Source organism: Furipterus horrens, unplaced genomic scaffold, assembly GCF_987537825.1.
Source record: "Furipterus horrens unplaced genomic scaffold, mFurHor1.1.pri manual_scaffold_33, whole genome shotgun sequence".
Lineage (NCBI taxonomy): Eukaryota > Metazoa > Chordata > Mammalia > Chiroptera > Furipteridae > Furipterus > Furipterus horrens.
The window spans coordinates 470,805-541,272 of record NW_028327203.1 but is presented as its reverse complement, the minus strand read 5'-3'; the positions used below and the strand labels follow the sequence as shown (position 1 = coordinate 541,272).

The 70,468-nt window shown below is 54.9% G+C and overlaps 1 protein-coding gene and 1 pseudogene across 2 annotated transcripts; both read right to left on the bottom strand.

Annotated features, from left to right (window-relative positions):
- Positions 1-35,499: 35,499 nt before the first annotated feature.
- On the bottom strand, positions 35,500-41,038 carry LOC149990052 (nidogen-like). The gene is made up of 5 exons (XM_090265694.1): positions 40,951-41,038; positions 39,708-39,879; positions 38,697-38,854; positions 36,618-36,730; positions 35,500-35,694 (listed from the first exon to the last, which is right to left on the bottom strand). Exons 1-4 carry the CDS (start codon positions 41,036-41,038, stop codon positions 36,720-36,722), a joined length of 429 nt encoding a protein of 142 aa, XP_090121820.1. The 3' UTR covers positions 35,500-35,694; positions 36,618-36,719.
- A 5,157-nt stretch (positions 41,039-46,195) lies between these two features.
- On the bottom strand, positions 46,196-66,855 carry LOC149990051 (EARP and GARP complex-interacting protein 1-like; annotated as a pseudogene). Its single transcript, XR_016508963.1, has 6 exons — positions 66,730-66,855; positions 55,275-55,374; positions 51,974-52,110; positions 49,611-49,778; positions 48,333-48,500; positions 46,196-46,390 (listed from the first exon to the last, which is right to left on the bottom strand). The product of XR_016508963.1 is annotated as an EARP and GARP complex-interacting protein 1-like (transcript).
- Positions 66,856-70,468: the final 3,613 nt, after the last annotated feature.

Sequence of the window (70,468 nt, the reverse complement as noted above, 5' to 3'; positions counted from 1 at the left end):
AATAAATAAAAATACTTACCTTAAGAGATTTGTCATGAGGATTACAAGAGATAATTCACGTAAATCTCTTAGCACAGAAATGTTTCAGAAAGTAGCTGCTTTTTCATTTACGGATTTTTGTTGTTTTATTGGGATAAAGTCACACGGGGTGGGGGCAGAAGTCAAGGGACAATGATCACTGTGTGAGCTGTGACTGTTACCCTGCTTCCACCCACCACTTCAGACCATCCTGCTCCCTTGTCACCCCACTGATGGCACCGTCTGGGTGAGTGACACCAACCTGCTATTTTACTTCTTCTGGGGGATTTGTGTTTTTTTCTAGGACTTACCTGCTCCTGTCATTTCTCTACTTTACAGTTGGGGGAGCAAGTCACATGTTTGTTATGAATCTCAAGGGAAATCAGCCTGCGCACACTCACAGGACAGCCACACCGAGGCTCTGAGACCTTGAGCAGGAGGAGGTGGCCTTGGCCCTGGCAGATTTTCTGGCCTTCACAGTTCGCTCACGTTTGCCCCAGACTCCCCCCCACAGGCTCCGTTCTTTCACAGGAACACCCATGTCTTTTCCTCCTCTTAATCCGCTCTCCCCTTCCTATTTTCCCTAAATACTTACGCTCTGCTCCTCCACCAAGGAGCTGCTGTTAGATTTTGTACACAAACCACCATGGATCCCAGAGGGAAAATTGAAGTCAAAGGAAAACAACACTCCAGTTACTCCAGCACCTTCTGTAAGTAGTTGCGAACGACATTTATTTATCAATCAACCATCTACTACTCAGTGCTCCCGGGGGGTCAGGCAAGATGCCGGCACCTGTACATAGTAGGAAGACGCTGACTGAGGCTAGAGCAGCTCAGATCAAATAAAGGGCCCTGAAGGAGAGGGACGGGGTGAAGTGGCTGCCAGGACCCTATGGGCAAGCAGACTGCAAGGAGGTGTGGGGGCTCTCCTGAAACACCCTGTGCTGAGGGCCTTGAGGTTACTGTTTGTTTACCTTTTCCTTATGAGGCCCCTGGAAGGCAGAGTCCTTGTCACCTTCCTTTCTGGCCTCACTGGGCCCCAGGTCTCTGTCCACACTGCCCTCCAGCAGACTTCCCCTGAGCTCTCCACGTCCCACGAGCTGGGTGGCATCTGGAAGCCCAGGACACAGTTGTACCGGCAGATCGCAAGTGTGTGTTAACGCAGGTGTGGCAAATTCAAGCCCAGATTTCATCCCAGTAGAGCAACAGAAACCTGCAAGTGGAAAAGCAACTGCTTTCTGAAATGCACTTACTGTGCTAAGCACTTTATATTGAATACAAATTATCTTATAATCCTCGGAACAAATCTCTGAGGTAGACATTATTATCTGCATTTTAGAGATGAGGAACCAGAGTCACAGAGATGTTAAATAACTTTCTCAAAGTCACACAGCTGCTCAGTGGTGGTTCCACACTATGAGCCCAGGCAGATCTCCCACTGAATAGATTGGCAAAGACTAGGAAGTGAGGATGAGGAGGGCTTGGGGACAGGTGTGCTCTGCTACCCCATGCAGACAAGGTGCTAATAGACATCTGAATTTGTCCAAGTAGCCCCCTCTCTCCAGCTTTAGAATGGACTCCAAGCATTTGAAACCACCGTTTTTCATGCTGTAAACATGAGATATGCTTGGTGGGTCACAACCAGCGTCTTTCTAAAAAATGAAATTAGTAAACACAGAGGCCATCGTACCTGTCATCTGGAGTTCTGATAAATGTCTATTACTTCAGCCACTCTGTGCTGTTATTGTTCTCTTGCAGAAAGCATCCTAGGTGATATTTCTGGAAGGCCATTGGCCTACATGTGTCACAAATTTAAGCAATGTCACTCTAGGAATATAAGTCAAGGAAGGAAATGATCAAGACTGTCAGTGGAATCAATGTTTTTAATAGAAAAAAATGAAATGACCTAAATGATCTTCCATAAAGATGCTGTATTTCAGATTTATGGAATGGAATGCTATACAACAAGTAATAGGATGAGCTTTAGAGAGTAGTGAATTGTTCATTCTGTCTTAGCATAAAAGATATAGACAGAAAATTAGTCAAACCACTGAGTTAAAATGAAAAGGTAACACGCCTGTGAATTTTACAACCTCGATGTATGATTGATAAAGGCAAAGAGCATGGCTGGATGCTAAAACCACTGGGTCAAAGATGGTTGGAGCAGGATGTTACTCTTGGGCTTTTGGTTACAAGGGGGAAAGGAACTCTTATATTGGAGGGATGTGGCAGGGGCTGCTTTAACCAACTGATCAGACTCCATGACCACATTAATGAGACACTCTGATGTCGATGATGGGATGCCTATGAAACACTGGCCCCACATGGGCTGTGTTCTTGTCAGGAAGATTTAACCAGAATCTAGTCACAGGAAAGAGACAGATTCCGATTGTAGGGCATTCTACAGAAATTTAGCTTGGATTCTTCAAAAATGTCCACATCACAAAAGAGAAAAAAAAAAAGAGAATATTCTAGAATAGGGCTGTCCAATAGAAATATAATGCAAGCCACATATGCAATTTAGAATTTTTAAATAGATGCATTAAAAAGTAGTGAGGCAGGTGAAATTCACTTTAATAACGCATTTTTAGCTCAATATATTCCATGTATTATTATTTCAATATGCAATCAGTGTAAGAATTACAAATGAGATAATGACATTTTGTGTGTGTGTGTGTGTGTCTGAGTCTTTGCTGCAGTCAGTTTGCAGTGAGCACAGTTCACGGGCGCAACAGCTGCCTGTGGCGCCATCATACCAGACATCAGTTCCAGCTTAAAGAGGACCGAAGAGGTATGAAAACCAAGCGAAGTGTGTGACCTTGTATGGGAACAAAAAATAGCTATAAGCAAGAAAGTCGGGATAACTGAGGAATTTAAGTATAGATTGTATACAAGATAGTATTATTGTACATATGTTAAAGTCCTTGGTAATAATAGTTCTTAGTGATGTAGAAGAATACAGTAACCTCATTCCTAGGCATACGCTATGGTACTTAGGTATAGAATATGATATCTGCAACTTTCAAATGGTTCAAGAAATCATAGATAGATGATAAGTAAGCAGAGATTGAGATACATATAGATATAGAGAGTGAGCAAATGTTAATAGCTGGAGAATCGAGAAAAAGGAAGTCACAGTTATTTATTGTACTGTTTTTTCCAACTTTTTTGAGGTTGGGAAGGTCAGAGAGAAAAACTGGATTCCAATAATGGTAATGACAGTCTATATTACGTTACAGTTTCCAGTGTAATCTGATCCTTTCAAAGGTCCACAGAGGAAATACATGGTGTGTCTCATCTTTATCTTATAGTTAACAAAGACATGTCTTCCTTGCCTAGCCACGTGCACGGCATCATGCATCCCTTCTCCCTTTAATTCCCACAGGCTCTCACAGAGACAGATAGGACCTCTCCCCTCCCAGAGGCTGAGAGCTGAGGTCCTGGATGGGGGAGGTTCAGGGCACTGCCGTAGTCCCCAGTGAGCAAGCCCCAGGGCTGGGGTTTGAATGCACTGCTGTCCCACTCTGGGGCCTCAGCTTGTTTGTCCCTTTGCATCCTGTTTGTGAGTCCTGCCTTACAGATGTAGAACTGGGAGCCCAGAGAGGTGAACTAACTTTTCCCAAGTGACGCAGCTGCTGAGGGGCAATGCTGGAATTCAGCCCCGACTTCGGTCTCCTACACCAGGGCGCTTTGTCCCAGCACGCAGGCCACCTGTGGAGCGGCCCTCCCTGCAGTGAACGCTCTGAGCAGGTACAGGCTCTCATGTGGCAGCTCAGATGAGGAGTCTGGCCCAAGCGCCCTCAGCGCAGGAAATTAGGTTGCTGGAGTGGAGCCAAGGAAAGGCCCAGAAGCTCAGAGCAGGCCTTGCTGGAAGATGCTTTGTAAAAATAAACGCAGGATCACATCAACTTAAGTCACCTGATGCTCTGATTAAGAAGCACGAGTGGCCACACCACGTGGCAGGAGGCGCTGTGCCCAGCCCTGGAGACATGTTTTGCTGGCAGAACGGGCATGGTATTCAGGGGGGGGTTCCCATCTGCGGGGGGGAAGCAGGTCAGGAGTCCAGTCTCACAGCTATGCTGAATTTTTAAAAGTAAATACTATTCGGTTTTCATTTAATTTTAAATAAAATTGAGATGTTTAAATAGGAATGAAAATTTTTTGTTTAATTTTAAATATTTGAGTAAAAGACTGCTTTATTGAAAGTCTTAGGCTGAAGAACAATGAAGTCATTGATGAAAATACTCAAATAAGAAGAAAATAATAACAGTAATAAAGGAATGTAAGGGAGCTGTGAGTTTTGCATGTGAACAGGCTCCGTACAGGGGGGACCCCACACATAGCGGCCCTTCAAGGAGCACCCCTTTTCTGCCATTGAGGAGGAGCCTCCAGCAGGATGCACAGGTGGCGGTGAAGCTAAGGTCATCTACTGAGTGTTCGTGCTTGAACTTGGAGGGAGCTGCCTGACTGTCATGGCCATAGCAGAGTCCCAGGTCTGCCTGGGTGCAGCGGGCTGCTCAGCCCATGGGAAGCTCCTGTCCCCTGGTTCCTAAGCGACACCTGCACTCTGGGCAGCCAGGCAGGCCCCTCATTCTGACTGTGGGAAGGCCGGTGCGCAGAGTCACAGTGATCTCTTTTCCAGTAACTTCCAGTTGAGATGCTGCAGCAAACATGGGTCTGTACCCTGAATCCAGGAACGATCACAGCTAGTGCTGGGTGCCTGAGATCTGAGCAGCAGCCAGCTGGAGGGTGATGTGAGTGGTGGTGGTGGTCGCCAAAGCCCAGCAGCTGAGACCAAGCCCCAGCAGGCCGGTCCTGGGGCGGAGTGCAGGCAAGCAGCCACGTGGGTCTGGTTGGTGCGTTAATGAGTTCTGCTGAACACCATTCTCATCCTGAGCTGTTTTTGTGACCCTGCCTGAGACCTTCATCCAGATCTGGGTGAAAGGGACCCAACATGAGGGCTACAAAGCCAGCAGAAAAAGACTTGTGCTGGAACCTTCCAGATGCTTCTCTAGACTGACAGCCAGCTTGTCTTCTCTGGTGTCCAGCCTGAGCCCAAGCCTTTACCATGCCAACACTCCAAAAAACATGATTCACACAGTTAGGAGCTAACAAGAAGGGGCCTCAGAAGGGCGCTCCCTCCCCTGTGTGCCCCACCTGCCCTCTGAGCCCCAAGGTGGTTGACCCACCGCAGGGCTGGAGGAACCTGAGTCCCCCAGGCTCAGAGCAGAGTACTCCTGATTGAGGGAACACTGGAGGGGCCGCGGCCAGTCCCCCGAGACTTAGTGCTGGCTACCACTTCCTAGGCCTTGTGGCATCAAAGGCTGCTGCTGCTGGAAGGAGGTGATGGGGCTTCAACCCCTGGGAGGAGATCTGTGGCCACTGGAATCCCAGTAATGTTCGGTTCTATTTCAGAGACTCAATGACCACATTGTCTTCACACTGAGAACATTCACATCATGATATCACCTCCCTCTCTTCCCGTTCTTCCTCCCTCCCCCATCACACTGCTTCTGTGGCTGAGCCCCCCAGCCTGTGGGGCTTTGTATGGCAGCCAGGCAAACTAACACACTGGCCACTTGACAGTCAAACATGGGTCTGTCCATGTCTAATTAAAGCGCACGTCCCACAGCCCGTGACATTTTAAGGAGCCCAGAGTGTAGTGGGGGGGGTGACATGGGACCAGGTGACTACCTGGCAGTTCCATGACAGCTCTGTGCGAAGTCCATGACAGCACATGGGGGGCAAGAGGGTTTTAGGTGGCTTCAGGCAGACGGTGCCTGGATGTGGCATGAGCGCTCCACCTGGTTCAACAGGTACAGTCTAGAACGTAGTGCAGTGAGCACGAGTCGGGAGCTCCTAGATCTCACCACACGTGTGTGCACATGTACACACACATGCATGCACAAGCAAGCAGTGCCATGGGCATGAGGGATCAGAGCCAGGCTGGGCAGTGAATTTACCCTAAGTTGTTGGTCACACCTGGGAAAAACCAGGGGTTGGGGCACTTACCTTTGAAGTGTCAGCCTGGGGAAGCCAGGTTCAGAAGTCAGGCCTGAGGGAGGGCCCAAGGAGGGTCAAGTCAGAGCTGCAGGGAGCCAGGTGGGAAAGCCCAGGGCTGGAAGACGATCAGAGTCCTGAGCGGAGCGGGAGGCAAGAACCGGGGCAGGATCCAAGGGAGGGGTCCTGGATAATGGCTGAACATTCGCACAAGCAGCCTGCGTGTGGTCGTGGGTAAGGAGTAGCTTCAGCTTGCTGGTGGACTGGCTACGTAACTTGTGAGACCTGGTGCAAAGTGAAGGTGCGGGTCTCCTTGCTCAAAGACAGAATTTCAGGGTGGCAACAGCAGAGCATTGACCCGAGAGCCGGGCCCTTCTGAGCGCAGGTCCTGTGCAGGTTGCAGGCCTGAGGCCGGCCCTACGGGCAGCTGGTCTGGAGGGAAGGCAGTGCCACCTGTGTTAGAGCAGAATCTGCTGAGCGCCGTGGAGGCAGAGCAGCCCAGAGGATGCCCAGGAAGCCACGCTAGTGCTCAGAGCCTTCCGTTTTATCAGCCAAAAACACCCTGGGATTTTGTAGCTGGTGTAACACTCCTGTGATACAGTCCAGGCAACTCAGTCAAAAAGACAAAGCAAAGGTCCCTCGGGCCCATGTCTAACAACCCAATTACAGGCACTTGCAGTATCAAATTCTGCAGCCCGCCCCATGAAAGGCCCCAGTGCTGCTGTCATCTCCGCAGGCCAGCAAGCACAGCCGAAACCGCGTTCATTACTTTTCTAAGGATTCCAGGACATTCTCAGGGCCAGAGATCGCAGCCCTCTCACCTATATTAAGGGTCTGTTTTCTTTCTGGCACGTGCAGCAGCACTCACAGGTGAGCAGAGAGACGCCTGGTAACTGGATTCATTCACCCTCTGATGCCGTAACACTCCTGCTGAGAACAGATCCCGGGGAAATGCCTTCTTCAGTTAAACTCAAGAAACTAAGCAGGCAATTTATCCCTTCTCCTTCTGGAGGGGGAAATAAAAAAAGATCTGACGTGTTAAAGTAAGTAGGTATAGTTCAGGGTTCACACTTAGGTCTTTTAGCTCTTCATCTACACTCACCACTACTTGCCAGCTTCTAGTTTCAGCACATCTTCAACACTTGTGTCATTAATGTATTTTCTGTCCCTTCAGAGGTTATCTCTGTGACAATGCAAGCTCTTAAAGCAGCGGTCCCCAACCTTTTTGGCACTAAGGACCAGTTTTGTGGAAGACATTTTTTTCCATGAACCGGGTGGAGGGGGATAGTTTCTGGATGGTTCAAGCATTACATTCAAACTCACCTCCTGCTGTGCAGTCCGGTTCCTAACAGGCACAGATGAGTACCGGTCCATGGCCCAAGGGTTGGGGACCCCAATCGTAAAGGACAGTTTCCTCTCTCCCCCGCAAGCAGCAGTCAACACTTGACAAACATGTAAACAACCCTGCATTTATTGAGTTCAGAGTCAAAGAGAGAAATTAAAACAGCTAGACTGATTTTCAGGAGGAAAAAACAGCAGTTACATTTAATCCATCTTAGTCTTTTTTTCTTTCTTGATTTTTCTTGTATTCTCTTGTCATTTCGAACATGCAATTATACACACCATCACGTTGTGGGTTTTGTTATTTCAGGCTGATCCAAAAGACTAATTATTGTCCCTTCAGATAGCTCTAACTTCAGTCCCTGTTTCCTGATGAAGAGCAGCACTGTGGCAGACAGACTGTGGCTGCGAGAACCAGACCGAAGGACGCTCAGCTGCTACGAAGAAGGAAAATCAATGCATGGGTGGTTCCCCGTCCTTATTCTGCACATACAGACATCTCTGACATAGCATTGAAGCACGTAATAAAGGGCCCACCCAGACGCCAAATCTGTTACACATGGGTTGTTACTGTTGCATGTAAGGAACGCTCCATTCAACACAAGCAGAGGCCTAGCAGGCTGCTTTCTTACTGTTCGAAAGTGTCATTTGGTTTCAGCTGTCTGTCTCCATGTCTGATTTCTGCAAACCACGGAGCAGACCCCGGGTCCTCACTTGAAGTCTAGACCTCGTGGGAGCAAATATAAAACGGAGTCAGAGCTGGCAGCGCAGGGCTTCAGGAGAGCTTGGCACTGAAATCTTGCGTAGGCGGCTTCTCACCCATCAAGGCTTTAATTTAAACTTGTCAGTCATGCTCCTGGCACACCCGGCTGGCATCCCCCACCTCACCTCAAAGTTCCTGTTTCTTTCCATGAGAAGAGACGTATTTACCATCCACAGTATCCGGCACGTGGGGTATTTAAACCCCCGGTCACAGGCAGGGTGGGGGAGAATTAGTTTTCCCCAGAACTCTTGTCCATGTTTTATGTTTACAAGATGTATATGTGTATATACAATATATGTGTATATTTGTATATACATTATACACATGATTGCATATACACATACACAAATACATGTACAGACACATACCTACATTTACATACATGCCCTTAATGCCACTAAATTGTACACCTTAAAATACAATAGTAATGTTTATCATATATATATATATCATTATAATAAAAATAAATGCCCATTAGACACTGATTCAGAAATGGAAGTGGGAAGAATAAAAATCTCAAAGTTGCCCAAGTCCATTATCACATATGAGTCCACCACACCATAGTTTACAGACACGCTAATGCAATGATCAAACTCATGTCTACAGCCCTAGCTGTCTGGCTCAATTGTTTGTAGCGTTGTCCCGGTACACCAAAGGTTACAGGTTCAGATCCCAGTCAGGACACATATCTAGGTTGCAGGTTTGACCCCTGGTCAGAGCATGTCTGGGAGGCAATCAATTGATATTTCTCCGCCCCCGCCCCCCGCACTCCTTTCTCTCTGAAATCAGTACACATATCTTTGGGCAAGTATTAAAATAAATAAATAAAAGTTGCACATGGTTATAAAAAAATCACATCTATGAAAAGAGAGGAAGTTACGGGAAAACCCCATATGTGTTGTGTTGAGCCTGTAAGGCTGGCTTTAAGTCCAACGTCTAATTAGAATAAAAATAACAATGAAATATTTTCAGAAGGAAATCCTCTAGACCAAAGGCATCTACAGAGGTTGGCCCACCGTGGCCCCCATGCCGCATCCAGCCCACATCTGGTTTTCTGTGGCCTGAGAGCTGAGAACGGTTTACATATTCTTGAATGGTTGAGACAAAAATCAAGAGAACAATACTAGTCTGTCAGGCATTGCCTCTGGCACTTTAAAGCTATACCCATGGAGTTTAGTAATAGGGACAGAAACCCCATGGCCTACGAAGCCAAAAATATTTTCCTTGTGGCCCTTTAAGAAGAAGTTTGCTCTGGAGAATGGATGGTACTTCCAAATGTAGGTGGTCTCCTAGAGCCTCCATCCAGGCTGGGGACCACCTTCCTGACACACCCTCCCTACTGACAGGGCTCATTAAGGACAAGGCGAGAGAGACCTCCTGAGTCTAAGGCTGCGGTGGGTAAGGACCTCCCCATCCCTGTGTGCTCACATACCCTCACCCACTTTATCTGTGTCCTGCTTTTCCCCCTCTCAAAGGTCCTGTATTTCTTGATGGTACGTCATGCTGCAGGTACAGCGGCGTTGGTTGGGGAGGAGTGAAAGACTGCTGAGGACCTGGTGGGTACCGGATGTTTAAATGTCAGCTGTTCCAGTCTTTCCCCCAGCTATCCTGTAAGGTAGGCATCACTAGCTCCATTTTGTAAATAATATTAGCTCCTTTTTTTTATTTTTCTGAGTGATTGCCATGGTCCCTGGCATTAATCTACAACCTTTACATAAATTAAGTCATTTAATCCTGAGAACTCTGTAAATTGGAAGAGTTACCATGCTTATTTTACAAAAGAGATAATTGAGGCCAAGGTGTATTAGATAATTTGCCCAGAGTGGCTCTAATGGAAAACACCGAGTCGGGACTTGAGCCCAGGGCCTTGGCATGGAGCCAGGGCCTTAACTGTGCAGCTAAATGGGCTCCAGGGCCGACAATGCAGAGAGGTTCTGGGTTTTGCTGAGGAGACACAGACAGTAGCAGAGTCTCAGAGGGACCCCTCCCCACTTCAAATCCATGTTCTCTCCATGGCTCCTTCGCTGATCTTCCTTCAAGGCTCTGGGGCCTGGACATGAAGCCAGAAAATGGTCCACACTGGTCAAGAAACCACGACACCTGTCAATTCTGAATTTCCCCTCTGATGCCGAGACGTGGGGACGGCTGCCGTTGTCCCCTTCTCTGCAAAGAATTATACTGGAAATAGAGTGAAACCCTGTCCTCTTTGTGCGCGGCTGACCCTCTGGATCTGACTTGGAATATTGGCTTTTTCAGCCACTTCTTTTCAGAACCGAGACCAAAGGAGAGACATACTACCAAGTCAGTTGCCAGCGCACAGACGATGACAGAGGACAAACCTCCTTTGATGGATTGAGTTTATCCAGGGAGACCCTCTTTGGCTCTAAACTGGCTAAGAGGGGATCTTCGGGGGAAACTGTGCACATGTACAAATACCTATGCAGTGATGTGAGATCCCAGTAGCAAAGACAAGGGCTCTTTCTAGTCAGAGTGTTCACAGAGAACAGCACGAGGACGACAGCACGAAACTCAGTTTGAGAAGTCTGCCAGGAAGACCAGTCCAGCATGCTGGGTCCGTGCGCCTTGTCTTATGTCTGCTTAAAGCGGACGCAGCTGGTCAGCTACTTGGAAGACCAGATGCAGAACACCAGAGCGCAGAAGGAACCTCCGTTTCTTGTCTCTTTAAGCCTCAGGGGGTCTGACTCAGCAGGTTAAGGAAAGACTAGAATCCCTGGCAGCTGGAGGGAGATTGACCCCTCTGTCCTCCCTGGTCAATTGCCTGACTCCTGGGCCTCCCCACCTGGAACCTGCAGGGACACTGGAGTGCCCCAGTGGCTTTGTCTTGGAGAATGAGGCAAAGAAAGAATCACCAGAGCATTTTGCAGGTGCACAGACGCTACACAGATGCAAACAGGAACCTAGTACTAGGCTGGCAAGAATGTCCCCCTGAATGACATACAGGGGACCCTGCAGCTTGCAGTTCTAAAGGGAAAAAAGATACCAGAAGCCACCAAGGTCACAGCAAGATGGTCTGATGTGCAGCAGATCTGGTACTCGTCCCAGACGGCTGTATCACAGAGATGTGAGAGCTACTTTGTGTTTTAAGCTTTAATCAGACTCCCTCAGTCTTTGATTCTATTTTGCAAACACTTGCTGAACATCTACCTTGGGCCAGGCCTGTGCCATCTTCTGGGAGATGAATTAGGCACCACCGTCCCTGACCACAGAGTTCACATTCTGTCATTTTTTGTCCTCTGAGGGGTCAATCCCGAGTGTTACACTTGTTTACTTGTGCCTTTGAGGGTGGAAATTCAGCAGCCTGGGTTTCACAGCTGTGTGCCCCTCCTCCTGGGGGACCCTCATCTCCTTTGGCCTCAACCACAAAAGGGGGGAGCGGCTTTGCCCTTTAATCTCAGCCAAGAAGAGCAGCTCCATCCTCTGTGCCAGGGGGACTCTGATTGTCCTGTAATTATTGCCTCACTGCCACCTGGGGCCAGCCAATTTGCACAGATTTCAAAATGGTACTCATAATTCCTGCCAACATCAAGCACAGACCCGGGCCTACTACTTATCCCTCCTGGGCTGAGAGTTGAGTGCAGGCACCACAAAATGAAAACCAGAGATGGGAGCTCAGCCACCACTGGAAAAAGATAACACACGTGCATGTGCAAACACAGCCTGTACACACGCACACACCTGTGCGCACACACAACCCTCTTCCTGGTGCTCTGACCCAATCGCTTATGTGATTCCAATCCAAAGTTCTAGAAAAAGGAAGCTGTCCTGAGCACAGTGAGTTGAAAATTAAACACAAACAACTAGAGAGCTTCCCAGAGAGGGGACTCAGTAGGGCAGCACTGGGTTTCCTCCAGTTCTGACACGGGAACACGCCCAGGCCAGGTTTGTGCTAGAGTGATCTCCAGCCCCCGACCTGGGAGCCGACACCAAGGCTTAGGTTTGCTGTGTTTAAAAGGTGGTCCCCTGCCCATGGCATGTCAGCCATGTTCCAAACACAAAGAGAGATGTCTAGGACTAAGCCAGCTTCGCGGTTTTTAGGGTAGCAAAAGAGAAGAATGCCGGTAACTAAGAATTTCCCAGACTGCACTGCAGCGCAGGCCCGTGATGAGGGCTTTACATGCATTGGCTTGTGGACTCCTCTGAAGGAATGACTGTTCCCATCCCCATTTCACAGATGAGGAAACTGAACTTTACAGGATTAAGTAGTTGGCCCAAAGGTCACAAATCTAGTAGGTGATGGAGCTGGCATGGGATGGGAACAGAGTTGAGTGCCAAGGCTGGGAAGGGCTCTCTGGCTCAGGCTCACCCACCTCCTCCTGCTCCGGAGCAAGGGCAGCCTGCGCGATGCGCTGCCCTGAGACAGTCTCACCCCCGGGGCAGAGGGAGGAGCACAGAGACCCTCAACAGCCCAGTCCAAGAAAGCACAGAGGAGGGAAAGTGTGTGCATTTTTTTGAAGTTAGCAACAAAAATCTCCCTTGTCCATTCTTTTTGGATCCCAGTTCCAAGAAGCTGGGACACCTCAGCTCCTGGTCTATCATCCATCCAGACAAAGCTCATCTCTTGTTTTATTTTGTATTTTTCCCTTTATCTCCCTTCCAGAATTCCACTCTCACCCCCATTATGTTTGGACACTAACACATTTACATGCACATTCATAGATACATGTGTATCTGAATATATACACATATATACTCATATAGCATCATTCTGTGTTTTAGGCACGGTGCTACCAGTTTTATTGCCTTCTTTCAGCTGACCTTGTTTTTAAATTCTATTAGCATTACTTCTTAAACTCTAGTTTATTACTTCTGATGGTGGAACATATTCCGTCCCTGGCCTCTCCTGCACCCCAGTGTGTGTGTGTGTGTGTGTGTGTGTGTGTGTGTGCGCGCGCGCGCGCGCACGTGCACATGAGCATGTGGGTCACATTTGTTTCCTGACTGTGAGCACTCACTAGATGTATGTCTCATGAGAGCAGGCACTTTGTCTTAATCACAGCTGTATCCCCACCAATTAATAGTGCCAGGCCTCGATAGGTTATTAATAAATATTTGTTGAATAAATGAGAATGTGTCCACCACATTTCACTTCTCTCTCCTCTAGTTAGGGGTTGCTACTCCCTGCTACCAGGAACACAACCAGCAGAGTTGCTGGGTTGGGAGGTAAAGTCATATTTATAATATTAATCCTCATATTACTATATGATTAGTTATATTTCCCTCCCTCTTCTCTTTCCTTCCCTCTCTCCTTTCTCCCTTCTCTCTCTCTCCCTTCCTTCTTCTTCTTCTTCTTCTTTTTTTTTTTAAATATATTCCATTAAAAGTCTTCTCAGTCTGAACGCTGTACAGGCTGATGAACAAGAAGCGTATTTGTGCTCCCTGAGCCCCGCCCCACTACTAGCTATAGGTGAAATCTTTCTGAAAGGTACTACTGTTGAAGTGCTTATTCCTGAGAGATATCCAGGACATCAGATCATATATTTCTTATTTACTTCGACTCGACAGGCGCTCAGTGCAAACCTCTGGGACAGGCAGGGCCGGGGGCAGGGGCATGAGGAACAGACTCTGCCCTCAAAGCAGGGGAAGGGCACACAGGAGGAATGTGCCACATGAGGGAGGGTGTGGCAGCCTCAATGTTCGGCCTTCTGGTCTGTTTAGAAACCATGGGGGGCAAGTTCGAGAGGAACTGGATATTTATAGGCCCATAGTATCTCCTCACAGATTAACATGAACATCATGTGCCTCCTGCGTGACTCACTAAGAAGATGTCACTTATGTAACATTTCTGCCCCCAATGCTAATCTGAACTGATCACGAGGAACAAATCAGACAGGCCCAAATGAGGGCCGTTCTACAAACTGCATGATCCAGCACGAAAGCCAAGGCTGAGGACTATCCCAGATGAAAGGAGAGAACGTGACAAGGCATCTGAAGGAACATATGATCCTGGGTGGGGTCCCAGAGCAGGGAGAAGCAACTTCTCTAAAGGATGTTTATTGGGCCAGTTGGTGAACCTGAACAAGGACTGGGTATTAGGTCATGTATTGTATTAATGTTAAGTTTCCTGAATGTGACAACTGTGTTGTGGTTATGGAAGCGAATGTTATTAGAGGTGAGGGGCAAAATACTGTGACTTAATTCCCAAATGTTCTAGCAAAGTAACGATAATGACAGCATCTATAGAGAAAGAAAAAAAGGCAGCACCTGTGGCAAAATATTAACAATCAGTGGACCTGAAGGATGTATTGAATTCATTGTACTCTTCTTGGAACTTCTCTGTAGGGTTGAAGTTTTTCAAAATAAAAAGTTTAAAAATGTGTTCTTGTGTTAAGCCAGGGGTTTAAGCACAGAGGAAGGAGCAGCATGAGGACAACTGTCAGCACACGTGGTGCTTATGATGGGACCGGCCCTTTGTACCTATTAAGTTATTTGATGATCTCAGTCTCTGTATCAGGTTTATGTTACTAGTACCATCCCCGCAGTACGGGTGAAGGAACTAGCGCCCAGGCAGGCGCTACTCACCCACGGTCTCAGAGCTGACCTGTCAAGGGGCTGGGACTGAAGCCTGGGAGGCGGGCCCCAGAACCACATTCCCCTTGTTACTGTCTGGGTGACCGTGGACAAGCTACTAACCTCAGTGACCTAGAGTGCTTTTCACAAATGAGGGTCATAACAGCACCTACTCTATAGGGTTGTTCTGGGGTTAAATGAGGAAGATCATGTTAAGGGCTCCAAATAGTGCTTGGTGCATAATAAACATATTCTCATGCAGAGCCTTCTGGAACCTGGGGCCCAGAAGGTGGTGGCTTTTCAACTGCACTATCTGCGTGGGTGGCTGAGAGCAATAAACCAGAAATTAATGACTGCAGCAGTGAAGGCGGGTTTGAGACAAGAGGTCGTCACAGGCAAAGCCTGCCTGGAGCAGGAAGGGCAGTCCTTCTGGGAAGACTGGAACCCACATCAGAGCATGCGCTGTTCTTCTGAGTGTCTGCTCCCAGGGCCCTCCTGGGCTGAGGAGTAACATTCGTCACCAGAGCCACTACCTCCACAGAACCTTGAAGGGAGGCGAATATCCAATGAGTGAAACGGACATTGCGCTCCCTCGAGTACTGTGTGCGCTGACTCCGCCCCTCGGTGAGAGTGCTGGGCTGCGCCTCTCTCTGTGCCCACATTCCCATCATCATCATCACCGCCCCCCACCAGGGGCTTCCATCTGAGACGCCACAGGCGTATACGCAGCAGCGCAGCACCCTGCCGGCCACATTGACCTGCCGCCACTCTGAGAAGCTCTTCTGCTGGGAACAGCAGTCCCCACCGTCCCTGTGACAACGGCCCAGAGAACAGGAACTCTGCTGTCTAAAGGCAGCCAGGGTCAGCGGGCTATCTGGGGCCACAGCTGTTCCTGGAGGGAGAGACAAAGCTGAAGTGGGACGTTGCTCGGGGATGGATGGATGTGAAATGTGTGTGAGGGAGAGCGATGGGGACAGAGAATAAGCAACCAGAAAGGAAAGGTCCAAGTTTGGTCAAAGGGATGGCCGGCAAGAGTGGCTGGACGCTTCCCTCGAGGTGTCCGCAGGAAGGGAAAGAGCTGGAAACGCCGAGGCAGCGCTTACAGCCCACTGACAGCAGTCGTCCGAGCGTGGCTGTCTGTGGTCGGGTCAGAGGGAAGCGAGCCCAGGGATCTGGGCCTTTTTGAGGCAACCGACTTCATTCACCTGAACGGTTTTGTGCTTCTTTCTCCTCAGAGCCAGGGAGGCTGCGGACGGGAGCTTCTTGCTAGTGAGTGTGGGGTAGCTGGGTGGGCAGGGCAGGGCAGGGCGCAGGTACCTTGCAGAGGAGCCCAGACTCCAGGTACTGGAAACCTAGGGTCCCTTTTGTGGGGGTTTCAATGATCTCTAGGTGGCTGTCAGTGAGATGGGGACTGTCCTCTGGGACCAGATGTGACACTCTTTTGTTTAAATATAACATTATGGCCTTAGCTGTCCTTTGACCATGAACTGGGACCTCAACTGAGTCCAGATCCTTCAGATTATCAAGGTCATGCGAACACCCACGGAGGGAGCAAGCAGGGCTGCTTCCTCCTGAAGGAGCGTTTACATGTTTATGTCAAATGCACCACCCCAGCCCCGGAGTGTTGTCAGCCTGCTTGCATTCAAAGATGCCGTTTTGTTGAGGAGGATGGGGGCCCTAGAAGGAAGTTGCTCCATCCAAGTGGAAACCAAACTCTAGCTTTGGTTTCCTCGGGAAATTTTGCAGTAACTGCTTTGCTCTAATTAGTGAGCAAGGGCCCGATGCAGGCCTCAGCCCGAACCCACTGAAGCTGTGCAGACATCAAACCGCCATCTCTGCCGTCCTGGAGACTCGGAGGGGTTTGCCTTACAAGGACCTTCCAGTCCTTCCTGAGGCTACTGCGGATGGAAGGGGAGAAGGAGGAGGGAAGGGGTAGGAGGACTTGGCTCCCACCTGCTTCACTTTCATCTCTTGTATAAACAGGCCACCTGTGAAAGGGGCCCAAGGGTAACAGCCAAGGGTTAGTCTCTGCCATTTCACTGAGGACAACTGAAAACCCAGAGATCTTAAGTGACTGGCCCCAGGCTGGGAGTTTGCGGCCAGGGCTCGCACCCCACACGCAGCAACATGGAAGAGCGCAAAGCGGCAGGTGCTGCCGACAAGCCTCCAGACCGCGGGGCAGGTTGACAACAGATCAGTCACTCCATCATCTACTGACTCTGGATTCTATGAGGCAGAAAGGCCTTACTTCATGTCAGCTCTCCCATCAAGAGCTCTCCCATCAAGAGCTTACACTGTCCTTTAAGAGACATGACACATGTTCAAAACATGTCAATAACAGAGCAAAACCAGGATGGTGGAGGGCAGAGTCAGTGCTAGGGACTCAGAGGAAGGAGAGAGCTCTGCAAGGAACCCAGGTGGGAGGGCTTCCCGGAGGAGGTGAGCCTGACACTGAGCTTTGGAAGATACATTCCAGCCACACAGGCAGAAGGGTGGCCTGGGGACTCCACAAGGACAGTGTCAGCAGCAGAAATGGAGAGGTGGAGAGGACATAAGGGGGATCCTGGTGTCGAGGGTGTGTTCACGTTAGGGGAGGCTCTGGGTCCCACCGGCTTCCCCTCCTTCACCCTGTCACCTGCAGATCTGCAAGTCGTCGTAAGGCAGGGTCCCGTTGACACCCAGAGCTGCATCCTGGGATCAGACAGTCCTCACCCTGCCCGCTCATCCCACCCCCAGTCTTTTCCCAGCTCTTCTGGTCCTGAATCCAGAGCCCCAGCCTTCTGACAGCCACCAGAATTCTCTCGCTAAAAAGTCAGCATGACCACAGCCTCACTCTGCTCTGAGACGCGGCCACCACACTGTCTGCAGAATAAGTTCCCAGTCCTTTTCGGGGCAGAGCAGAGCCTTCAAAGTCTGACCACACCTACTTTACACCATCGCTTCCCTCCTGCACCCTGGGCTCCTGGGAATGTCATGGGAGCCCCTTCCTTTGAACAAGGTGTCCTCCACGACACTCGAAATCCTCCATGGCTTCCTGGCTTCGCTCCTCTGTGGAAAGTCTCTGTTTCTCTCGTAACTTTTCTTTGAGATGTACCTCAAATGCCTCCCCTCCTCCAGGAAACCTCTCTTTCTTGATGCTCAGGTTCCTGGGCCTGAGCTCCGCTTGCATGTCCCTGTTGTTCCCGTTCCACCCCCTTTTGTCTAAACAGCTCCCTTCTTTGTGAGCCAGAACTGGACACCCAGGGCCCGGTGCTCCTTCTGTGATGCCCACGGCCCGAGCGCTTAATAAATATCCGATGAATGGATGATTAAGTGGAAAAATACGGTAGAGAAGGGTAAAAATGAAGCCAAATTTTCCGGTCATTGGGGCAACTCTTCCCCAAGAATGGCCCGAGGTTGATGTTGCTGGGCTCATCCTCCCACCACTGTCCCCACCCCTGAGGCTGAGATGAGGGCTCCAGGAAGGGCGCCCCTGGCCTGAGCTGACTGCAGTGATCACAACAGCAGACATGTAACGTACTTTACAAACTTAATATGATATTTAAAACCGAAAAATAACAAAGAAAGTCACGAAGGAAAAAAATAAATTGAGCCATAACCCCACAATGTCAATACAATCAATTACAGTTATTTTCAATTTCCCTTCCAGTCTTTTCCCTTTGTCTTGTGAAGGCCAATTTTATGTGTCAACCTGACCAGCTAAGAGAGGAAGAGATCGCTGATGAAGCATTCTTCGGGGTGTGTCTCTGAGGGTGTTCCCGAAAGAGTTTAGCATGTAAATCAGCAAATTGAGTAAAGAGGGCCCGTCCACTAAGGGCCTGGAGAGAACAAGAGGCCGAGGAAGGGTGAATGCTCTCTCTGTCCTTGAGCTAGGACGTCCACCTTCTCCCGCGGCCATCAGCCCCCGCACCTGCCCCACGCCGGGCTCTCAGGCCCCGGGGCTGGATGCCGATGTACGGCTCTCCTGTGCAGCTTCTCCATCGTCCCACGAGCCAGTTCCTTGTAGCAAATCTCTTTCTCCAGCCACCTTAAACGTGCTGTACACTGTCAACGGACACAGTGTTATTTATAAATAATCTCTCTTTCTATGCATCTGTATATTTCCTACTGGTCCCGTTTCTCTGGAGAACCTGAATAAATGTCTGGAGGTGCAAACATGGTTTTTTAAATATAGCACATGAGTGGAAAATAGAAATTCTTGAGGTGTCGTCTTTTATTTGCTTCCTAGCATTCTGCATACAATGGGCGCTTAGTAAGTAAGTTTAGGCAGACTGACAGGTCACCCCAGCATTGACCCCTCAAGAAGGAAGCTGGTAACAATGTCTCTCCATCACTTTTCCCACCTCGACCGCATCTCCCTTTCTTTAAATCGCATCTTTCATCCCTTCAATCAGTTCTTCAGTCAATGAGCATTCGGCGAGTGCTGTCATGGTGCCCACTGGCCTGTAGCCTGTGTGTCCCGCCCCCACCGGGACCCCCCAGAGGCGAACACTGTCCGGCTGTCCCCAGAACAGCATCAGTTGTGATTGTGTCAGCCAGCCTGTGCTCAGTTCCTGTGAAGAACGGCCAGTTGGGTAACAATCCATCCCAAGTGGAAAACAGGCCTTTCGCAAGGCCCAAAGCAAACTATTACCACACCCCCCGTGAAGCCCACAAACAGTTCTTAACTGCGAAAGAACCAGCTTAACTCACTAAAATGAGTCTACAAATGTCTTTTGTAGTTTAAAAAAAATGGGGGCCACGGCCTCCAGGACGCCCAAAAGAGAACCGGGTGTGTGCAGAGCCTGAGAGCGGAGTCAGGCGGTGGGAGAAGGACCGGCGCTGTCCTCAGAGCGGAGCCAGCTGCCCAAATGGCCTGTCTCCCGCCGCCGCGAGGGTGGGCTTGGGAAGGCGATGCCGTCCCAGGCCGGTGCTCCGAGGAGGGCCCGCTGGGACGGAGGTTCGGCCATATGGAGGCAGGAGCTTCACCTCCAGCCCGGAGCCCTGAAGGACCGAGGGAGCCTGTGGCAGGCTGGGCCTCCTCAGAGACTCACAGGCCCAGGGTGGGGCAAGAAAGAAAGGCCTCCTGCGCACCACACTGCGACAGGGCTCAGACGCGCCCCTCACCCTCCTGTGTTGAAGCCCTAACCCCCAACACCGCAGAACGTGACTCTGTTTGGAGAAAAAGCCTTTAAAGGGTTGATTGAGGTGACATGAAGGCCATATGGGTGGGGTCCTCATGAGAAAAGGAGCTGGGACACAGACACGCACAGCGGGGGCACCGTGTGAGGACACAGGGAGAGACACGCCAAGGAGACAGGCTCAGAAGGAGCCAAGACACTATGGGCGCCTTGGTCCTGGACTCTTGGCCTCTGAAATGGGAGAAACTTATTTTCTGTGGTCTGAGCCGCCCCGTCTGGGCGCTTTGTTCTGGCAGCCGAGCTGGCTGACATGCACACTCACACACACACACTCCCACACTGTCACACTCGCACCCACAAATGCTCGCACTCACTCGCTCTGATGCCCACACACTGCTCCCCTCGCACGCCTGCATAAACTTCATGAGCCCAGAGGCTTGGGCTGCAGGGGCTCGGGCCCACAGAGGTCTGTCCCTTCCTTGAACTGGGGGGCCTTTGCTCTCTGTCAAGCTGCGTCCCCTCGCCAGATCCTTGGGTCCCCCTGGCCTTTGCTTGGAGTCTGGCTTCTTGCCTGGGCACCCGGCACTTTGTTCTCCCGCCTCCCGGCCTTGGTCTGGCTGTGGGCAAGGACCAAGCCCTCCGGCCTCAGGACGCTGCTCTCTGAAATCCAGTTTAGGTCAGCACAGCAGTTCTGAGGCAGGTGCCCAGCCCAAGGCCTCAGGCTCCCCTGGAACTTGTTAGAAACACGCTCTCAGGCCCCACCCAGACCCATTAAACCAGAGCTTCTGGCGGGTGGAGCCCAGAAACCTGCGTCTGAATGTGACCTCTGGATAGTTCGGATGCAGACTCAAGCTGGAGAACCACTGAACTGGACGGTGACGACAATTCCTCCCCGACTTGCTGGAGACACTCAGTGTGATAATTATGACGGGTATTATTTATAAAATGCCTCCAATGTGCCCAGCCCTTTCCAAACATTATCTCTACGACAACCATCTAGAGCAGCTGTAATTAAAAGTGTGTTCCAGGTGAGGAAACTGAGGCCCAGTGAGATTCTGTAACTCAGTGGGGAACAAATGGCTGGAGGTAAGTGGCAGAGGATTTGAACCAGGTGCCTCACTGTGCTGTCTCTGCTGCCCCACCTGGGCTACCACAGTGACAGGCATGTGGCCCGCTGCCAGCCCTCAGTCAACGTTCCTTTCTGGTGGTCCCTCAGTTTTCCCCACACCCACCCCAGCCCTGCCTTCCTTTGATTCCAACGTTGTGAACAGGGAGGCATCACAACCATCCCACAGATGGACACAAATATCTGAGTCAGCTGAGCTACTGAAGGACAGGCCAGCCTCATGCTGAAGAGCTGTGGCAGCCTGGACAATGTCCCCTCTCCCCTCAGACTTCCCCTGAAGGAGAAACCTGCAGGCGGTGAGACTTGGAGGCACTGACGCTCACAGACGCAGATGGAAACTCCCCTAGAGTTTCCACAGGTGAAGCCTCGGGAACGTGTCCCGGGAAGCAGAGCCCTCCACAGGCTGTGCGAGGTGGGGAGCCAGACCACCCGGGGTGCGCCCTGCCTCTGTGCAGTTTGGGAGGGCTGGCCTGCCTGGCCCCTGACCCCTCACCCCATGCCCCACCAGGAGGACAGAGGTTTGTCTGTCTGTCTTTTCACTGCTATGTCCCTGGTCCACACGCGAGGAAGTGCCTCATCAGTATTTGCTGATTGAATGGGTGAATTCTGATCCCATTTACCAGCTTCTGTCCTGGGGCAGCTTTGCATACACACTTGCACAGGCACACGTGTGCTCCTGCTCTGGGTCTACAGAGATTGGGGGGGGGGGTGTGCAGCTGGGCAGAGAGGGTGCAGCGGCAATCATGGGTGAGAGCGATGCCCAGAGGGGCAGAGGTTAAGAGTGATCCTCTCACTGCTGGGGCCCATCAGAAAGAAACAAAGCGAAGGCTAAATGAAAAGCAACATAAATTGGAAATTGGGCCTGAGACCTGATAATGGATGCTTTTCAAATCCCGAATGAGGCCTGTCTACAAAAGCTACCATATTATTGGTGTTGAGTGCAGAAAGGGCACTGATGTGGCCAGAGATGGTCCCCAGCCCTGACTGTTCCTGTGAGTCTGGACGTGACCCAGCTGTGGGGCTGCCTTGCAGACAGAGCCACCCAGGCAGTCCCCACAGGCACACCACAGGGGCTTGGGGGGCTGGACTTGCACTGACATGATGCCGGGTTTGGTTCCATTTCTGTTGTTAGGGAAGTCCTTCAAGCTCTCGGGGAACACCTTCTGCACAATGTCACACACAGTGTGCCTCGCACAAGATTTCACTGCAACACGAGCAGGCTGGGGACTCCATGCCTTCTATGCCCAGGTGTAGGTGGAGTCCTCCTACCCCCACCTCCGCCTCTCCGCCTGGGCTTGGCCCTCGTTTGCTTCAATGGGTCGCCTGGTCACTCCTGGGAATTCCCTGGCCTGGCCCAGCCCAGCAGTCTGTGGACTGGGCCTGGTTCTCGATGGCTGTGCCGCTGTCACTGTGCTCTGACTGCCTGCAGTTCTGGGCCATGGCCACAACTGCCCTCGAGGCCACTACTGCCCACTTCGACCAGGTGCCCCCAGACAGGAGCACGGCTAACAAACCTCTCAGGCAAGCACAGAAACAGCCTGTCAGTTCCTGTGTGGGTGAGGATGATGACCGACGTCCGTCGAGGCTGGGCTACAGGCCCTGCGCCCGCCAGAGGCCTGCCCGCTTTCGGGGAGGTCCAACAGCGCAGCTCCGGTTCACAGCGGAGGAGGAGGCTGGAGTGACAGCGGGGAAGCTGCTGGAACCTGTCCCTGACTCCTCTTCCCTTCCTGAAAACCCAGTTACAGAGACAGCCCTGGGTCCTGGACAGACTGCCCCAGGGGAACTCAGTCCCGCAATGGGTCTTCTGGGCGCTGGCAAAAGCCACGTGGCCAGTTCGACTCAGCTTCCTGAGCTGCGTCCCCTGCTGAGGGGCACACGTGGTACAGCTGGGGCTCTCGGCTGAGCAGTGTGTCCCCCCACGGGGAGTACAACACGGGAGTTCGGTGCTCCCTGCTCTGCAGCCGGGCACGGGGGTGCCGCCTCCTCTTCTTGTAAAGCCAACAAGACATTTCACTGGGAAAATTTTAAAAGATGTTATTTATTTATTTATTTATTTAGAGAGAGGGGAAGGGGGGAAGAAAGAGAGGGAGAGAAACAGCAATGTGTGGTTGCCTCTCGCACGCCCCCAACTGGGGGCCTGGCCTACAACGCAGGCATGTGTTCCAACTAGGAATCAGACCTGCGACTTGTTGGTTCACAGGCCGGCACTCAATCTGCTGAGTCCCACCAGCCAGGGCTACTGGGAATTTAATAGCTGTGAAGGGATGAGGGGGTCAAAAGGTACAAACTTCAGCGGTGAAATAAATCAGTTCTAGTGAGGTATCATATAGCAAGGTGACTATAGTTAGTAATACTGTATTGTGTGTTGGAAAGTTGCGAAGAGAGCTTGAAAGTTCTTATCACAAGAGAAACATATTTGTAACTATGTGGTGACGGGTGTTAACTAGACAACTAGACTCATTGCGGCGATCGTTTCACAAGATATAAAAAGATCAGATCATTATGGTATATAGCTGAAACTGATATAATGTTATATGTCAGTCATATCTCAATGAAGAAAAAAGTTTTAAATAGCTGTGAAGTGTTGACAGTAATATATAAGCACTGAGTGAGTATTTGTGTAGTAAACGAGTAAAATACTGTGGCAAAGTGAGTCTAATCACTGTAATCACTAAACCCACGTTATCATTCCTAATTCCCTGAGATGGTTTCTTTTACACTTTTCAAAGGAATTGTTAATAAAGCTGATGCTAAACTGCCCTGAAGGAGGGGGAGGTCAGTTTCATCTTTGCTTAAACTCTAGATGTGAAAGTCAGTTTTATAAAAATTAAATCTGTGATCAATAACTTCTAGCTTTGAAAAACAGAGGAAGTATTCCTCCACCGTGGCAGGAAATCAAATATTGAAGGACTGAGCTCATAGCTGGGATGATCATAAAATCCAGCTGAAAACTTGACTAAAATATAGACTCTAACCACAGGGACCTGCTTCTGCCCGTTGAAGGGGGAGTCAATGATCTGAACTCCCCCTCCCAGGTCAGGCCCTGGGCAGAGATAACCCAGGTAGCCCCCTATCCCAGCCCTGCAGGCACCCACCTTGTCTCTGAGACCGTCTGCTCTGCATACGGCTGTTCTGTTTCATTTTCCACTGCCCCTTTCAGCCAGGGTCAAGGGCGCTGAATACGATCTCTACTAAGCCTTTTCAACAAAGCCTTCCAGAACACCGCTCTCCTTACCATACAGAACATCGATTTCCCTTAGGGTATGGGCAACTGTCCCCATTTCTTTTTGGAAAGAGATGAAATATAAAATATGTACATTCATTAAATACAATTACTTGTCCAAGAAACGCATAAGTCAGCTCCCCTCTGGGCAGATGGTCTCATTTGCAGGTGGTGACCAGTCTGTGTGTACTTAGAGCCCTGACGTCTGCCAAGCAAGATGCGCCCTTGGTGAGCACACCAGTCTCTCAGCCCCTGCCAGCTTTCTTCTAGGCCCTCTGCTGCATTTAGTCTATTGAGCGCAGTCAGGTGGGATTCGGCAGCCCGACAGCCTTGGCGGCCTCCGCGGAGCCGGGTGGGCAGGGGAGCCAGACCTGTGGCCGGTCTGTTTTCCATTTAGTGATGCCTTGTACGTAGTGGCCGATGGCTCTCCGGACCCTGGATCCCCATCAGCTGGTCAGCAGTTGCAGGACTGGGAGGCTGTTCCCTCTGGGTCTGGGAAGGTCTGGAGCAGCCAGCACCCCCGCACAACCTCGAGAGATGGGGTTTCCCTGGAGACCTGCACCCAGCCCTAAAAGAGCAAAGTGGCCTCTTCTACGATGGCTTTTCGGTGGCAGGTGTTCTCGCCACCCACTGGGGTCCTGCTGCCCAGCACAGTCATGCTTTGTCACACCCGACCTTCCTCCTGCTGCATTCCCCTGCCCCAGCCAGGCTGCTCAAAGCAGGGGTGAGCCGCAGCTGCCCTGCCCGAGGAGTGAGGTGAGGCCCGGGACAGGGAGCAGGTGGGAGCCACAGCAAGGCTGGGAGGGAGGAGGGCTGAGCGGCCGAGACAGAGAGCTGCTGACTGAAGGAGCTTCTTCCAGAGCCTGCCCTGGCAGCCTTCCCTGGGGCCACGGAAGAGTCTCTGCACTTCGCATTTTCTTCACCGTAAAGACACAAGTCAGACCCTAGTGGTTTTTCCCCTAGTTTTCAGTGCCTTTTAGGAGATAACAGCAGGCCTCCTTCGCAGTGCCCCAGAGACCAACAGACCAGGCTGGATCAGATGTTCCCAGGGGCTCACTCAGGCCCAGACAGCCAACAAATGAATCCAGCTGACCCCATGGGTGGCCAGAACCCAGATTCATCTCTGGCAGGACCTTTGTGCAGGCCCAGTCCTCACGTTCAGTATTCAGAAGCAAGGATGCCGGGCACCTAGATCTCAGCTAACCGAGCCGGCCGACCTGGAATTCCTTTCTGCTTTCTCTCGCCTTCCCCATTCCTACCTTAGATGGCTTGGTTCCAGGACTATCCACTCACGACTCCCAAGTCAGAATACATAAATACGTAGTTTCTCTTTCCCCATACCTTGAAATTCACTCCAAGTCTTTATTCAGGGAGACTGATCTGAGCCTTGTCTCCAGTCGTGTGTGGCTGCCTGATGGATAAACCTTATTCTCTGTGGAAGACCTGTTGCCTCAGACATTGCTGCTCCGTTCCTGACCCACTGATTTGTTCGGTAACAAACCTCTGCTAGTGGCTGTTGGTGTTCTGCTATTACGAGTTGAATTGTGAAGTCCTAGCCCTAGTACTTAGAAAGGAAACTTATTTGGAGACAGGGTCTTTACAAAAGAGAACACATAAAAATGAGGTCATTAGGGCCAAAACCTGGACACAGACGTGCACACGCGTGCCAGAGAATGCCCCGTGAAACTAAAGGTCCGTTAGCCCAGGAGGGAGGCCTGGAGCAGATTCTCTCTGGCCACCGCAGAAGGAACCAGCCCTGCCCACGCCTTGGTCTTGGACTTCTAGGCTCCAGAGCCGGAAGGAAACCCATTTCTGATTCAACCCCTCATGTTGTGGTGGCTTGTTCTGGCCGCCCCAGGACTCACACGCACCCCTTGTGGGCCTCTGCCTGGCCTGGGGCTCTCTTGACAGGACAGCACAGTCCTGTGTCTTCAGTGACAATTCCAGCACTTTAAGCTCCAGTCCTGCAATGAAACCTTGAACTTTGTGTTTTATTTTATTTCCTTTCTGACATTTCAGGACAGGCATACGTGCACAACTGTGTAAGTCGGTTCCCCTGTTATCATTGAGTTAGTGTGGGACATTAATGACAATGGATTAGGTGGTACTGTACATTGTTCCTAAGTCCACAGTCCGCATTAGGGTCCACTCTTGGTGCTAAATATTCGATGGGTTCTGTCCAGTGTTTAAAAACACCATTACAGTATCATACACAATAGCTCCACTGCTCCAAAAACCCTCTGTGCTCCACTTATTCGTTCCTCTTTTCCCCCAAACGGCTTTTGTTTATTTGTTTGTTTTGTTTACTGTCTTCATGGCTTTTCCTTCCCAGAATGTCAGGGAGTTGGAATCATACAGTATGCAACCTTTCCAGGATGGCTTCTTTCACTTGGTAATACGCGTTTTTTTTTCCCTCCATGTCTCTTCATGGCTTGATAGCTCATTTCTTGTTAGTGCTGAATAATATTCCTTTGCCTAGATGTACCATCATTTACCAGTCACCTACTGAAGGACATCTTGGTGGCTTCCAATTCTTGGCAACTATGAATAAATCTGCTATAACACCTGTGTGCGGGTTTTGTGTGAACTTCTTTTCAACTCCTATGGGTAAATACCAAGGAGTGTGATTGCTGGACTGTATGGTAAGGTATTTTGTAAGAAACTGGCAAATCTTCTTCCAAAGTAACTGCACTGTTTTGCATCTACACCAGCAATGAATGGGAGTTCTTGTTGCTCCATGTCCTTGTCAGCATTTGATGTTGTCAGGGTTCTGGCTTTTGGCCATTTTCATGTGTGTATAGTGGTATCTCAAACCCTGGCTGGTTTGGCTCAGTGGATTGAGCGTCGGCCTGCGAGCTAAGTGTCGCTGGTTCGATCTTCCAGTCAGGGCACATCAGAGAAGGAAAACTCTGACTCCAAAAAACCTCCGCTGCCTTGCGGCATACCTCTTCAGGGGAAAGGCTAAGGGAGTAAACCCCGACAGAAAATCCGGAGCCGTAGTCCCTAAGGCGGTTTGATGTTGTAGTCAACACTGGCAACTCCTGCGGCGCACCTGAAGCCAAGCTGTATTGACTCCGTCTTTCCCTTGGACCCTTCAGCTGCGAAGAGAGGGGGGGTCTGCTGCATGGGCAACAGCAGACCCTCCATATCACCCTGCCCAGGCTCTGTAGTTTCAGCTTCACTGGAGAGGACACTCCAGCGTCATCGCAAGATGTCGATTCAACACGGGAGGAGACAGATACCATGTCACTCCCGAGTCGGACTGCACAGCCATTCTCGGCGGTGCAGATGGACTCTTAAGAAGCTACACCATCGTCTCTCGAGACGGACGGCTGCCGATCGAGTGGTATCTCACCATTGCTTTAATTTAAAATTCTCTAATTATATATGATGTTGACCATTTTTTCATATGTTATCTTCCATCTGTGTATCTTCTTTGGTGAGGTGTCTGTTTAGATTTTTGTCCCACATTTAAAGTTGGGTTATTTGTTTTCTTACTGTTGAGTTTTAAGAGTTCTTTGTGTATTTTGGATACCAGTGCTTTATCAGATGTGTGTTTTGCAAACATTTTCTGCCCACCTGTGGCACGTTTCTCATTTTTGTAAGCCTGCTCTGTTTTTACACACTCAGGAGGGCCAATGGGGGCAGACACCAGTGTCTTCAGGATGTGCTGTGTGTGCGCGGTGAGACATGTCACTGGGCAGCAGGCTGATTGTGGGGCCACTCCCAGGCAGTGGGAGAGATTCAGCTAGAGGAACGTTTCTGTTGGGTGGGAATATGTTATCTTCTGTTATATTTGCACCATCTGTCCATCCATCAACATTTAAGTGGACTCGGTATACGCTGTATGATTCTAGGCATTAGGAAAGCAAAGATGAGTGGAACAGAATTCTTGACTTCAAAAAACTCGCAGCCCAGTCTGGGAAGCGCACAAAGAAACAGGTCATTTCAGTGCAGTGTGAGAAGTGCCCAGTGGAGGGAAGGGTGGGTGAGTGGGGACAGGGGTGGCTGGTTGTTGGGTGGGCAGTGATGACAGAAGGAAGGAGACTCAGAGTGAAGGCCTCTCTTATTCCGTGGTCTCCAGGGGCCCCCGAGGCAGCACCAGGGAGCAGCCCGTGGCCTGCTGAGCTGTTGCAGGGAGCCCAGGAGCCTCCCATCCCCAAAGGGCAAAGGGAAAACGGCCCTCCCGCTTCCCCACTCTTACTGTGACAGCCACAGCTTCCTCTTTGTCACTTTCATTGGGTGCCTTGGTCCCCAAACAGGGACTGCTGCGGGGCCCAGGGATGAAGCCACTCTGGGGATGTGGTGAGTGGCCTACATGGGCAGAGGGACAGCCTATAGTGTGATCTTGAGGGCGGCAGCTCCATGCCACTACTGTCAGCCTAGCAGAGTGCTGGGGAGTGGCAGGTGCACACCTGCTCCTTTAGCTGCGCATCTTCCTCCCCTGCCCCCACCCGGCAAGGTGCAGCATGTTTGGTGACCGCTGAAGGGCGGAATGACTCCACAGTCACCACAGTTGTGAAGGGGAACCAAGGAACCTCCCATCTGCAAGGTTGTGTAATCAGCAGTATGGGGACAATCTTTCCCCACTCTCTCTCTCAGCCTGAAACTCTTTTAATGGGAAAGGGGCTGAGTCCTAATGACAGAGAGGGGAGTCCTCGACGAAAGGTTATAGCCCTTCTTACTAACCCCCTCCACATCACCATCCGCAGAGAGAGCCACGCTGAAGAAACAGTGCCTCCTTCCAGGGCTCCCCTAGGTGCAGACACATCTGTCTCAGTTGGTTCAAGAATAGGCTGCAGGGCAGTTCCTGTGGCGTCCTCATCCCCTTGTCTCTGCATTTTGGACAAACTTCCAAGTTACTATAGATAACCTGGTCACCCTTTGGTCTTTATCACCCGTCTCTTTTTGAAGGCAACGGATTTGGTGAAGGACCTGCCTGAAGCTTAGAAAAGGCTGGGGCTGCCAGCGCCTTCCTAGTGAGATGGGGAAACAGAGGGGAAGGAAGCCGCAGGAGACAGACAGGCCAAAGTCCAGCGTGCTCCCGCCAGCTGTCCGCTTCCCCGGTTTCCTTACCTGTCTTGACTCAGATACCACGTCAGTAAAGTGCAGATCATACATGATTTAGGCTGTGAGCCAGATCATAACAGTTGCTCAAGAAATGTATCTATCTCTCTCTTTTTTGGTACTTCTATACTTTTATTAGTTTCTTTTAATTATTATTTTTTCAATTACAGTTTACATTCAATACTACTTTGTATTCATTTCAGGTGTACAGCACAGTGGTTAGACAATCATATACTTTATACAGTGACCCCCCTGATATCTCCAGTACCCACCTGGCAAAAAGCTGTGGCACATATATACAATGGAATATGACTCAGCCCTACAAAAGAATGAAATCTTACTATTTGTCACAACATGGATGGACCTAGAGGGTATTGTGCTATGTGAAATAAGTCAGCCAGAGAAAGACAAGTATCATATCATGTCACTTATAAGTGGAATCTAAACCACAAAATAAAGGGAAAAACAGAACAGAAACAGACTCATAGATACAGAGAACAGACGGTTGCCAGAGGGGAGGGGTTTGGGGAGGCTGGGTCATAAAGGTGAAGGGATTAAAAGTACAGATTGGTAGTTACAAAACAGTTACAGGGATATAAAGTACAGCACAGGGAATGTCGTCAAGAATACTGTAACGTAGCTCTTAAATAAATGGGGAGAGTGTCTGTGTTGGTGACGGGAAGCCTCAATGTTACTAAGAGGGCAATTCTACAGATGCAACCCAGTCCCTATCAAAACCCCATCATGAATTTTTATTTTTCCGGATTTTCCCTGATGGTTCTCACTTTGCTGCACACTGGAGTCATGTGTGGGGAAAACTACGCCCAGCCTCAGAGGCTCTGGTTGAATATAGGGCTGACACTGCCTAACTCAACTGGAGGGGGAGAGGGCGGTTCTGAGTTCTGACAAAGCGGGGGTGGGGTGGGGGCTCCGAGTAGGCAGCTAACACTTACAGCTAACGTAGGTTTCCTTCTGAAACCCATGTGCTCTTTGATCCCAGGAATTCAGACTGCTAAGAACTGGGGTGGAACGTGTCAGGTGTGTATTAGTAAACATGTCACAGGTGGATCGGTTTCCTGAGGCTGTTGTAACCAAGTACCACAAGTTTAAACAGAAATGTGCAGTCTGCCAGCTCTGGAGGCCAGGAGTCCAAGATCAAGGTGTCCTCAGGGGCGGTTCCTCCTGAGGCTGTGAGGACGACTCTGCTCCTGGCTTCTGGTCCCTGAAGAAAGGAACACACGCCGAGGACTGCTGTGGGCTGAGTGCCACCCGATGTCCTAAATGTTTGCTGAGTAAAGAGATGACATTGGAAGGCAAAGTGCTGGGCCCTTTGGGAGAGAATCTGCGTTGAAATGGAGACGCTTGAAGACATTTGGGAAGCTGGCGTCTGGACTTCCTTCGGTAACAGGTTAGGCAACTGACCAATATTAAGAAAGTCCTTGAGCAGGATGATAAGAAAGAGCATTGCTGCTTTGGGGGAAGTTATTGTACCTGTGCCTGCTGAAGCCTCGCCCCTCAACCCTCCCCCCGCGGCGGCCCCCTCCATCGCTCTTCCACCTCCACCCCCATCCCCACCCAACAGGCATTGAGAGGCGTCTCCTGCCCTCTAGTGGTCGCTTCTGGAACTGCATCAGAGAAGAGCCTCCGCGAGTAAAACCTGCATCACATCCGCTGGAGAGGCCAGGCTGTCCTGTCACCTGGGCTCATCTCTTGCCACCTGTGCTTCAAGCAAGCAGGAAGCCTGTCTTTCAAGCCTTTTTGGACTTTCTATCTCTTAAGTGCGTGTGTGTGTGTATCCTCACTGAGGACATGTTTTTATGGATCTTAGGAGAGAGATCAATCTGTTTGTGGCCTCCCATACGTGCCCGGACCAGGGATCAAAACCGCAACCTTTTGCTGCACAGGACGATGCTCCGACCAACTGATCCACCCAGGTAGGGCTTAATTGTGTGTTGTTTTAACAAAGGCCCCTCGCAGGGGTTGTCTCCAGGTAAGGGACGCTGATACTTGGGACTGGACGGCAGCTTTAGGCAGCATCCCACACTCTGACTCACACAGAAAGGGGGCAGCAGGGTGACTTCAGAGCCACAGTCGGCAGTAATGGCCCCGCCAGGAAGGACTCCGGGCCCTGTCTCCCCTCTTTTCACATCTCCAAATGTGCTGTTTGAGTATCTACTAACAGAAGTTTGCACCCATGTTGCCCCTTACATTTTCATTGTCTTGGGCTTTGCCTAGTTACGGAGGGATGGAACTGCAAGCATTCCATGTGGGCATTTAAAAACTAAGACACACAAATGTGTCCAGCAGCACAGATGCAGCAGTGATTCACGCCTACCATCAGCATTTGAAGAGGCTGGAGTCAGCCCCTTCTCTCCCTGTCTTTGTATTCCCATTCAACCACAAAACCTTACTGTGAGGTGATGTGTCTTTGTCCTTGAAAGTCTTTGACTGCCCACCCTAGACTGCATGACCCAGACCAGAAGCAAAAGAAAATATCCAGGAGCCTGTCAAGTGGGGTAGATCGCAGGGCTGGGTGTAGACGGGGCAAGGATGGGGGTGGGTAGGGCTGCTTGGCAGGGGGGTGGGTCTGTCACCCTCATGCAGTACCTGGGTGGTGCCATGAAAGAAGGGAGAGGATCCGGGAGTGACTTCTGCTCTGTGGTCTGCCCTGTCTCAGAAGCCCTTGAGGAGGAAGAGGGCAGCTGTGGGCCCGAGGGGCCAAGGACGCTGGAGGCCCCGGGGCGTGGAAAGGATCCCAGGCCAGCAGGACCAGCAGCCGCAGAACAGCTTGGCACACATGTGAGACCCCCTCCCTCCTGCGGGCTGGACATCCCAGGGGCAGCTCCTCCCCAGCACCGCGCCTGGCACCAGAAGAGCCAGTCCCTGAGTGGACATGAGTGGACATCCCTTACCTGCTCTCTCCCAGCTGATGAAGATCGGCTGCACAACCTCTAACGTCGCTTCCTGCTCCCCGTTCTTCAGGGCAGCTCCAGCCTCCTGCTACACACTCGCCTCAGGTACAGCACTGGGCCCACCCAGGCTGCACACGGAGCCTCTGCTCCCCGGATTGGACACCGTGAGACTGCTCATTTCATGTCAGGGTTACAAGTGCTAACATTTACGTTTTGGGTGTCAAGAGACTCAATACATCTAGGTAGTTTTTTATTTTATTTTATTTTATTTTTAATTTATTGGTTTTAGAGAGAAAGAGACAGGAACATCTATTTGTTGTGCCACTTGTTTGTGCATTCACTGGTTGATTCTTATATGTGCCCTGACTGGGGATCAAACCCACAACTGTGGTGCATCAGGAATGATGCTCTAATCAACTGAGATTCCTGGCCAGGGCTTTGGACGTGGTTTTTTAATGCAAGTCTGTGAGTGGAAACAGTGGAGGCCTCCTGGGGTGAGCAATCAGAACTGAAAACCTGTGCCCCTTGGGGGAGAAAAGATAGTGGCTATATATTAAAGTGGCTTAAGTGCCAGAGAAGGAGTTCTCTAGCTCTAGGACCACTGACTGAGCAAATGTATTTTCACAGCATGTGTCTTTTAAGATCCTACATCTCCCTCTGAGAAGTGTTTTGGGATAGTTATGTCCATATTACTTCTTTACTGGACTGTGTGTGTCTGTGTGTGTTAAACTGATAATTTGAGGCATTACCTATGGGGTGTCCTTTCTCTTAACCTGTCACCTGTGGCCTCTGTCTTTAGGACCACAGCACAGGGACTCCATTTTCTCCCAGCAGGGCTGTGGTTAGAATGACCTTGAACAAGGGTGTGAGACAGCATAGCCTTGCCAGGCCACGAGCACACAGAGGAGGCCTCTCCGTCCCCCATGGCCCTCAGAAAAGCCCAGAGCAGAGGGGGAGCTCGAAGGGGGAGGGGAAGGCAGAACCACGCTGGATTAGCGAGAGCTCTTGCAGGTGGAGTGGAGCCTGCCAGTCGGTGGGGACCCCTCACATGTCCCCATGGACCTCTGCAGGGCAGCCTCCCCGAGAAAGGGCAACAAAGGAGGAGGCAGCCCACCTACTACCCATGTAGGGAAAGACATTGCCCCTTCCTTGTACATCTGTGTCTGCAGGGGGTAAAAAGGGACTGAAGAAGCTGCTGCGGGTCCTCCCACATCCAGGCGGCCAGGAGACCCCAGTGGGGCAGCTGCGAGCAGGCCCACCCTTGGAGGACCACCTGCAGTGGACGGCCAGCCTGATCCCATGCAGTGGGGCTGCACTGGGGGCGTCTTAAGTAGCAGGGCTGCAGCCCCAGGGGGTCAGATCTGGGACTGGAGAACTCTGAGCTGGGACGGAGCGCCGACACTCCCGAATACAGCCGAGTCTGAGCCCAGAATGACATAGAGTCCCCTATGAAACCAGAATTCCCCAGGTGAGCAGGTTAAGCTGTCTGCCATCAAAGGCTCCCCGGCTGAAAATCACAGCGAGCGAAACAAATAGGGCTTTGTTGTACCTTTGTGTGTGTGTGTGATTCATACCTGCCAGTTATCTGTAACTAACATGCTTCCTAAGTGGACATGAATATATGTGATGTGTGATTATAAAATAGGTTTTTAATGGTTTTTTAAAAAACTAAACTGCAGACATCTTCAAACATATTCAAAAGTGGAGGTCACAGAGTTATGGCCTCATGTATCAGCTAGGGTTTCAGTAAACAACGGTGTATTCACATTGGGAGAGTTTGAGGCTTAAAGTTATGGTTGGGGAGTGGGGAATCCCCTAGGAACAGAGCAGCCCAAGGGGATAGTGCCAGGGACTGTGACCTCCCCGAGGCCCAGAGACCAGGGGACGCAGTGGCTCCTGGGACCCTGAGATCGTGGGGAGGGGACACATCCAGGGAACATTCCTTTGGGTCTGCCTGGGAGCAGAAATGCTGGGTCATGTGGTCACTTTATATTCAACTTCTTGAGGAACCGTGAGGCTATCTCCCCTGAGGGCCACGTGATTTTATTCTGACAATGTGGTTCCAACTGTACCCGCGGGTCTCGATTCTCCCCATCCTCCTCAACAAGGTTTGTTTGTTTTTTATATCTAATTGTGGTTTTGATTTGCATTTTCCTGAAGATAAATGATGTTATTAGCATGTCTTCATGTGCTTATTGGCCATTTGTGTATCTTCTCTGAAAAAAAATGTTTATTCAGACCCTTTGTCCATTTTTAAATTGGGTTTTTAACCTTGAGTTGTAGTTCTTCACATAGTCAGGCTATTGACCCTCTGTCTGAGTCCAAGACGTGGTCACTGCACCCAGCAGGCAGGGCACAGCACGGGTGCCGGCTCCGAGCTGAGCAGCGGCCTCGCTCCATGCCCAGCGCCGGGCAAGTGCGTGTTCCTTCTGGAGATGAGGAGGCAGGGAAGCAGCTCATCTTCGGAACTGAATCACGAGACTGAAATTTTTCTAAAAAAGGAAAACAATGTCCCAACGGGTGGTTAGGGGTCTATGACCGAGTTAATGTTTAAGTGAATTACAAGCCCCTAGGTTTTTTGTTGCCTCCCTTGGGAAACCAGCCAGTCCCGCAACACTGGGGTTCCATGGGCTTGCGGATCATCAAACAGCTCTTTTCACTGTGAATCAACCTCCTGACATTAAATTTCTTCATTCGAATAGGATAGAGGAAGATTTATTAACAAAATTTTTTATTTTTATTTTCTGCACTAGTATTTATACAGCTGTAAACTCAAAAGGGATTATCCAACACTGGTATAAACTGGGGGAACAGTTAGTAAACACCTTCAATGGTTTCCACAGTTTTAGAATTTATCATTTAAAAAAAGAATAGTTATAAAAATTATACAAACTCATGACAAACATTTGATATAGAGGGCTTGATACAGAATGATAAATATAAAAAGAAAATGAAACTAATGTATGGGTTGGGCTATATAAACAACACATGTGTTTCCCAAACCTTGTGATTCTTGGGAATATATTCGCCTCTGAAAACAAACTCGAATTATTCACATAAGGCTCTCTCCCAATTCAGGTCCAACGGGTTACGGCCCTGGCTGGTGTGTCAAGGAGCTGACAAAACGATGGGCGCGTCACAGTGACGCTGAGCTCGTAAGGCCACAGGAAAGGAGGCAGCTCAGGCCTGGGAGGTTCTGCACGCCACTGGGGTGGGGCATATAACCCTCGTTTGGGGCTTTACATGCTTGTCTAAGGGTTTGGGTGAGGGGCGGGGGTGTTCTGTCTTTGTGTAGGGATAGAGACTTCCCCATTCCAGAAGCTCAGGGCTTATGTTTTGGGGAACAGTGAGGGGCACAATGTTGAGGCTCAGGCTGGTGTCCACTTAGCCACCAGGTCAGATAGTTTTGTCTGGACCCTTTGAAGTAGGGTGTTGCTGTGAAATGCTCGGTGAGGGACTAAGGCACTCGGGTCTTCACTTGCGCTCAATACGGTCAACTCCCAGGGTGTTGTCAGGGCAACGGCAGGTCCTGCCTCCGGGGGTGGCCAAGCAGAGGTGGGTACAGCCGCCATTGTTCACCGAGCAGTAGTTGTGGCCTGGAAAAGGCAGCAATCAGCTCAACAGCCCTCTAAGAGCAAGGGTTCCATATTAAACCCCTTTTTCGTTTTCAGGAGGCCAACCTTGGGGGGCTCCAGGGGACCAGGGAAGGCTGTACCAGGCACTCAGCTAAGCTCATCTGCTGGCTGTTTCCTCATCATTCAGGATTTGCCAGATAGGCAAGAACCCTGATTCCTGATTTGGGGGCTACATGGATCTCAGCGAGAGCGATCTTCCTCTGACGATAACATGGAGTTGGGATTTCAAAGCACAAAGGACCCTCCCTCTAGCTTGCCCGGCTGGCTTTGCCCTCGACGGGGTGTGGGGGGCAGGGTGTGTGGGGAGAGGTCTTGAAGAAGCAGCACAGACTGAAGCCAGCTGTCTAGATGCCCCCAGCTCTGCCACCATCAGCCATGACTTTGGGCAAGCGGCTTCAGTTTCCTTATTTATAAAATGGGCACCATAATGGTACCGACCTGAGCAGGTCACTCGAAGATTAAATGGACTCATGAATACAAAGCACTTAGGGTGCTGAGTGAGTTCATCTGTGTAAAGCACCCACCTCACAGTAAGTGCCACGCTCATGTCTGTAATTATTCTGATTATTAATTACTGTTGTTGCTTTTGGGCCCAATAAATGGACTTTCAAAGCAGCGGAGATCCTAACACTGTGTTCCTGCCTGGAACCTGAAGACCACACGCTTCCCAACCCAGCCCCAGATTCAATACTTTTCCTCACCCTTGTCCACTTCACTCCCTTATGTTTTCTATTTATCTGGTTCGCTCATGAAATAATGAAGGCCCTTGGTGGAAGGGACATGTGATCAGGACCACTAGAGGCTGGACAGGTAGCAGCCAGAGCGTGGGCTCTGAGCCACAGGGTGCCCTTGGCCCCTGAACAGTAACTGTGCAGCTGAGTTACCTTGGGGACACTGAGGCAGGGCGGTGGTGATGCCGTACAGCCGGGTCTGCTTGTGGGGGCGGGAGGTGTCCGTCTCTTTGGAAACAGCAAGATCTACAGCAATCACGGAATTCCTACAAGAACCAAAGGGCAGAAAGTAAAACATATTTGATGGCTCCAACCTTCCCCACAGAGCAGCCTCTTCTGTAGTTTGGGGGTAAGTTGGAGGCTGTGAACAGATACACTGGTCTTGCTTGTAACCATCCCTCCCTACCTCCCTCCCCCCTCTAGGGTGGGTCAAGCCTGCATTTTTCTGTCTTCTTAAGAAAGGACAAAGATCAGCTGGCATTCCCCTCAGGCACTAAACTCTGAGCTGGGAAACCTGCTATCTATACAGACCCTGGCCACAGCACTGCCTTGCTGGCTCGGTTTAACCCTCCTTTCTTCAGGAAGGGGTGGTTAAGACGGGCCTGTGTTCCCTTTAGCCATGGCATTCTGCAGTTTAAGAACAATGAGGAAGTAGGGGCATGGAGTGGGCATGGAGCCCACCAGCCAAGGGATTCTGGGCCAGCTCCTGGGGAAGGCGCCGATGCACCCAGCACTCAGCAACCTCAAGTTCACAGACGGCAACCGCCGCCCATCCTGCAGTGTCTGCACGGTAAGTGGTGCTCCTGCCCCCCAAGACCCCGGCCTCCTCCGTGTCCCACGACCAGAGGGCCAAGGCAGAGGGGGCGTCTTGGAGGCTGGAGGCCAAGCCAAGAGCCCAACAGAAGGGCTCGGCCTCCCCGAGGCGGAGGGTGGCAGGGCCGGCCGCTGACGTGCATCTTCCGGTCTGTGTAACACAGATTCTTCCTGAAACTGGTGACCGCGAAAGGGTACTGGAGCCCTTCAAGCACCCCGCGTCAGCGGGGCTGGCCGGGCTGCAGGCACTCGGCCCGGCTGGTGCCCATGCGAGAGGGAACAAGTCGTTTACTGTCTGCACGAGAAATGGCCCTTTGTGTCACAGAACAAGAGCAGCAAGAGCGAGTGCGAGAGAAATGTGGCTTTTCAATGATGGGTCCTGGAGAACACAGGAGGCCAGCTCTGTCCCTTCGTCTCCTCTTGGCCCCGTTGGTCAATGCCCACCTCTGTCAGGCACTCACTCCTGGCTCTGCTGGGAGACATGAGTGGGGCAGAGGCCGTTCCTGGAGCTCTTGCTCCCAGATCCCCTCCCCAAAGCCTCGCCAGATCCCTCCCTGAATGCGGGGCCTGAGAACTAAACCGCCCTGCAGGTCAGCGGCTCTGAACAGCCTCGCACCCACGCCTGCACCCACGCGACAACAAGGCTGTGTTCCCTTTAGCTGTGCACGCCTTACCCCTGGTGCACCCCAAGTGTAAGACATGGTCCCTGCTCCCCTGCGGTACTGACAGTCTGGACCAGAGCAGGTTCTCAACAGACTGGGATGGATGACTGACGTTCCCCCCCCCCTGACTGAGCACCCTGCCCACAGCCCTCGTCCGAGGGATACCCCAAGTCTGCCAGGGCAGGGGCACACATCAGACTGGCATTACTTTATCTCCCTTGGAGCCATGCCCTGCCCTGGCCCTTGGGGACCAGTGGGAACTATAGGAATGTAAGTCACGAATTAACAGGTATTACAATGAGGACAGGCTCTGGGGTGGGCAAACTTTTTCTAAAGAACCGGGTAGCAATCATTTTAGGTTCTGTGGGCCAAGAGGCAAAATCAAGGACATTGTGCAGGCATTTATGTAACCAGTTAAAATGTAGTATTTAAAAATGGAAAACCGTTTCTAGCTCCCAGGTTACACCAGGTGGTATATAAGCAGGTGGCAGGTAGGACTGGCCTATGGGCTGTAGTTTGCTGACCCCAGACTGAGAGGATCGAGACCCGTCCCCAGAGCACATTAAGCCCAGAGAAACAATGAATTTCAGAGCAAGGACATGCAGCTCTTTTTGTGCAGGCAAAGCAAAAGTTACGCCCTTTTCCCGTAACATCCTCTTGAGGTACAGACTGGGCTGGCTCAGTGTGGGCAACAGTAATTGTTTGGTTAAAAACAAAACAAAACAAACAAACAAACCCTACCCCACCCCGCAGTGACCTGCGTCCACCCAGCAGAGCTGGGATGAGTAAGCATCAAAGGTCAGCCCGTTGGGCAGGCCCAGGTCGTCCTGCACCGGGACCCTCCGGTTGGTGCCGTCCATGTAGGAAGTTTCAATTTGGGGGCTGTCTCTGTTACGGTCTGTCCAATAAAGGTTCCTGGAGGAGGAAGAGGAGGGGAAAGAGCAAGAAGAATAATGAAGACACATGAGAGAAGGTTTGTTTAAAAGTCCTGAGTAGGAACCACAGACGGAGACATCAGCAGACATGAAAACTCGGACGGGTTAAAAAGCACCTGGAGGTGCCGAGACGTGCTTTGCCTTGATTCTTCCCTTGAATCGGTTATTCTGTGAACACCGAATCGCCTTCCCCTCAACATCCCAATAAAGTTGTTAAAAGAGAAAAACAAAACAGAATGGCGCAAGCAGCATGAATGCGTGGGAAGCCCCACAAGCTGTCACCACCCAGGGAGGCACAGCACACCTGTCTGTGGCTGAGGCCCAGAGACAGATGCTGGCAGAGGTGGTGGTGGCCCCAGAACAGGGGGTATGTGGCCTCAGAGTGTCCAGACGCCCAGGGCCTGGTGTGTCAGACTCAGAGCTTGCAGCAGAGAAGGGAGAGGAAGCCCCGAGGCACTGATGAAGACCATTGGAAGGGGAAGGGGTCTCCTTGGCCTTCACCTTAGCACTGGGCGGTCCCCAGGGAAGGGGGCCCTGAAGGTACATTTATACTGGATGCTCTTCTGAGGTTCGTACAACTCAGCTGTTGATCCACATCCAACCCACGTGGAAATACCCAACTTACAAAGTCTCATGGGAAAAGATCTGAAAGTGGAACATGGCAGCGAGCCCCAACTGTAACAGACATTCTGCCATTTCGCTGTGGGTAGCTATCAGCCACCAACTGCTGGCGTTGATGCCAGGAGAGTGGTGCTGGAGTCAGAGCCTCACACTGAGCACACCCAGAGGGCGGGAGCAAGGACAGCGGACGCACACAGACTGACACCACATACCCTCTCACAGAGTCTGTCACAATGCCTCTGGGGTTCACCAAATCAGTCTCAAACAGCACCCGGCGATGGGTGCCATCCAGCTTTGCGACTTCTATTCGATCCAGGCGAGAATCTGTCCAGAAGAGGTTGCGGCCAAGATGGTCAAGGGCAATGCCTTCTGGGCTTCCAAGATCTAGAAGCAAATGCAGGACGCATCCGATTTTTTAACCAGGTAAGTATCGTTTTCTTCTGATCACTCTGTGCTATTTCACATGGTGTCCAATCCTTGCACTTTGAGAAAACAAACGTGAACGTGACAGGCTTGCTGTTTATAAGATAAGCAACATTCAAAGTGACAAACAGATGCCGCTCAGTCACTTGTGAACCCCCCGTGCACCACATTGGGAACCAGGTCCCAACGATGCTGAAGCTTTGGCTCTACCTACAAGGAACCCACAGCCAACTCTGAGTTGTGGGTTCCTCAGGAGCACAGGGAGGGACACTGGACTCAGCATAGGGACACCAGGAAGGCTTCCTGGGGGAGGTGACATTTGGGAAGCTGGCTCCTGATGGACAACAGGAGTCTGTCAGGCAAAGGTCCTAGAGAAGGGTTTTCCAGGTTGTGGGATGGGCACGTCAGTCTAAAGGAAGACCGGACATGGTTTAAAATGACCTGGGTATAGTTTTGTGTGGCTGGAAACCGTGGGGGTGCAGAGTGGCCAGAGATGAAGTTAGGGTTCCCCTGTTAAAGAGCTTACAGCTTATCCCATAGGCCTAGGGGAGGCACAGGAAGATACTAAGATGAGGAATAAAAGGAACAGATTCACCATATTCATTAATCATTGAAGGGGAAAGGTCATTTCAGAGGAAAAAAATATATGTAAGAAGTCACAGCTTTTTTGTTTGTATTTTATACAAGTACTAGGAGTACAAAAGAGGAGTGTTAGGGACCCAAAGTAACACTCCTGGGAGTCTTTACTAGGTTACAAGTAAGTAAATTCAAGCCGGGATCGCCCCAGGGCGAGCTGACTGCCGTGCGAACCTTCAGGGCCCACCCAGCCCATCAGACGGTCAGCACTGCAATGGCTCCCTGACCGCGAATGAAAGCCAAAGCCCGCCAGGGGCTTACTGGTGTCGCGCGGGGTTTCCTCCCCTCCTCTGATTAGAGAATTGAAGGTGGTTTATTGCGGCCGGAAGGGGGAGCGGCCCTGGGGGGGTGGGGGGTGCTGGTGCAAAGGCCTGCGGATGCCCAGGGCGCAGGCACCGTGACCTCGAGGCGTGCGGCAGCCGACCACAGCCTGGAGGACAGCGCCGGTCACCGCCCCGCGGCTCTGCATCTGGGCCAGGCTCATCACTCAGGAAGCTTGTGAAGCTCCTACTGTGTGCTAAGGACTCAGCCATCAGCAAGAGCACCTGCGTCCCCTGGGGGTGCAGCCGCAGAGGTGCAGCTCCTGGCCTTGAGGGGGCAGGTACAGGGCACAGAAGCGCCCTCTGGGCACCAAATAACATGGACGCCTGGCCCCGCCCCTCCTGCTGTGGGGGGTGGGGGTCACTAACTCCCTAGATCCTGGGTGACTGCGGCAGGACCAGGACTCGCCCCACTGCCCTGGCTCCCCCCTCCCCCAACACACACACACTGCGCTGTGCATCTGCACCAGGCGGCGGCTGCAGACCCCAGGTGGCTTCACATCACTTAGATGGAGCAACACTCGAGCCCACGGGGACGGAACACAAGGTGAGACTGTGCTCCACATCCCCACAGAGCAAACGCCCACACACAGGACAGGGCCACAGCCAGGCCCTACGTGACCTTCGCTCTGTTCCCCAAAAGCGAGGCCACAAACATCTCTCCTGCTCACGGTGTGCGGGGGCTTTAGCAGGAGTGTCGTCGGGGTCCCTTCCTCCACTGTGGACACACACGTGGCTCCGTCCCTCCCCCCAACGGAGGTCGGAGGCCAAGGGGCTGCAGTCCCGGCTGCAGTGTCATCACGAGGGGCCCTCTGTCCCCGGCAAGAGGCCTAACAGGCCGTGCAGGCTCCGGTGGCTCCCAGAGGCGCCCCAGCCATAGCCTGCCCCCACGGCCCCATTCCTGGGAAGCTAATGATGGCCCCGGGCCAGCTGGAGGGACATGCTTGTTACCGCGGACGGAGGCTGGGCCCCGCTGGGGGACTCATTAGTGGGCAGAGCAGTGACACGGGACATGCGATTCAAAGTCAAACCTGCCTCACAGAGGAGCCCCTCCCCCCCACTCGACCCAGGGACCAGGCCCCTTCAGCCCAGCGTGCAGACCCCGAGGTGCCAATAGCATCAACAGCACCCCCGCCAGGTGCGAGAGCCTTTGCTTCCGCTGACAGTCACAGGCGCCCCAGCACCCACCCCAGTGCCTGCCTCAAACAAGGAGCTTAGTGGCCTGCACACAGTTTGGGGGGGTCTCAAGGTGAAAGGTCGCTCGAGCAGGCAAGGGGCTGACAGAGGGTGAGGAGGAGGGCAGCGGTGGGCAGGGACCGGAAGGAGCTGGCTGCCTGGGTGTGGGGTGGAGGGCCGCAGCGACCCCGGGTTCCTCCTGTGACGGGCACTGAGGTCGGGGGCAAAAGGGGGCCCCCCGCCTGCCCCAGTCCAGCTTGGGCACAGCCAGGGGGCTCACTCCGGGCCCCGCCAAGCACGGTCCAGGTGGAGGCGGATGCCTGTCCCCAACGCCCGCAGTGGTTTTCTCAGCCCAGCAGGGTCCTCGCGCTCCACACAGAAGTGGCGTGGCCTGTGGGGGTCAGACCGGGTCGGACCCACGCTGACGCCTCCTGTGCCCATCATGAGCTGTTGCTATAAAGAGCGCTGGTGCCCTCGGGCAGCAGGTGGCGACAGCGTCACTGACCACACACCCCAGCCTGCAGGTGGACGGAAGCCCGGGCAGGACTAGGGTTCACGGGCCTCGGGCGCAGCCGAACCTGGTGCTGGCGGCCAGCGCTGCAGGTCGGGCCACAGGCCTTCGGAGCACCCAGCTCGCTGCCACCGCGGTGGGCTTGTACCCGCTTTTGCCAATGGACGGCACAAGTGACACAGTTCCTGAGCTGGGACTCTGTCCTGGTGCCGCGGGGAAGGCCCGGCCACACGAGCGGCCGAGTGCGGGGCAGTGCAGTGGGGCCTGGCACCAGGCACGGGAGAAGGCTCCAGTGACACCACCCCGCGGTCCCAGCCCCGCCCCGCCCACCCCAGGGTCCCAGCCCCGCCCCGCCCCGCCCAGCCTGTCCCAGGGTCCCAGCCCCGCCCAGACATGCCCAGCTCCCCAGAAGCCTAGTGCTGGGGACAGAGCCCCGGGACCTGCCCGCACCCCGGTCCCCTGGGTCCGCCCACAGAACCCCCAGCTGCCGTGCTCCCCACTAGGCCGGGGCTGATCTCCGAGCCGCGGGCGACTGGAAGGCCATCGCTGTGAAGGGAGCACTGGGTGGTGGTGCTGGGGGCGGAACCGAAGCTCCGGGACTCGGGGCTCCTCCGGACGCCCCAGCGCTCAAACCTGCACTCTCCGCGTAGGTCTGGCTGTTACAACAGCGCCGGGTGCGTTTTCGGGCACACGGCCCCGCCCCGCAGGCAGCTGGCAAGGCTCCCCCGTGTGGCTTCTCCGGACGCCACGTGCCCAGAACTGCCATGACTCAGCTCCGAGCCCCTACCGAGCCCCTACTCGGGAGCCCCCAGCATGGCTGCAGCTCCTGGCCACTGGCCTTGAACGCTTCTAACAAGCAGCTGGTCACTGCAGGCCACACGAGCGTCCTGGCCACTTCCTGAATGAAGCACCGAAGCAGCCCCAAAGCCAGGCCAGGCCACCCCGCGGGCACCGCGCAGACATTCACACACTAGCACGCGCTGCATCGGGAGGGACGGACTGTCTGTTCCAACAGCCGGCGGAGACGGCCGGTGGTCAGGAGAAACCAGGAATGACGGACGGGGCCTGATCTCCCACCCCTGCCGGAAGCCCGGGAGGGCGGCTGTCCGCCCCCTGTGAGCAGGCAACCTCTCCCTTCTGTCCCAGGGGCCCGCGCTGCTCTGTGCAGCTTCCTGTGTGGCCTGGACCACCCACAGCCAGATGCCCACCAGGTGCAGCGACTCTGCGCCTCCCCCAGGAAGAAGCTGTGCGCCCCAGCGGTCCTTGGATGTGGCTGGGCAGAAGAGCAACGCTTGTCACTTGAAGGCCCCCTGGGCTGTGACACAATCCAGGGACAGGTGACCATGGACCCTAACAATCCTGGCGTCACCTGGGCTGGGCATGTGGCATTGGGGGAGTTGGGGTGTTGGGCTCCTTTCCCCACACCTGCCGACCAGCAGTTTGCTGACCAGTCCCAAGTCCTGCCCTGCGCTGGCCGGGATGGAGCGCCCCATTTCAGGGGTGACGGCCACCTTCTCTCATTTCCTCCTTTAATCCTGGCAAGCGCCCTGACCAGCGGCTTGGTGGATTGGGCATTGTCCCAAAAGGTTGCTGGTTCCACAGCACGTTAGCTGGGGCACCAGGTTTCCATTTCCCAGACAAGGAGACCTGGGAGTCTCCCGAGAAATGCCAGGCTTGTTAGAAAGGCAGGTTCTGGCCTGTCAGCGCGGCTGCATCAGAACCTCTAGGCTCTGCACTTTCTGGGGAATCCTGGTCCCAAGAGCTCTTGCTGAGCCAACGGGTTTGGGAGGAGCGCGCCTCAGGCTTCCATTCCCGGTCGGCTCGCCTCCAAGTGCCCACTTTCCTGGGCGTTACAGAAGCCCTGTGCCCGCACCCTGAAGCGGTGGTGGCAGGTGACGAGGCCAGGGAATGGAGCTCTCCAGGTAGATTAGTGCCCGCTAAGGGCCACCAGGGGTGCGGGCGCCTGCCGCTGTGAGGACACGGCCTGGAAGTGCCCACAGCAGGACCCCACCTGCTGGCGCCCTGACCTCACACTTGGAGACGGTGAGACATAGATGTGTTCCTTCAGCCGCCGGGCCCCTAGCCCATTACAGCAGCCGGAACTGAGCAGACATGGGAGGCTCCCCTGTGTCCTGGCCACCTGGGCGCTGACAGGTCTCTCGGCCCTCTCTGCCCAGCTAGTTACTCGTGTTATTGTTTTGCCTGTTGGTGTGCTGGCCTGTGATAATTCAATGAGTACCGGGGGCTGAGAGACGAGGTGGGGATAGCTGCCTGCAGGCCGACCCCACCTGTGGGCCAAGCCAACATTTCAAACTCATTGTGCCCAAACCTGAATTAAAGACCCCCACCCTCCACTCCAGGCAGCCACAGCCGTAAGTAACGACTCCTCTCTCCTCCGCGCCATCCTGTGAGACACCCTGTCCACCGCGTTATGACAGAAACCCTGCTCCTTAATCATGCAGGCTCACCAGCTTGCTGGTGGCAAATCTGCTCTGACCTCTGTGTCCTGAGGTCCTGGCTGCCTCCTGCCTCATTTGGTCCCCTCCCTCACTGGGTCACAGGTAGGACAGCAGGACAGAGCTTCTGAACCACCAGTGGCCATGCCTCTCCCATAGGCCCCCTCCCTGCCCTCCCCCAGAGCCCACCTGTCCTCCCCTCCCCTATAGGCCTCCACTCTGCTCCACAAAACCCAGTATGTGCCACAGATACTCGGGGGCCACAACCGGCCACTCAGAGTGAGTCATGTTCCAGAAAGAAGCCTCTCTTGAAGGAAGAACCGAACCTGGCAGCCACTTAGGGGTGGTGAGCACTGCCATCCAGTGCCCCACTCTCAAGGAGCAGGACACAGGGACCCCACTGCAGGCGCGGCCCCCGCAGGGACCTGGCAGGGGAGCCACGTGGACCCTGGGCGCATCGCTCACTGCCCACGGACCAGAAAGGACCGATGGACCCACAGGACGAGCAACGGGCCCGAGGCCGCGTGATCAGTGTTTCAGAGTCCCCGGGGACGGGGGTGGACACAATGACACGGGGTCTCAGCAGGTGAGAGTGCTGGTGACCTCAGGTGACAAGGAGCTGCATCTCCAGTGCCATCGGCATAACGGGAGGGGACGCAGCGCAGGGGATGCTGTGCCGAGGCCGACGGAGGTGCCTGGTCACCAACACGGGCAGGGCGCCCGGACGGGGCCACCCTGACGCCAGGGCCGAGCACGGCAGACGGCCCGGAGGCGCAGCTCCCTCGAGCTCTGTGACAGAGCAGGCCCTGGGGGCCTGTGCCCCCGCCCCGCTCTGGGCCAGGACGGAGAGGAGACCAGGCGAGGATGGTCGGGGCCAGAGTTCCAGAAGGGATGAGCCAGGAGCCCGAGTGGCATGACGGCCTCGCTTATTTATTTCGTTTTTCACCTCAAAAGAAAGAGGAGTTAATATTATGAAAGCAAAGCTGTTTTTGAAATGAAACAAACCGCCAACGTCCTTAACAGAGAGAAGAGAAAGGGACAGACCAGGCTCCAAGGGTCACGGGGCAGCGTCCGGAGGCCGAGGGGCCCTGCTCGCGAGAGGACGGCCGGGGTCAGCTGTGCGGCAGCCCCGCACCGGCACGTTTACACTGCGCGTGCGCACAGTGTGTGTGTGGGGGGGCACTGCTGGGGGCCGGGCGGGTCACAGCAGGATGTACTTCAGCGCCCGGGGCACCCTGTTGACCACCAGCCTCCCGTCGTAGCTCAGGGAGGCGAAGAGCCAGGGGTCAGCCAAGGACCACTCCACGGCGTACACGCTGTCCTCGTGCTCCTCGTACGTGGCGATGACGCCGTCCTGCGGGGGCTCCTGGCTGCTGCAAGGACCAGAGACGGGCGTGAGCGTGTAGGGGCCTCAGGCTTCTCATCTGCATGACGGGAGATGCGCTGGACCTCCGCCGGCCGTTGGATCCTCGTGGCGACCAGGGGAGCGTCGGGCACCCCACGCTAGCGCCCCGCACCCCCCGTTTCCTCTGGGCCTGGGTGGTGGGTGCTGGTGACCTATGACGGGCTCCTGGTTCAGGGGGTGACCAGAAATATCCAGGGCACCGAAAGGATGATGTAAAAATGAGAAGACCCTGCCCATGCCGTCTGAGCAGAAGGGACCCTGGGGACCGGCCATGCAGCCCCTCCGTGCACGGAGCAGCCTGCGGGGACAAGCTGCTGGTCCTCACCCTGGGCGGCGCGGTGCCATCATTTAGGACGCTGCCCCACGTCACCCCCTTTAAAGCTTTCCTTCTCCGGGAAACGTGACCAGATGACCCCCACCACACCCACGGGTGCTTTCCGTCCTTGGGGCCGACACCCAGCCCCTGTGCAGGCACCTGCCACCCTGGCACAGACGTCTTTGGCACTTTCTCCCTTTTTCACAGAAACCGACGGAGCACCCACAGTGCCAGTGCTCCTGGGTTCTCCGCGGGAAGACACTTCCCTCTGGGACACCCTGCCCTGCCCTTGAGTCCTGCCCAGTACTCAGCACACACAGTCCGGCTCCCAGGGGGCTGACCTGCCAGCAGTCACCTGGGGTTCCATTAGACACCAGGGAAAGTCCTGGAAGGGATTCTGACCGTCCTGACAGTTTCAACAGACGGGGACAGACCACGCGAGCAGGACTGCAGGATGTCATGGGAACACCAGGCGCTATCACGGCTCCTGGAAGAGCTGCCAGTCAGCAGCTCCCCTTCCTTCCTAACACGCTTCTCCTCGGCTGCTGCGTGGACAGCAGGGTGCCCGTGAACTTCACAGGTGCCAGTCGGGGGCCAGCCAGCTTCGTCGGACAGAGCCAGGGCGTGGACGCCTGCCTGGCCGTGAGCAGAGGGCCTGTGATGAGCACCAGGCGCCGCCGCACAGGGGTGACCGACAGACGCAGACCACAGTGATCGTGTCTCTGTCCTGTTTCCACGTGAAGGGACAACCAGCAGACTTGAGAGAGACCCCTCAGGAGACCCCCCCATGACCAAGGGCCCAGGGCGGCGCTGCCGCCTCATGCAGCTGTCTCTGGCTGAGCTCGGAGGTGGGAGAGGAGCCAGACCACAGAATGTGAGTCTTGAAACAGAGGGACCAACCCCATTGGGTTTTAGGGCTCAGACTCCGACTCAAGAACCGTCCTCCTCTGGGCCTGGGAGACGTGGCCTCCATGGTCACGTCTGAATCCTGCTCACTCACGACCCGGGTGCAGCTGCCCACAGGAAAGGAACCTGATCCAGAGGCGAGAGGGTCCCTTTCACACGTGCATGGCTGACAAGGGACACGATCCCCATCCATTTCTCTCCTGCGCTGAGGCCGCAGCCCCGCACGGGCTGGCCGCACGCCACATGAACCAGCAGGGTGACCTGCAGGGGCCTGGACCCAGCAGCCCGTGTGTCTCAGGGACAGGGCCCCGATGTGGAGTAGGTGCCACAGCCCCACTCGGAACCCCACACCACAGCCAGAAAGGACACGGAGGAAGGGCTCTCACAGAGACACCACTGAGGTTTACATGTGCAGACCAGTAACGGTTTTAAAGACACAGGTAAGGAAATAAAGACATGGACGTAGGGACGTCCTCATGTCCACACCGAGAGGCATGCGCCAGCCTGAGCCAGCCCTGCCCGTCCTGGGGGCGCATGGCATGACCTCCAGAACTGTGGCCCCAGCGGCTGCAGCGGGGCTCCCACCCCAGCCACGTGCCAGACATGGCTGACTCGAACCACAGGACCCAGAGACGCTTAGGGGGAGGGGAGAGGGAGAGGGAGTCCCCACCGCACCCAGAGCGCGTACTCGTCCTCCAGACGGCGCTCCTCCTAATCACTCAGGTCATCGTCGTCCGCCAGGTGGCTGAAGGGCTCGGACGAGATGGACACCATGTTGGAGAGGATGACCCTGCTGTCGCTGCTGCCCATGAGGACGAACTGGTCGTGGGAGTGGTTATAGCGGACGTTCCACACCCTGGGAGCAAGGAGCAGGCGGTCACGGGCTGGGGCCCTCCCGCCGGGAACCCCAAGTTGCCTGGTCGGAGGGGCAGGCTTGTTGGTGCTTCTCTGAGCCCATCTCTTAAATCCCAACAACAACAGAGACGAGGCCCAGCAGTGGGAGCGGAAGGCCCGGGACTGCACACAGGCTCCCGAAAATCCCGCAGCCAAACCACAGGGCACTGGCCCACGAGCAGCAGCCTCAGGAGGGGTGAGGTGCCCCCAACAGAGGCGAGGGTGCTGGGAGGGCTGAGCGCCCAGCGTGCCGGGCAGCTGCCGGCCGGTCCAGGCAGCGGAGAGCGCCCGTCAGCCCGCACGCAGCACCAGGCGCTTCTCACGCAGCGGTCCTACGGCCACTTACTAACTTTGCTAACACTGCACACGAGTGTCCTGGGCTTTGCAGTTTCCTGGCTGCAGAAACAACACAGCTTCCGGTAAGTGAACTGAAAGGATTCAGAGACGGAGACCACAGAGCGTCAACGCTCCGGGGATGGGCCCCAGCCTAAGCGAGGGCTCCTCACAGCAGCTGGGTCCTCACTCTCCTAGATGCTCCCCCTGCGTGCACACACAAGCAGGCACGCCCGTGCGCACAGGCTTTATCTGAATGAAAACCGCTGCTGCCAGCACAGCGCCGGGCCCTCTGGTCTCACCGACTCACCCGCGGCCCACGTCCCGACAGCGCTGCAGCACAGGGCGGCCCTGGGCACGCACCGGCCGTGCACACAGCGACCCCCCCTGGCACAGAGCCCTGGGCCCCGGCACGGACCCCTCCCAGCGGGCACGTGGGGCTGCCTAGCGCCCCGCGCAGCCAACAGTGCGCCAACAGCTGCGCACATTCACGTCTGCATGTTTGAACTGCACCGTTTCCAGAGAATACAGAACCTGCTGTTCTCGTCCCTTCCTACGTTTATAATAAACACAAACATCCAGACTCGGAATTAGCGTTTCTTCAGAAAAACAGGACTGGGTTGATTGAGTTGTTCACGGCACACAGACTAAGCTGGTCTGTGCCTTTCCAAATGGTGACGTAATTAGCAAAGTAAACGACGTGACCCTCCCCGCCAGCCAGCACGCGAGCTGCCCCTACCAGTGGGAGTGCTCCTCCAGGGTCTTCACGGGCACGGCGATGCTGCGGGTGTCCCAGAACTTGACCTTGCAGTCGTCCCCGCAGCTCACCAGGTAGTACTACTTGTTGGGGTTGAAGTCCAGGTCCCGCACCAGCTGCCCGTGGGCGTTCTCGATGCAGTAGATCTGGCTGAGGGAGAGAGGCATGGACGTGGGGCTCAGGCGGGGATGGCCGGACTCCTGGACCCGCAGTGTCCCACTGCCACCCAGGGCTCGGGGCACCCGCCTGGGGCTCCCGCTCCAGGAGGCCAGGCCGCACCGGAAGTGGCTGTGAACACCAGGGAGCCTGGCGCCCACCCGTGCCTCCCACAGCGGTGACGCAGGCTGTGGCTTCCCCAGCAGCACACACGGAAGTGACGCAGGTCTATGGGTGTCAAAATGTGACATGGAACCCTGGGAATGAGAGCAGCCAGAGGGCCTTGCCTGCCCTGAGGAAGCAAAGACAGGCTTTGGGAGGGACGCTGGACACGTGGCTGGACGGACGACGTGCAGGTGGGGAGGCGGAGTGCACTGTGGTCACGATCGGGAGAGTTGGAGGAGCGAGCGCAATGACAGACACAAGCCAGCGTTGCCGCAGCCGGGCGTGTCCGCTCTCCACGCGCACCGTTTGCTGCCGACGCCGCGGGGCCTTCTCCAGGGTCCCGCACAGCCCACTCCTCCGCACCCAGAGCCGCAGGCGGGGACGTGCACACGCACATATGCACGAGCACACGGGCACACACGCCTGCCGCCCTGACTCCTATGGCTCCAGGCTGCTCCTCACGAGGTCTGGAACCAGACTGTGCCTCTGATGTGGGAGCCCCAAACGATGGGCATGTGGGCGGGCGCGGCGGGACAGCGGCCGGACCTGAAGGCCGGTGCCCAGTCAGCACAGGGCGAGGCCTCTGCCAGGCCCGCGGTCCAGCCCTGTCCCCTGTGCCCCTGCTGTGCACGCTGCCCGTTCCACTCCCAGTGCGGGCTGTGCCTGCCTCTGTCCCGCAGCCCAGCGTCCTTCACTCCCCGGCTCCGGGGCCGGTGAACGCCTGGAGCGCCCTCCTCGTCACTGTCCTCGTCCCTGTCCTCCACGCGTCTACAGACCCGCATTGGGGGCTTCACGTTCCTCTGTTCTCCCGGGCAGATGAACTCTGTCCCTGCACCTTGTCCTCCAGGTTGGATCTTCTGGCCCTAAACCATCTTTAAAGCTTGAAACAGGTTACATCTGCATCTTTCCAATGTGCTAGTATTTTTTCCTAAAATGAGATGCCTTAAGCCCGGACACCATCCAAGTGAAACAGGCAATGTATAAAATTAGAAACCTGAACTGGGCGGACAGTCACGCATGCACGAGGCATTTCCTGGGGCTTCCTACAGGCGGTGGTGACATTAATTGCGGTACAGAGCACGACACACTGTTAACACACACAGGGCACCCTCCAGGCTCACTGACAACCAAAGCTGTTTGCAGAAGACGTGCTGGTCAGAGAGGAGCCGCGTGTCCCCGTAGCTGCTCATCGCCCCAAAGGGCCGGCGCGGCAGAGGCGGGAAACGCAGGACGTCGCCCCCCAAAGCCACGCCTGCCAGGTGTGTCTGGGGTCTGCACTGTCGCTCTTGGAGCACCTGGCCCTCAGACCCGAGCGTCTGCCCTCGTTAGAGGACAATGACGATGGAGGAGGAAAGGCTACCAGGTCCGGGTCAGGACAGCGAACGTACTGTGGGCAGATGTGCACCGGCCGCCAGTAGCCGCTGCCCCCTCATTGGACCAAGGGCACAGAGGGGCCATGGGACTTGATTTAAAGCTGCACCCCCTCCCTGGAAGGCAACGCAAGTTACTTTGCGACGCAGCCTTTGCAGCTCAGTGATAGATGACAGGAGCCGGGGGCAGGCTGTGTCGCAGAGGCTGCAGGGCTCTGTTGCCATGACAACAGCAAGCACACCTGTGCCCCTCTGCCTGTCAAACCCTAGGCTCTCCCGTCTGTCCCAGGAGAGCCGCCGGCTGCCGCACAGCGTGACGGAAATGGCCACCTCGCACCTCCCGAGTGCCGACAGCGCCCCATGCTTCACCAGGGGCCACCATGTCCACTCAGGGTCTCCACTCATGGGCCCGAATGGGCGGTGACACAGGAGCCCGATCTGCATCTCCTCATAAACTGCCAGCACTCAGGATGCCCCCATGGAGCACGGAACAGCCAACCGAGCCCAAACGGGACGCGGCCACATGGGAGGAGGAACAAAACGAGACAGACACCGTGCACCCCGGACACACCTGGCTCAGGAGGGCCCGCGGGGGTGAGGGGCCAGAGAGGAGCCCATGCACCTGGCACCCCTGGGCCCGCACCCGTCACTGACCTCATGCTGCGCGTGTCCCAGCCCCGGACGGCAGTGTCGCTCACGGTGGCCACCTGGGTGCAGCCGTGGTGGGGGCTCCACCGCCCCGAGGTGAACTTCGGCTGCCCCTTCCCCTCCAGGGAGGCCGAGCTGGCCAGCTGCCAAATGAAGACACTTGAGCTCGTTTCGGGAAATGCAAGAGGACATCTCCCATCACAGGACAGCAGTGGAAATAATTACTGAAAACAATTAGGAAACCCGGTCTTTGTTTCCTTCCCTTAAAAGGCAAGAGTATTTGAACCCGGCCAGGCCCTCGGGGTGTGAGGACCTCTCGCGCGCACTGGACCTGCTCCAAGGTCTCGGGCACCGTGCTGCAGGGAAGGAGCGCACCCGGGTCCCCGCAGGTTCATGACGACGTCCCGCTCTGGTGGGGGTGCCGGCTGTGGGGGCGGCTGTGCGCGTGGGGGCTGGAGGGAAATGGGAAATCTCTGTACTACTATCCCCTCAGTTCCACCGTGTCCCTGAAGCTGCTCCAAAAAATCAATTTATTTAAAACTTCTAAAAGTTTTGCTCTGCAAAAGACCCCGTAGAAGGATGAAAGGACGAGAGAAGGGGCACAAAAAGGAGCCCCGGGCGACGGGGACGTCCTCTCAGCGAGGGGCTCTGACCAGAGGCCGGAAAGACCCCTTCCACCCACGCCTGCTCGTGCAGCTGCACCGCGCTGCGAGGGAGGCTGGTGACCGGACCGGCGTCCTGGGCCGCGTCCCCGCAGGGGGACCAGGCACGCCCCCGAGATGATGAGGACGGCGCGGGAGCCAGACGAGAGCGCAGCCTCCGTCCGGTGGGCCCCTCGCCCCTGGCCAGCCGGTGGAAGCAGCGGGGCCCGCTGGGACCAGCCTGGCAGCTCGGACCTGAGGTCCAGACGTTAGGCCCAGAGCGGGAGAGAGACGTCCTCTGCCTGCCCTGCCCTCTGGGCCCTGTCTCCAGAACAGGAAGCCAAGTGTCAGGTAGTGGGGGTGGAGGGGGGAGCAGTGACCGAAATTTCTAAAAGCACACGGTGCCCTTGAAGCGCATTCTCTTCCTTCAAAGAGGTGCTGCTGCACGGAAGTGCTTCAGGCCCGGAACCCTGAGCAGGTGACGCTGGATTCTTGCTCGGAGGCTCCCACACCAACGCAGGGACAGGGCGGGGCAGCAGGTCTCACGGCTGCCGCTTCCTTAGGCTCCCCCACCCGTCACACCTTGAAGGGGCCATTTATTTCCACAGCCAGTGAAAGCTGCTGGAGCCCAGAGATGAACAAGCACCGATCGAAATGGGGGGAGGGGGGCGCCCCGTCTGCCTTCGTCGGGGTCTGGGACCCCCGCGGACCCGCCCCCAGGCCTCCCCTGGGCTCTCGCTAATGATTATAAATGGCAAAGAACCTCTGGTTTAATTGCAAAGGGTAATGATGCAGCAAGCCTGAGATTAACTCCTCCATGCAAGGCAATATCCTCAAACAATAAAAAAAATTGAGGAGCTGGGTGTGAAGACGGCCAGATCGATCAGAGGGTCTCGGGATGAAACGCAATGGCTGGGGTCACCAAGTGATATTGACAGAGAGCTGACGGCGGACGGAAGAGGGGCCGAGAAAACTAAATGGTCTCTGCAGAAAACAGGCTCCACCGCAGAATCACCTCAAGGACAGAGGGTCCGGAGATGTGCGCTAGGGTGGGGGTGGCTGCCGGGTTCCGGTGGGTGCGGGGGACCCCCTCCTGCAGGACGGCCCGGCCGGGCTGCACTCACCCCCTCCCAGACCAGCCGCCGGGCTCCACACCCCGCTCGCCCCACGCCTTCCGCCAGGGGAGCCTCCTGTCCCCCAGCTGCCAATCCTGGGCACAGCGACTGCCCCGTAGCTGGGAGAGGGGGACGGAAAAGCAGGCCCTCGCCTCTGACCCAGACGCCCCAGCGAGCCCCTGAGGGTGGGGCGTGGCGCCTCCACTCCAGACCAGGGGGCCGCAGGAGCCAATCCCGGGTGCTGGGCTTCCTGCAAGGGCCCTGTCTCACCCGACACTGCGTGTGCGGGGGCCCGTGTGCTCCGCAACAGAGAGAGGTCTCGTTTTTCTTCAGTAAAAAGTGATTTTCCCCCTTAAACATTACTTACATGTACAGAAAACAGGACAGCTCTTAATTCCACTTGGAGGCCATGAGACTCCCTTCCAATCACGGGTTTTAAAACGTTAACAGACAGACGCTTCGTATGTTAAAAAGCCCGAGTCTGTGTCACATATTGGTAACAATCAATCACTGCTCCTGCCCCCTCTTCAACCTGGGGGGCAGGGGTGACGGAAGGATCTACTGCCACGGCGGGGCACCACGAGGGGAGGGGCAGCAAGCAGCACAGGCCCCAGCACCGCGGGCGCAGCCCTGCGCGGGGCCCCTGCCCTCGACACCCCGTTTCCTGCGGCAGCCTGGCCTCCCACCCGTGTGAGGAGGTGAGAGCCCTTATCATCGCAAAGTCCTCGTTCTCTCTCTAACGTTGTTATTGTGACAGAAGCAAACGCAATGGAATTATGAACACAGGTAAAAATCACACTGTAAAGGAGGACATTTTAAGGAACCAAACAGGAACATCCATACACCAGTCGGCAGACTGCTTCTCTACAGAAGGCCAAGCATGGAAAGCGAAGATTATTTGAAAGAGAACTGGTTGCAAGAGCCGGTGCTCAGCAGGAAGCAGGTCCGAGGGGCGGCATCTCCTGATCGGGAAGCGTGAGGACCAGCCGCCAAGCCCATGGAGGCCGACCGCTGAGCGGGCCCGGCGGCCCCTTTCCCGTGTGCACAGGAGCCGCGGACTGTCTGACAGCCCATGCCCTGAGCCCAGGGCACGCGAGGGAGGGGAGGGAGGCATGCTAGCTGGAAGGTCCCAGTCACAGTCAAGTTGCTGCCACAGCGCACGCGTGGGCTGGAGAAACGCTGGTCAGCACCATGAATCACAGCCTTTCGCCAAACGGACTGAGAAGCCATTCGTTAAGACAGTCCACTTGGAATGGAAGCAGCAATCTCAGCCCTCCCACTGCCCCTGCGGGCACGTTACGACAAGGGGCGTTCTGTCCACACTCCGGGCTCCGTCCGCGCCTGCACCTGGCCCGGAGGCCCCACACAGCGCGCCTCTCACCCGACGCGGCCAATCACTCAGTCCTTTCATTGGTAATTCAACCCACTCATCAGTCATTTCATAATTGATGTCAATATTCTAAACACGTACGCGTCAAGAGGTGTATTCTCAATCCAGCCAAAAGCCCAATTAAAAAAATCAGAAGCTGAAAACTTACTCCTGTTACGTACCACGGCCTGACGGGAGCTCTCCTGCAGGTCCCACAGCAGGACGTGGTTGTCTGCCAGCGAGATGGCTCTCCTCCCGTCTCCCGTGGGCTCCCACACGACACTGAGGGCAGAAGGGGCAAATGTGAGCATGGACCGGAGATCGCCAAGCGTTGGCTAAGAGCCCGTCCCGCGCCTGCCGTGAACCAACGGGGCCCCATCCCAGCCATCGCTTGGGCGGGTTGATCTGGAACAGAAGCAGCTCAGTGCGGGTGCCCTGTGTACCTGCTGGGCACGGATCTCTGTTCCCATTCACCTGCTGCTAGGACGCTGGGCTCTGGGGGACTGGGTGAGGGGAGGTGGTGAGGATGGGCCCATGGGGGATGCCTTTGTATAGACTGGCCCCAGCCCTGGTCCCGCCCCCTCCCTGTGAGCACACAGCAGGGAGCCGTCTGTCACTGGAAGATGCCCTCGCCAGAGGACGTGCCCACGCTGGCCAAAACTGAGAGAAAGAAACATTTCTGCTGTGTAAGCAAGCGCCTTGCCGTGGCGCTGGCTACGTTAGCCGAGCTGCCTGAGACCCTCAGCAACCCGTCCTCCCAGTGACTGACTAGACCAAGAGTGGAGCCCTTCTGGCCACGGAGACAGGAAGGCGCCTGCGGCTGGGTCCCCAGGAGACAGACAGGTGCTGGTTTGGAACCTCCTGCAGCTGTCCCCAGTGCACGGCCAGCACCAGCAGAGGCGGGGCGCCAAGCTCAGCCTGCCCACTGGGATCTCAGGCCCTGCCCCGCGGTCCCATCAACCTGAGTCACAGTCTCCCATGACCCACAGCCATGACATCTGATGCCACGCACATGTGAATGACCAAGGCCAAACATCACAGTGCCTCTGGGGGCAGCCATGAGCAGAGGACTGTCCAGTCCGGTCACTAGGATGCATTTCCGTCCTTCCTGATGAAGCCCATCAAGTGCTTAAAAGGGGAAAATCTCAGGCCACGGGCTCTAACACACACACTGACGATGCTGGCGAGGACACACAGGCCATTTCCTCTTCACGCAGAGCAGGACAGCACGCGGGGCTCCGCCCTCCCAGTGGCTTTTCCAGGCTCCCAACACAAGGCCACAGTCTCGCTCCTTCACAGTCAGGAGACATGCAGGAGGCCGCGGACTGTGACCCAGGCCCATCGCTCTCTCCCCAAGAGCTCACTGTGCCTTTGCTAATAACCACCACTGGGAACATGTGGTTATCAGCAAAAGGGAAGCGGGCCAGCAAGGAGACGTGGCCGGCAGGTGGTTCTGAAGTCCGTGCTGCTGTTGCTAAGGTCACGTCCAGTGCTGATCTTGAAGACACTGGAGGGCAAGAGGCTCAAACTGCTCTCAGCGTCCTGTTCTCACCGACCTGAGTCGATTCTAGACAGCTAGCCATGGAAGCCCAAGGGAACGGAGGGACAGGGTAACCCACAGCCCTGTGCCGGGGAGACGCGCTCACCTGCCGGGGCTGCCGCCAGAGCACCGCAGGCCCAGGCTCCATCAGCGGACAGTCCCCCATGGCTGCGGTCCAAACTCCGGTGCCAGGCTAATTGGGCTGTGGAGAGGACACCTCCCGGGCCACAGACAGCTGCCCCTGCTGCCCCTGCGATAAGGCCACCAATCCCACTGTGGGGGCCCCGTCCTTGTGGCCTACTCACCCCCCAAATGCCCCACCTCCCAATACCAACACCCTGGAGATGATGGTTCCCACACGCACAGCTCAGGGGAGGGACAGAAAACACAGCACGACACTAGCTGTTAGGGCAACACCCTCCGACCGAATGATTGGGTAACTAACCCTCACCTCAGCTTACACCTGACACACGTCCCCGCCTGCAACACAGACACAACCGGGACAGGGCGTCTGCCCGGCCACAGCAAGGAACACAGTGACGGGCACTGCCCAGCGGTCGTCATCCCGCAAGACTACAGCCTGCGAGGACAGTGTCACCACACAGACACGTGGACCTTGAACAGGACTCCAGCGCCAGACTCCCAGGGAAGTCGCAGATCACAGACGAGACTCAGCCACAGAGGTGCAAGGATCAGCACCGCGTGATGAAGCGGAGCGGACATGCGGACCCAGGACACGGCCTCGGGTGCCGGCAATGCCGACAGCAGCTCCCCCGCCGGGTCAGAGGCTGCGCAGGGCAGACCCACTCTAGCGCAACGCTCTGACCTCCTCCAGTGACTGGCCGCGCTCAGGGTGCGCCGCACCGCAGGAGTCCTTGCTTGGGAACGAGAAGCAAGAGTGAAGAATTCCAGGTCCGAGTGGGGACCTGCATGAAAAACGAGGCCACCTTCACACGCGCTCAGTTAGCCGTAGGCGCGTTAGGACTTCGGAAACAGCCACAGCCTGAACACGAGAGAAGCCGTCAAGGCCCGTGAGCAGTCAGGCCCACACAGTAACACGCGCGGCTTACTGTAGGTTTTCAGTCGCTGCACACAAGCGTCCTTGCCCGTTCCTGTTGCTTCCACTTCTAACTGTGGGCTGACTTCTGAGTCCACAAGGGAACAACACCGTGGATCACGAGAGGAGAGAGGCTGCCTTAAGCAGGAATACGCACCACGGGGCAGGCTGTAAAACCCGGTCACAGGAGGGCGGGTGGGCGGCCGGGAGGGGCCGGGGGGGCCGCAGTGCTGGTCCGGGCGTGCCGTGTCCAGTGGAGCCTGCAGAGCCTCAGGAAAGCACCGACTGTCGGCCTGGAAACGCTGTGGTCTGTCTGCTGTACACTCTAATTAAGAATCAGCAAATATCAGAGTGTGTTTTCAAAAACTTTCCACCCCAGTTTTTTAAAGTTTTGATGTTTAACTTCAATAAAACTCAGTAATTAAGAAAACTTAAATTATTCAAAGGTAATTTTTAAGATTTCAGGTGGGGAAGTTCTAAGTACAGTCAAAGATTTGAAAACCAGCGCCGAGTTCACCTGTGAGAAAACATTAAACCATGTTGCATTATGTCCTCCGCAGGGAGCCGGCGGCGGAGTCACCGCGCCCCGTGTAGCACCACGTTCCCACGGAAGCAGGAAGAGGCGAACACTGAAAGTTACGAGTTTCACGGCAGCTCCTCTGACACAGAGGCCAATGCCTCGTACCCTGAAGCAGGCGGGCAGCCTCCCTGGCCCACCACCCAAATCCTACAGGCCCCTGCAGCTGCAGGACGCACCCCAAGGAAGGGGACCGTGGGGCAGGGCCTGAGACCCCAGAGCTGACAAATCCCCTCCCTCCATTCCCACAGGGTGGGGAGGTTATGTCCCTGCGCAACACCAGACACTCCAGGGCACTAGCAGCACGCGACGGCCTGGGACACGCAAGAGCACTGACAGCAAGTCCAGCCTGTTCTCCACAGTCAGGTGCACACGGTGGCCCCAGTATGTTCCAGAACATCTCTGATGTGACACTGAATGCCAATGCCAGATGCCCATGACAACTAGTTTCCCAATTCCCCTCATTTCTGTTTGCTTAGCAAGTGGCAGACATGCATGTTTGCATGAGGATCAATTCCAAACTTGTAGAGAATCCAAACTGAATCACACGCTCACTCTAGAAACCAAATCCAACAGCAACAGGATGCTACGAGGAAGCAGCGTGCTCCCAAGAACATTCTTCCTGAGACGCGACCACAGGCAATTAATGACGCCTTCTCCCCGCAGCTTAAAGAAACGGGTCACCTTGGTCTAGTTCTGTTCCAGGAGAGGGGGCTCAAGGGTCCCCTGCAGGAACCTGCGGCTCACTGTCCCTCCCCTCTTCTCCTTATTCAACAGAACTTGTATGTGCCTGTGAGGGCCAAGGGATGTGTTTCTCAGAGAGAAGGCTGATGCTTCTCAGTAATATTATCAGAGGACACAATCAAACGAATTTCAAGTGGCTGTAGAAGTAACTTTTTATATCTAAAAAGAAAAATTATATAATTGTTCCAAAAGAACCAAAAAGCCTGAAGAACACAGGAGGGAACACTGGTCTGCTTCAGAGAATAACGGCTTGGGGCCCCAGGAGGCGACAGTTTCAGGACACGCTTCCCAACGTTCCTCAGGGAGCAAAGTCTCTGCCACGTCTGGGAGTCGCAGAACACCTGACCTGGTTCTAACGACGGCAGAGAGCACAGGGAGACGGGGGAGCGCGGGGTCCTAGGAGCCTCCTGCACCGAGTCCACGGGCAGCCGGCCATGCAGACGCCAAGGCCCCCGGCCACTCACAGGCTGGACACCAGCGCTGGCTGAGTGCACGGTGCACCGGGGGCCCGCTTTCTGAGGAAGACGCATCCTTGCTATGGTCTGCGGAACCCCCTGCCCAAAAAGGCTCACTGAGTTTCTAGAAAACAGTCATGGGAGGTTACGCACTCAGAACAATAGCAGGCAATTCCCTAAGCAGTTGTGGGTCTGGGGTGGCCGGACGTCCAGGAGAGGAGGGGCGGGGCCCAGAGAGGCTGCCCCGGGCTCCGGGCACAAGTCAGCGCTGGGGGAGGCTGCTCCCCTGCAGGGCCAGGCCTGGTGCTGGGAAGACATGCCATCAGACGCCGTCAGGAGAATGACTCATTCCTGGGCCGGGACAAAGGCTGCTTTCTGGGAGGTGGAGCCCACTGCTTCTGCCAGGGGGCACGCTGCCAGGGCTGGGCTGAAACACCGCTTCCTCCTGGGAGCTGTCCCGACCCCCGGACCACACGGGCCACCCGGTCCTGTCTCGCACACGCGGCACGCTGGTCGTCACTCACGTCTGGCTTCCCGGCACGGCTGTAAATTCTCCTGGAGCACAGACGCCCCCACTGTCTGTGCCAGGCGCCCGCACAGAAGGTGACCTGCACGGCGGAGGCATTTAAGCAGGTGCTGAAAGGGGAGGGAGGGCAGAATTAATTCTGGCCCCTCTCAGTGTGCGCCCAGGGCATGGTGAGCGCATCAGAAGTGACGGGGAAAAGGACAGCTGGTCACGAGCACTCGGTGGAGACGGGCGGCCGCAGCCGGCTGGAGAGGGCTTGTTCCTCGGCATCTGAAGGTCCTCATCAGGCAGCGGCCTGGCTTGTAGATCAGGCCCGAGAGGACTGCCGCCACGTCAAGGTGCTGCACCAGGGACACGTGGTCTCCCTCCAAAACGCCCCCTCCCCACCTCTGGGCGGCAAATCCCACGGCGCCAGCCATGCCCACGAAGCCACACTGAGCCGTCCAGCTTGGCCCCCGGCCCCACAGGCGTCTCAAGGGTACAGTCACTCCACCTGAAACCCCAAGGCAGCCGCCGAGCTCTGCTGCCTCTCTGTCCTGGCGCCACCCTTCTCCCAGGGACACGAGGCAGCGAGCCCTGCCCTCCCCGGCCCTCCCACACGCTGCACACAAGAGCAGTGAGGCTGCCTCCCTGATCCATCCGGCCCACAGCCTGCGCGGCTCACCTTCTCACAGCTCACGGCCACAATCAGTCCGCCCGTCCCGCTCGTGCCTGCCCACTCTGCACGCTCACCTCACGGCGCGGCCACCAGGAGCCCCTGCTCAGCCCCATCCTGGGCCTTCGTGTGCTGTCACAGCAGAGACGCTGGCCCTGGCTGGTGTGGCTCTGTGGGCTGGCGTCAAGGCCGCCGGTCAGGGCATAGGGCTGGGCTGCGGATTTGGTCCTCGGTCAGGGTGCGTACGAGAGGCAGCTGATCCATATTTCTCTCTCCCTTTCCCCCCCCCCCCCCACCACAGGAAGTGGGTAAACAGAAGCTGACATCAGAGCAGAAACGGGCCTTGGAGATCAGAACACAGAAAACCTAAAGCACGTTCTTGGCTGTAAACGGTGACCATGTGCCCTGCTGTGCTGGGCCGTGGGCCGGATCAGCTCCAGGCGCCCGTCCCCGGGAGGATGCACCAGCCCCACGGCCGCGCGAGCCCGGGCCGCGTCCCGTGTCAGCCAGGCACACTGGTCTCCCAGCGCGGTCCCTCACCTCATCCCTTTCCTGACCCCCCTCCCTTTCGTCCTGTAACGTACACTCACGTAGGTGCTGCTGCCTCTCCAGGGCATGGAACCCCGCTGCCAGCCCTGCCTCCGGAAAAGCGTTCCTACGGCGCTGGAGCAGAACCACATGCAGCGCGACCTGGACCTCACGCCTCCCAGGGCACAGCTCTGTGTGGGAGCGCCCGCCGTCCTGCTGTCTGTGTCCGAGCCAGAGCAGGGCTGGCACGTGCTCCAACTGATGCCTCCTGCCGGCCTTCAGGCCCGGGTGGACGCTGTCTCACCTGTGCCCTCCCCAGCGTGCAGAAGGCAGCAGGCCAAGCGACCGAGCACCGTGGCGAATGCTCCTCCTGCACGGTGGCACGTTCAGTCAGGCCAACCCCTCCCTGGTGTCCCTGTCAGCTCAGACACATGCTCAAGTAACAAACTCTGTCTGAATTCCAGACAGTGGTTTTGGCTTCTCCTCTCCTTCTCCTCCTGCCCCACCTGGGTGTTACACGGGATGAAAAAAATCAACTGTAGTTAAATATCCTCACACAGCATGCCTTCAGGTTTAAAGCCTTTTAATTACTTAAAATTCAAGCTTTTTTGTTTTCATATTGTTTTAATAGTGGCCCTCAGCAACCAGGTCTTTTTTTTTTTTTTTTTAAGTATATTTTATTGATTCTGCTGTTACAGTTGTCCCAAGTTTTTTCCTTTTCCTCCCCTCTGCCCAGAACCCCCCTTCCCTCCAGCAATTCCGCCTCCCTTAGTTCATGTCCACGGGTCGTGCATATAAGTTCTCTGGCTTCACCCTTTCCTATATTATTCTTAACTTCCCCCTGTCTGTTTTGTACCAACCGATTATGCTTCTTAGTCCCTGCAGCATTTCCCCATTTCTCTCCCTTCCCCTCCCAGCTGGTAACCCTCCAAATGATCCCCATACCCATGATTCTGTTCCTGTTCTGGTTTGCTTAGTTGGGTTTTGTTTTTATTTTTTAGATTCAGTTGTTGATAGTTGTGAGTTTGTTGTCTTTTTAAAGTTCATAATTTTGATCTTTTTCTTAAGTAAGTCCCTTTGACATTTCATATAATAATGGCTTGGTGATGATGAGCTCCTTCAGCTTCACCTTCTCTGGGAAGCACTTCATCTGCCCTTCCATTCTAAATGATAGTTTTGCTGGATAGAGTAATCTTGGTTGTAGGTCCTTGCTTTTCATCACCTTGAATACTCCTTGCCAGTCCCTTCTTGCCTGCAAAGTTTCTTTTGAGAAATCAGCTGACAGTCTTATAGGCACCCCTTTGTAACTAACTCTCTGCTTTTCTCTTGCTGCTTTTAGGATTCTCTCTTTATCTTGAACCTTTGGCATTTTAATTATGATGTGTCTTGGCGTGGTCCTCTTTGGGTCTAGCTTGTTTGGGATTCTGTGCTTCCTGGACTTGTATGTTTCCTGTGAAGGAAACAGACATACAAGTTTTTTCATTACTTTTTCAAATAAGTTTTCAATTTCTTGCTCTTCCTCTTCTCTTTCTGGCTCCCCTGATTCAGATGTTGGCCCTTTTGCAGATGTCCCAGAGTCTTCTTATTCTCTCTCTCTCTCTATTTTTTCTTCTTGAATTCTTGTTTCTTCATTCTGTTCTGGTTGAATGTTTATTTCTTCCTTATGTTCCAAATCGTTGCTTTGAACTTTGGCTTCCTTCCCTTCCCTTCACTGTTGGTTCCCTGTGGATTTTCCTTTATTTCACTTAGTATAGCCTTCAGTTCTTCCCTTATGCTTTTGCTGTACTCAGCGAGCTCTCTGAGCATCCTGATCACCAGTGCTTTGAACTCTGCATATGATAGGTTGCTTATCTCCATTTCGTTTAGATCGTTTTCTGGGGTTCTGTTCTGTTCTTTCATTTGGACCCTGTTTCTTTGCCTTCTCAATTTGGCAGCCTCCCTATGTGTGTGTGTGTGTGTGTTTCGGTGTATTGGGTAGAGCTGCCTTGCCTCTGTCTTGGTCATGTGGCCTAATGTAGTAGGTGTCCTGTAGAGCCCAGGGGCACCGCCTCCCCTATCACCCAAGCAGCCCAGGGCCCCACTCAGCAGCAACAAGATGTTGGCTCTCAGTCCACCCGAGAGGGTGACCACACACAACACACAACGCGGAGGTTTCAAGGACCCCTGCTCGCCTCCCAGAAAGTGAGACAGGCTGGCGACCTGCGGGGCACTGGGCTTAACTCTCTTACCTCAGTTTCTTCAACACAAGGAAGTAGGATGACGTCGACTTTACATGCTCCAGAAAGAACCTAAGGCAGTGCACACATAGAACCTGGAGTATGACCGGATGGAATACACTGAAATGGTTAAAACATCACAACTTGGCAAAAGCATTCCCCGTGATTCAGTCCGACCACCAGGGCCGTGCAGCGGCCACTAAGCTGACGCCATCCCAGGAGGGACCACCCCGCAGGACGTCTCCGCGGCATGTCTGAGGGAGGCAGCACCAGGTGACAAGCCAACAAGCAAAGCAAACACACACACGAGCCCACCCACACGTGCACACACGTGCACGCACCCATAGGCACTCACATGCACGTACTCACACGTGTGCATGAACCCACACAGACGTGTGCACGCACGCACTCTCACACACGCACTCAAACACACTGCGTCTGACCCTGCACAGCAGCCCGCACAGACTGCATTTCCGAAACGCGACTTCCTCGTCCAGTGACAACACCGGGGCGCCACCCAAGATACTGAATGCACGTGCGGGACGCAGCCGCGTGGAGGAGACGGGACACTCACACCGCTGGTGGGGCGCCGCGGGCAGCCACTCTGGGGAGGGCAGAGGCTTCCACAGAACTACCAGCTGCCACACGCCACGCACGTGCAGCCGGAGACAGGGGCACTTAGGCTCGTGCGACACACTGCACCTTCGTGTGCCGAGCAGCTCTGTTCCTGACAGCCAGCCTGGGGGGACCCACGTGTTGTCTCCAGTGGGTGAAGATCCCACTCACTACAGAGGACACCACTCAGAACAAAGAGAGCTGAGCCGCTGATCACAACAACTAGGATGAACCTCCCAGGGAGTGACAACTAGTGAGAAAAGCCACTGTCACGGGTTACGCTGTGCAGGATTCCATTTATAGGACATTCTGAAAGTGTCAAGCTCCCCGGGGGATGGAGAGACTTGTGGTTGCCAGGATAGAGCTGAGCATGGCGCGCAGTGGCTGCGGCTGGTCAAGGCCCCACGGGGAGCCTGGCTGGGGACTGGGACCACGGCAACAGGAACCTACACCGTGATGCGATGCAGCAAACTCCATGTGCACACGTGAGCACGCATGCAACATGGGCCTCTGAACCCGCATGGGGGCCCCACTGCTCACATGGGTGGGGCCAGGGGAGTCCTGAGATCTCGACCCTGTCCCTGCCTCTGTGCGTGGGTCTGCAGTCACCCCGAAGTGCGGCGCACAAAGCAGTGTCCCAGGCCTCCGAGAGGAACCGAAGAAACTGAACCATGGCAGCAACATCACAACAGCTGGTCCTGGCGGATCTGGTGCCCTTAGACAGGCACGATGACTTCCCAGCATGTCCCCCGGTCCCAGCTGTGCAACCACGGTGTGTGATCCACACCCAGCACTTCGCCCTGACGTTCGTTTCCGGTGACGCGCCCACGGACGGGCTTGGCCGGCAGGACGCTGGCCGGAGTAGCAGAGCCTCGGCGGGGATTTGCGGAAGCCGGCTTGTGGGCCCTCCGTTAGCTCCTGGTCCCCGAGCAGGCGAGCTCCCTCCATTGAGCTCACCCCACCTCTGCACTCACCAACGCTGACCACCCCTGGGGGACTGAGGCCTGCACCTTATCTTACACACCTGGAACACGTGCACACATACACATGTGACATGTCCGCACACGCACAATGGCAAACACATGCAGGGGTCTACTGGGGAAGTGTGGCTGCTGTGACATGTAGAACCCCTCACCGCGCTGTGTTCTTCACAGCATGCGCTGCACTCAGCTCTCAGCTGCCCGGCGCGTCCTCCTGGGGCTGCAGGCCCCCTGTGTCCCCCACTCTGCGGGCCCCTCTGCGTCCCCCGCTCTGCATCCTCCACTCTGCAGGCCCCCCTGTGTCCCCCACTCTGCGGGCCCCCTGTGTCCCCCGTTCTGCATCCTCCACTCTGCAGGCCCCCCTGTGTCCCCCGCTCTGCGGGCCCCCTGTGTCCCCCGCTCTGCGGGCCCCATGTGTTCCCCACTCTGCGGGCCCCCTGTGTCCCCCGCTCTGCAGGCCCCCCTGTGTCCCCCACTCTGCGGGCCCCTCTGCGTCCCTGGCTCTGTGGGCCCCCTGTGTCCCCCGCTCTGCGGGCCCCTCTGCGTCCCCCATTCTGCAGGCCCCTCTGCGTCCCCCACTCAGCGGGCCAGCTCTGGCCCCTCTGTCAGGAGCACCATCATCAGCTGCAGCTGCTAGAGCCGCAGGGACCTCCCACTCCACTCCCTTCACAACTGCAAGACCCACGGCTGACGGAAGCACGCTCCATCCTGGCTCCCAGGGTCACCTCCTGGGCAACTCGCTCAGCAGCCCCATCAGTGAAGTGACCGTGCCTTCCTCGGGGCCCATGCACACGGGCCCAATGGCTGCAGGGGAGGCCACAACCTGTCCCACGTCCCAGTCAGATGCTTCCAGCATTATCTCCCAGAGAGAGAGGGTCGCTCCTTGGGCCAGGTCACCTGACCCATCACCGTGGCCTCTAGAGCCTGGGAGGCGTGTGCAGCAGATGCTTTTCAACGCCTGTTGGGTCCAGTTTACTTAACTGGTCGCGTTGGCTAGGACAGAACTAACTGTCCAGAAAGGGCGGCGCTGTCTGTCTGACGCGCTCCCGGGGCAGTATCACCGGGTCAGGCAGCACAGTATGACACTGGGAACTGTGGACACCCGTGGCAACACTATGCCCCACAGTCCCTTCTCGAGGCAGGGCTCCTTGAACGTGGGAGGGTCCGAGGACTTCAGAGCTGTGACTTCTGGAGGAGGGTCCCGGAGACCGCGGTGGGGACAGCAAACCCTCATCATACACGGGCAGCGAGGCCGGGAGCCCTAAGGCAGGGTCCCTGGCGCTGCAGGGGCCTACGGGGAAATACGCCGAGGGTGGCGGCACAGGGGCCCCGGGCCCAGACCCTGGCGCACAGCACCGCGTTTAGCCCCAGGAGAAGCATCACGGCTCCACCTGCAGTAACACCTGACTCGCGCGCAGACGCCGAGTCTAAGATGCTCGCGGGTGACAAAGCGCCGCGCCCCAGAGCTGCGCTGCGCCGAGCCTACGCCAGCGCTCGGGCGGGTGCCCTGGCAGCGTGTCCGGGATGGAGGACCCTGCGCACAGCTCTGGAATGTGTACGCGGCAGGGCTTCCACAGGCGACCAACCTGGGAAAAACTGGGACTAAAACAGAGAGAAGGCAAGCCCTGACCAGCGTCTCTTCACAGCTGGGGAGGCGGGGCTGTGCACGCTGCTCTGGCCCGGGAGCGCGCACAACCCGCGTTCTGCCCGCCGGCAGCCGGGCGGAGGGACCCACAGCACCTACCAGGCCGTGCTCCCGAGTCCCGCGTGGTCCAGGTCGCAGAGCCGCTCCAGGGAGTGCGCAGTGCTCGCAGAATCGTCGGGGGCGTCGAGGCTGCCGGGCTCCGACTCCTCCGGCATCCTCCACACGGCGGCGGGCGCAGGACCCTGCCCTCTGCAGCTGAGCAAGAGGCACGGTCAGCAGGCAGCCGCTCCTCCCGCAGGCCCGCTGCACCTGCCGGCGCCCCGCGCGCACCCAGGACGGGGCCACCGCTCCCTGTGCAGGCAGCAGGGAGCAAGGACCGGCCAGGACCCACACGGACCCACAGGCCCTGACCAGCAAGCAGAAGGGCCGCGCTCCCGCTTCACCACTTCTTCCTGGTTTGAAAACCATCATTCTGTTTCACTTCGTCAACAGTCCTTCAAAAGATAGAGCAGGGCTGCGGGGCGGGGCACACAGTCCACACGAACGCAGCTCGCGTCCGTCTCAGGCTGGCATCACGGGCGCACCCGAAAGGGCTCCGCTTGTGCAGAGCGTGGTGGGTGCTGTGAGACCCGGGTGGTGGTCGGGGCCAGGAGAGCGCAGGACGGAGCCCAGCGGTGCCGTCCCGTGGGCCCACCAGCCACAGGGACACAGCACCTAGGAGCCGCGTGTCCTCACAGGCCTGCTGGCACCTGCTCAGACGCCCACCCCAGGCCGAGCCTGCGCTGTCAGAGCACCTGGTAGAGCGGCTCTGCGGACAGAGACGAGGCTCAGGGGAGAAAGGCCGGGTCCCTCGTTTTCTGGGGATGCGCAGACTCTAGGTCTCTGCCTCTCTAGACACTTTTTCAACAAAAACAAAGAGCGAAAGGAAATCAGATTTAACATTCTGTGATAAAAAGTTAATCATAACTTCGCGAATATAGATCTGCTTTCCATTCAGTTCTATGTTGCACAGACGGTAAACAGGGTCCCCCTTAAAGACCACCTTTCATGCACAATGGTAGGAACACAAACAAGCTTCAGCATTAAGTCAACGACGAGTACCGAGCGAAGACCAGAACAGACCGTGGGACGGGGAAGAACACCTTGTCAGTCGTGTTTTCTATGCATGAAACAAGAGAAAAACAAAGGGCCTTGCATTACATTCGAAATACCCCACTTCTGATTGGCTACAATGGCCCTTCAATCAAAATGCCAACTAACCAACCAGGAAGCAGGGCGGGGAACCCAGCGCACCGCCTGGCTCGCAGGTGCCACCACTGGGGCCACCAGCTCCGCAAGCACATGGTGAGGAGCAGCAGCAGGGTCCCCGCCTGGCCCTCTGCTCCCAGTCTCAGTGCTCGCTCACAGGCCGCGTCGGGGCTGAAAGCCGTGCGGCCGAGGCTGGAAGAACAAGAACCGCATGGAACACACGATGGTTTCTGTCTACGTAAGAAATCCATTTTCTGCTGAAGTTTTTGATTGCACAGTCTGTGTGCAGAGCCTACAGGGAGGGCAACGCTCTCCTGAACACCTGAGAACCGCCGGAGAGACCCGGCAACCATGCCTGTGACGAGGAAGGGAGTGCCTGGAACAGCCACCGGCAGAGGCCCGACGGGTCAGCCTTCCTATGTAACAGCCAGCGTCTGCTCTGAACAGCCACGGCACTGACGGCGAGGGAGCGGGTGTGGCTGCACACGCAAGGCCGAGGAGCCCAGACGACAGCAGGCGCGGGCCGTGCTGACAGCTGCCACGGAGGCCACAAACGATGGGGCCGGCCTCCCAGGCGAGCCAATTCCTTCCCTGGAGTCTGCTCAGTGTCAGGAAGATACCTCCTTCTATCTGAGTCCCTATTCAGTGGGCAGACCAGACAGGTGGGGGTGAAGGAGCCACTGCTGCCCCTCGAGAAGAGGGGAGACAAGAGGGCCGTGTGTCACCACTTCCGGTTAATGTCACACCAGCTGCGTCAATGGGGAGACACAAGGAAACGCAGGTGTAAACATAGGACAGGAAGGGAAATAGTAGCATCACATGCTCATAATTAGGTGCATAGAAAATTTGAGATTCTACATTATACTGTTAGAAATAAAACAGGAAACTTAACAAAATTGCTGAACACAAAGCTGATAGATAAAAATCCATTGGCCCTGGCTGGTGTACAGCTCAGCGGGTTGGCGTGTAGTCCTGTGAACTGAAAGGCTGAGGGTTTGATTCCCGGTCAGGGCGCGTGCCTGGGTTGCATGTTCGATCCCAGTTCAGGGCGTGTACGAGAAGCAACTGATGGATGTTTCTCTCTCACATCGATGTTTCTCTCCTTCTTTCTATTTCCTTTCCCTTCTCGCTAAAATCAGTAAGCATATCCTCAGGTAAGGATTAAAAAAAAACACTTTAAAAATCAATTGTATGTCTATAGATTAGCAAAACATTTAGAAAACGGAATTTGAAAACATATTAACAATCCCATTACAAGTCAAATACCCATCAACACCTGAAGCTAGAGGTGTACCAGCTGGACGCGGCCAACGAAGAACGCAGCACGTGGAGGGTGCACCATGTTCACGGACTGGAAGCTCAGTGCTGGACAGAGCCCGTGAGCTGCAGTCAGGGCTCCTGCAGGTGTTGTGTGTAGAAATCAGCAACCTGCTTTTTTTTTAATAATTTTTTTTAAAGATCTTATTTATTTATTTTTAGGAAGAGGGGAAGGGGAGGACAATGAGAGGGAGAGAAACATCAACGTGTGGTTGCCTCTCACACGCCCCCAACTGGGGACCTGGCCTGCAACCCAGGCCTGTGCCCTGACTGGGATTCAAACCAGCGACACTTCGGTTTGCAGGCTGGTGCTCAGCCCACTGAGCCACACCAGCCAGGGCCTCGGGCCCCCTGCCTCTGAACTTCTGGAACTCTCCTGGCAGTGAAAGTTGCCAGGCAGCCCGATGGGCAGGGAGGCTACAGTGGAGGGCCACGAGCCACGGCGACGCCAGTTCAGTGTGGAGCAGGTAAGCAGCCCAGAGGAAGAAAATGGAGTCCAGACAGACCCGAGAAAGACGGTCCCCTGATTCACAACAAAATGTCACCAACCTGGAGTGAGCAAGGGGTGGTCCCTCCAGTAAGAGACGCTGGAAGAACTGGACCTCCATGAAAAAATGATCTCATGACCTCATGACATGCTCAAACCTAACCCCAGAGAGACCAAGGGTCAGAAAACTAAGACAGACCTTCGCTAGCCACAGAGCAGGAAGTCCTCACAACCTCGGCATCAGCACAGATTTCTTACCCAGGAAGGAAAACACTAGTCACAAAGGTAGAGACTGACAACACTGGACACGTTACAATCAAGAACTTCGATTCACTAAGACATTGGACTTCATCAAAATTAAAACTTCTGCTCTTGGAAAGACACTTTAAAAAATAAAGCAAGCCCCGGCTGCTGTGGCTCAGTGGACTGGGCACCGGCCTGGGAACCAAAACGTCGCCGGTTCGATTCCCAGTCAGGGCACAGGCCTTGGTTGCAGGCCAGGTCCCCATTTGGGGGCTCACGGGAGGCAACCACACATGGATGTTTCTCTCCCTCTCTTTCTCCCTCCCCTCCCTGCTCTCTAAAAATAAATAAATAAAGTGAAATTTAAAATAGCTGAAAAAAATTTTTAAATAAAGCAAAACTGGGAGAAATATTCATAATACAGATGTCTGGACAAAGGGCCTGTACCCAGAATGTATTTTAAAATTCTCCTAACTTAATACGACGAATGACCCCCTTTTTTTAACTGGGAAGAAGGCTGAACCAGACACCCCAGAAAAGAAA

Excerpts from the sequence above, each read along its gene's own strand:
- LOC149990052 (XM_090265694.1), bottom strand. The coding sequence starts at position 41,038 with ATGAGCCTGGCCCAGATGCAGAGCCGCGGGGCGGTGACCGGCGCTGTC. Across the intron at positions 39,880-40,950 it reads CCGCACGCCTCGAGGTCACG|ATCTTGGAAGCCCAGAAGGC; the intron begins GTGCCTGCGCCC and ends ATTTGCTTCTAG. Across the intron at positions 38,855-39,707 it reads GTGACAGACTCTGTGAGAGG|GAACCTTTATTGGACAGACC; the intron begins GTATGTGGTGTC and ends TTCCTCCTCCAG.